Genomic DNA, 72,089 nt, shown 5'->3' with positions numbered 1-72,089 from the left:
CAATATATCATTGGTTCCATTGTACCAGGCAAACAAAATCAAACAAAGACCAAGTATTTGAAAGTATTTCACATATGTTCTGTTTTTGACCCAAGTCTGTGGGCATCTACTTTAGGCCCATAGACCTCAATTGTAGACTAATTGATCAGTGGAGCTTTAATGCTCTGTTTCTTTAGGAAGTGTTAGACAGAGAACTGAATACAGAAATGAAGAAAATATAGAGCACAGTTAGTTTCTTCACCAGCTGTCATATAAAATAGTTGAAATGATCTTCTATGCTTTATGCTAATGGCCGACTTTTAACTTGCTCCGTTAATTAATATGAATTAATTCAATAAAGAGACCTTTTCTTACTCATGTGCAGTATATTTGACAATTAATGAGATTTCAGCCCCTGGCTTTCATTTATTTACTTTTTGTCCTCTGAAAGGAGTGTGAAGTGCACTCTATTTGTGGACACCAGATCTACACAGACAGACATGTGGGAAATAAACCAGCTGGCTATGTAATCAACCTAATTTCCTTCAGACGAGTCTGTGCATTGTATTCAACACCTTGGTCATTGTCTTTACGTCGTCTCTTGGGACTGATCCTTGGTTGGGTGGAAGGAGGAGGGTTGGCTACACCAAAGGTGAAAAAGTTGTGGTACATGGCACTTGCACAACGTGTTGTTTTCGTTGAATGACAATCACAGTCACGTGGTCAGTGAGACACGTACCATTCCACATCCCAGAACGTCTGGACCATTCCTCTGAATCGGTCACACTGTCACGCCCTGGCCATAGAGAGGCTTTTATTCTCTATTTTGGTTAGGCCAGGGTGTGACTAGGGTGTGCATTCTAGTTTCTTTATTTCTATGTTTTATATTTCTATGTTTTGGCCGGGTATGGTTCTCAATCAGGGACAGCTGTCTATCGTTGTCTCTGATTGGGAATCATACTTAGGCAGCCTTTTGTCCTTTGTATTTTGTGGGTAGTTGACTTTGTTAGTGGCACTATAGCCCTAGTAAGCTTCACGGTCGTTTCTTTGTTTCTTGTTTTGTTGGCGACATTCTAAATAAAAGAAAATGTACGCTCACCACGCTGCACTTTGGTCCGGTCATTTCCACCTAGGCGACGGCCGTGACACACACCCTTGTTTTACAGTAGCTCTGGGTTGTTATTGTCACGTTCCTGACCTATTTCTGTTAGTTTATGTGTGTTAGTTGGTCAGGACGTGAGGTTGGGTGGGCATTCTATGTTTTCTGTTTCTGTGTTGGTTTTTGGGTTGCCTGGTATGGCTCTTAATTAGAGGCAGGTGTTTGGCGTTCCTCTAATTAAGAGTCATATTTAGGTAGGCGTTGTCACAGTGTTCGTTGTGGGTGATTGTCTTCCGTGTCTGTGTCTTTACACCACGCGGGACTGTTTACGGTTTGTTCGGTTTGTGTAGCCTATGTTCCTATTCGTGCGTTTTTCTTGTTTTATGTAAGTACGTCGTCTAGGTCTGTCTACACCGTTTGTTGTTTTTGTTAGTTTAATCAAGTTCGTGTTTTCGTTAAATAAATATGTCTTTTCACTACGCTGCGCCTTGGTTCCCTCAATACTCCTCCTCTTCCGAAGATGAAGAGGAGGAGGAATGCCGTTACAGTTATGGCAATTTTGCATGTACGTTGCTAGGTAAAGACATGTCAAAGCTGCGTATCTATATCCTGTAGATATTTTTTCACACTAAGACCTTGTTTGTGGGTTACTTATAATGTTTATATATCAGCTCCAATCTGATGCATCTCTTACAATCTGCCACTCAGGTGAATATTTTACATTTAGACATGTCAGACCTGTCATAATCCCCACACCAACCTCATGGTTGAAGGATTCTTTACAGGGAAGAATAAGTGTCCTCTGATGCTTTCAATGACATGTGCTGTAGTAATCTACCTCTCTGCAAGTCCTTTACTCTTTGAAACATATACCATGTCGTTGGGTATTCTTCGTTCTATAGAACTAATGGAACAGGGGTCAGGGGTCAGCCAAGCATTCAGTGGAGTACTAGAGCTCTGAGACCAACAGAACACATCACCCTCTGCCATGTCAAGTGACAAGGCTATTTAACAAACTGCACTTATCGCTATCTTCTGTCTTCTTCCTGTAGTGATGAGTGTGTCACACTCTGTAATGAATAGTCCAGCAATATAAAGATGCACGTACTTTTGGCTTGTTAGTGTGACCTCACTCATTATAATGATCCAATAATTATTGGTGCCACTCCAAAACATTAAGCCTCTGGCTCTCACAGCCATATCACCTACCTCAAAGTTAATGGTGTGTGTCTGATGGTTGTGATACGTAGGAGGAGGTGTTAGCAGGATCCTCATTAATACACAATGAGTTGTATTCTGACTTTAGTGCACTTAAAAAGGTAAATGTCTCCCATTAAGAACAATTCAGGATTTCCACGAAAGTCACAAGAGTTTAGTACGCATGTTTAACTCTGTCTGGTCGAATCATTGTCATATTCCAAACTGCTACAGTCAGATGGCGCATTAAAATGACCCAATTGGTTCAGACGGTGTTCTTCTCTTCTGTCTAATTTCCTTTACTTGTTCATCTAACCTAGATGAGAACATGTCATTCAATGGACAAAAGGGGAAATTGGGCGATTTTGTTTGGTGGAAATAGGTTGCAGTGTTTCTCTTAGTGAGGACTTTTATTCCCAATGAGGGACTGTTCAGTAATTGGCCAGTACTGTATCTATTCCGCCAGTTTCGCTGAGAAAAAGCACAGCAGTTGATTTTCTGACAAGATAGTTAAAACAGCACAATTTAGCTGTCTGTTGTTTCAATGCTAAACTGCCTCTACAGACACTTTGTCTCTCTCTTCACCAAGCCTGATGTCCTAGATTGGTATAGAGGGCATCTCTCCCACATGCCATTCCAATCTAATTTTACTGTGCTCAGAAACTTTGTAAAGGGTCTTAGGAACCACCTGTGAGATCTGGACTGAAGTGGGTCTGACTGGATGGTCCAAACTGGTCCAAGCACACACACTCCCAGTACTGAAGTGAGCTGTTTAGAGGATGTCTGTTGCTTCAGGTTGAAGAGAGAGATGCCAGAGGTGGCCATAATGAACTCTGCAGTGTTTATGGCGACTAATTCAAACAGTCAATGTTGTAGCGTAGGTGCTTGAAATGATGTTGAAGGAAGTGATGTCTCAAAGACAAGAATTCGATTGACAGCCATTTCGTGAGATTTTAACAGATGGTAAATTTGAACTAGCTCAAGTGTATTCTCCTTCGATAATGGCAATCATTTCAGAGCCACTGTATGGATGATTCATGGGTATGTGAACAGAGAATGGGATAGCTGAACAGAGAATGGGATAGGATTTGCTGCAATCTTTGGTGGAAAAACACTGAAGAGAACTGCGCTGCTGGGGACTGGGGGTGGGAGGGGGATGGAGATCTATCACGTGAACTGTGAGTGACCGGCATGTGGCCAACACCCCCCCCCCCCCCCCCCCCCCCATTGCTGTTCAGGGTTGTTTATTTCCTTAATGGCTGGCTCTCACAGGGATCTCTGTGTCTTTGCGTTTGTGTGTATGTGTGTTTGTGCATGCATGTGTGTGTGTGTTTGTGCATCCGTGCATGTGTGCGAGAGAGAGAGAGGAGCTAGTGAGGTTCAGTGAGTCGTATCTCTGGGTAGAGCTCCTTTGCCTGGAGAGGCAGCCGAGGTGCGCCTGAGCAGCGAGCCCTCTGATTGGCTGAGGAGGATGCAGTTTGCCCCCCCTCTCCTTCTCCCAATTGCTTTAGAAGAGGAGAGGGGGGAGAGGAGCTGAGTAGCAGGCACAGAGCACAGAGCACTAACACGGAGTAGAGAATCAAGCAAGCTCTTTCTCGACCCAGTCTCATTCTACGCAGCACAGGGAGACAACACAAAGAGCTACATCAGAGAGCCATTCTGCTGCTACAGCACCATAGTCTGCTCTTGGGCTTCAGCGTTCAACCAGTTCTTCAGTTATCCTCTCGGTGCACGGTAGAGCTGTCTGGAGACCTGTAACCTCCGCTAGAAGGCGACTTGACTCAGGTGATCAGTGGGTGATCAGTGGGTGATCAGTGACCATGGGTAGGCAGGGGCATGATGCCACTGCAGCGGCTGGCGCCCCGGGGTCCGGGATGCGCATGCAGCGTTCCCAGAGCAAGATGAGCCTGTCTGCGTCGTTCGAGGCGCTGGCCAACTACTTCCCCTGCATGAACTCCTTCGACGAGGAGGACGGAGGTAAGACGAGATGGCCCTAACCCTGGGACACTGAGGCAGTCACACACAGCTTCTGCTGCTGCTGGAGGGAGAGAGGCAGGAGCTGAGGGGGGAGAGAGGCAGGAGCTGAGGGGGGAGAGAGGGAGCAGAGTGATGGGAGAGGGAGCAAAGAGATGGAATGGGATGAGGGGATGGAGAGGGGCAGCGGGAAGAGAGGGAGCAGACGAAGGGCTGGAGGGGTGGAGAGAGATGGAGAGGGAGTGGGGAATAGAGGAGAGGGAGGGATGGACTGATGGTTGACTGATGACCTGACGGGGGAGAGGGAGCACGGGGAGGGTGGAGGCTGTTGTAGTATTAGCCTTGGTACAGTACTGTGTTGCTGGTGGATGGGCATGCTCAGTGTGTTTTTGGAGAGGCTTCTTGTACTTGAGTAGCTACTTCCCTGTTCGTGTCATTGGCTACTGCTTTAGATGTGATGTTCTATTCTGAAACACAGTCTGGCTCCCTCATCGACTTCACTTACCAATGGCAAGCATGCTTGTCTTGTCTCGATTGGAATGAATCACTATTTGTTTTGGTGTGGGCGGTAGAATAGATTTAGATATTGTGTTGACCTCGTGTCTAGTGTGTGTGTTTATAGCTGTTTTATTTCTGAGTGTGTGTTGAGAATATGTTTGATAATCCAGATAGGATGTTTTCATAAAACTAGGTTAGGGGGATTGTATTAGCTGGGTTAGGGGGATTGTATTAGCTGTGCTTGTATTAGCTGGGTTAGGGGGATTGTATTACCCTCCTCCTATAAATAGACTTTAATAGACTCCTCTGAAATAGACATGATCCACTGGAATGTTGAGATAATACGGTAGAAATGTCTCCAGCCCCCTCCATCTCAATCCTCTTTCTGGGTAGACACTGACTTTAATGCTTCCTTACCTGGAGTTAAAGGTACTAGAGTAGTCGACCCGAAATGTGTGTCCAATCAAGTTGCTGTTCATAAACATTTCTCCCAGATGACACTGTACTGATGATGTTTGTAAACAGTCATTTGATTGGACGGAAGTGACACTGCAGGTGAGTCTTTGATGTGTAGTTTATGTTGCGTGAAGACAGTATCTTAGAGTATTGTAGGACTCCAGCAGAGAATAGCTCCTCAAATGAAGGTTTTGTTCTAGCATCTAGATGGGCTCTGGGAAAATTACGTTGTATGATTTCCCCAGAGCCCATATATCTCTACCACTCCAGAGTGACGCATTTTCGTTGAGGAGTGTTTCACGGCTAGGGCTGGATGCACTGTAGCATTTTCGTTGAGGAGTGTTTCACGGCTAGGGCTGGATGCACTGTAGCATTTTCGTTGAGGAGTGTTTCACGGCTAGGGCTGGATGCACTGTAGCATTTTCGTTGGGGAGTGTTTCACGGCTAGGGCTGGATGCACTGTAGCATTTTCGTTGAGGAGTATTTCACGGCTAGGGCTGGATGCACTGTAGCATTTTCGTTGAGGAGTATTTCACGGCTAGGGCTGGATGCACTGTAGCATTTTCGTTGAGGAGTATTTCACGGCTAGGGCTGGATGCACTGTAGCATTTTCGTTGAGGAGTGTTTCACGGCTAGGGCTGGATGCACTGCAGGATTTTCTGAATGCTTCTCATTTTTTTCTGTCTTTCACAGATCCTTATCTCTTTCCAGAATACATATTTTTCTAGATAGTTTTCCCTTTTAGTGGGATATGGAGTTTAATGATGTGTATGGAACGCACTTTCAATGGTAGTAGCTTAATTTGACTGAATATATCTGTCTGGGTGAGCTTTAAAAAATCCACTACGTAATCTTTTTAATACTCTACCTTAATAACAAACCATGACAACCGCAAAGCCTGTGTGTGTGTGTGTGTGTGTTTATGAGTGTGTGCATGAGTGTGTGTATGAGTGTGTGTGGCCTGGCTCATGGCACCTACAGTCTCATCATAATCACACACCTTTATTCAGCATTACTCCAATGAGGTATAAACTGCATCATTAAAAACAGTTGGCTGGCCATTAAAAAGCGATTTCATAGATTAGCTTTTCCTCCTTTATTAGTATTGTCATCCACAATGACCTCAGATACAACCATATGCATGCTAACCGCAGTACATACAGTGGTCAGGTTGACCTTAGCTTTGATTCAGCTGAATGAATGTTCATTGATTCATTCAGCTGATCATTCAGAACATGGCTCATTGATTGTGTTTAGGTGGTTGCTGCATGGCGGGAGCCTGACTGTCTGTCACACTGGCAGCTCTTTAGATGCCTTTAGACGTCACTGTCAGCTTCTCGGAATCCAGTTTGCTTTGTCAATGCTGAGGAGAGGAGGAGGAGGCGGATGTCATTGAATAGCTGGGATGCCAGGGTTCTGGCCCCAGCAGTGAGGGCCTGCCTGAGTAATAAAGGCTTATCTTCCTCTGATTCTACGAGTATGTACTTCCTGTGGATGGGAGACAGGCAGGCAGGCAGACAGGAAGTGAGAGAAGCTGCAGGCAGGGACAGTAGCCAGAGTATAATTAAGGCGTTTGAAATCACATACAGACATTCTAAGTTACAGAGAGGGAAATTGCATTAAGGACAATATGAATATATGCCAGATTACTTGCAGTTTATTTGAACACAGAGTATGGGCAATTGTTGAGCGGTCTTCAAACTGTAAGAAGTCTGGTTATAGAGGGCTTTATTACCCCCTCTGCGTGTTGCCCTCAGAAAGGTTGTTCCTGTGATAAAGCAGAACCACTCTCTATGTAGGAACATTCACTCTCTATGTTGACGTGCATTCCCTGACAGTGTGTGTCCAGTGGTCATGTCTGACACATAAATTAGCTCTCTTTACATTCGTTCTCTTTACCCTGGTTATCCTCAGAGTTAAACAATAACACTGCTAGAACTCAATAACTCTGCTTCCTGCATTCCTTACTGAGAGACAAGACAGACCCATTAGTTCACCTTTTACCATTTGACACTTTTAATTAGTCCGGTGTACCCCGTATGCATTTTTGTATTTGAAGGAATGGCCATTTTGTTTCTTTAGTTCTCTGCTAAAAGCCCTGTCATGTGACTTGTGTAGAGCTCTGTAGTGGCTGACTAGTACCAGTACCTGCTCCTACAGTTACCTCCAGTATATCCCTCTCCTGGCCCTCCTTGGTGGTTTGCAAAGAATGCCATTCAGGCCCCACACAGCTCCAGCCACGTCCTGGCCATGTGCCCTACATAGGGCCTGCTGTCACATAGACTGGAGATGTTCAGCGAGTCTAATGGCGGCGGTCAGCTGTCACCTTGTATCAGTTCTGGGAGGCCAGACACTGAACGGTCCTAGGTGGAACAGAGGGATGGAGGGGGGAGAGAAAGAGAGAGAGAGAGAGAGAGAGAGACTCTAAGCTAGAGCAAGAACCCTGCAGAGCAGGCAGCCGGTGCTCTGGCATGGCAGGAAGAGGGATGTACATGGTCTTCTTCTGTTTAGCCCATTCATACACGAACACACACACACACACACACGCACATGTACACACACGTACACGCACACAACTGTTTTTAAAAAATATTTCTGTAGATACTGTAATATGGCACTTTATGTTTAATAAATCTCTTTGCTAAATGATCACATGGAAGTTGCAGTGCTCTGAGAATAGGGTGCATGATGTTGGTAGAATTGCCATAGTGTGATCTTCCTGTGGAAGTGTGATCTTCCTGTTGATGACTTCAATGAGACTTCTCGTGAAAATGCTATGTCTACAATAACCTACTGCATGTAATTCGAAAGCAAAGCACACACTTGAGAGCAATGTATTAACTATTTCTCCCCCCTGCTCTCTCTTTCCCTCTCTCTTTCCCCATCTCTCTCTTTCCCTCGCTCTATCTCTTTCTCCCGCTCTGTCCCTCTGTTCTGTCCAGAAGCCGGTGGGAAGAAGCTTCGCAGCACCGTGCAGAGGAGCACAGAGACGGGCTTGGCCGTAGAGATGAGGAGCAGGATGACTCGGCAGGCCAGCAGAGAGTCCACCGACGGCAGCATGAACAGCTACAGCTCAGAGGGAAAGTAAGTGAAGTCTAACGCATACCAATGTGATAATGTACATCCCCCCAATGTACATTATCACATTGGTATGCGTAGGTTAATTGTAGACATAGCATTTTCACTTATTAGGAGAAGTCTCATTGAAGTCATCAATAGGTCAAATGTAGGTTTGGGGTGCTCATTTGAATTTCCTGTGTTTTTTTGGATCTTGCCAACTCTAAATAAGCAAGTTCAAGCTTTGAGGTCTTCTTCTTTAGTCTCCATAGTTACCTGTGTCATCTCTCCCTTCCGTTCCAGCCTGATCTTCCCTGGTGTTAGGCTGTCCTCCGACGCCCAGTTCTCTGACTTCCTGGATGGACTAGGCCCAGCCCAGCTGGTTGGACGACAGACGCTAGCTACACCACCCATGGGTGGGTGGATCAGATTCCTGGAACAATGTTCTGTCAAGAGATTCTGAGTGAATTAATGAATGATATATTTGATTTACGTGTCAAGATGCCTTTAGCGACCCCATCCCATACGGAAGGGATATCTGTATTGTGTGAATGGAGTGTTGACATTGTGTTGGCTGTGGTGTGTGTTGTTCAGGTGACATCCAGATTGGAATCGTGGACAAGAAAGGAGCGCTGGAGGTGGAAGTGATCCGAGCCCGTGGCCTTGTGGGAAAACCAGGTTCCAAGGCACTGCCAGGTAATTTACTACGTGATGTATAATATATTAATATATGCTATTTAGCAGACACATATATCCAAAGCTACTTACAGTACCGTGAGCACATACATTTTTTGTATCCTGTATGTGAGTAGTATAGAATAGAACCCACAGCCCCGAACTTAATGCTAGTACCAACTGGTCACTACGGTAACCAGAGCTTGAACCAACTGACAATGCTGCCAATAGTATTGTAACTATTCTGTCTCTCTCTCTCTTCATAGCACCATATGTAAAAGTGTATCTTTTGGAAAACGGAGCCTGCATAGCCAAAAAGAAAACAAAAGTAGCAAGAAAAACCTTGGATCCCCTTTACCAGCAGCAACTGCCGTTCGAAGAGGCTCCTGGAGGGAAAGTTCTACAGGTAAACTTCTACGTTCTACAAGGCCTTGATAAATACTTCACAGTTCACACATCATTTCTAAACAAATGCATGCATCTAAAATATTATAATAACATGTCTAATAAACCCTCTTCTCCACAGATCATCGTATGGGGCGACTACGGACGCATGGACCATAAATCTTTTATGGGAGCAGTTCAGATACTTTTAGATGAGCTGGACCTGTCTAACATGGTGATTGGCTGGTTCAAGCTCTTTCCTCCTTCCTCATTGGTGGACCCTACCCTGGCCCCCTTGACAAGAAGAGCTTCCCAAACGTCATTGGATAGCCGGTCATAGCAGTGTGTGGACTGAAAGCATTGTTGTAGCAGCAGCACCCAGTGCTGAGGTTAAACATGCTGCGACAGACAGGTCACGCCCCCCGGTTACACTGCATGCTTGATGTTGTGTCTTCTGAGCCTGTTTCTAGGGGTGCAAACGTGATCCTGTGTTTTGAGAAAAATGTCGCACACATTGTGCGTAGCGAGCGTCGCTCCCTCGGCCGGGTTGGAGCGCCAGCTCGGATTAGAAGGCCGTAACGGACTCCTTAGCACGAGGAATTGTCTCTAAATCGAGCGATTCCAGGTTTTCATCCAATCTTAAGCCATGGGGGTCGGAACTGGGAACCCGCTCGATGAGTTCTACAGAAGCCCTTTTCGAATGAAAAATCCATGTTTTTGTTTATAATTAATTGTTTTGTTTTTTGTTTGTTTTATTGTCGATGTACTTGTATACCTGAAGGGGTGACTGACAGTGTTGTCCTGTCCAGAAGCTTGGTCACGCCACGCCAACAGACCTAGCTAGATGTGGAAATGGAACTATGAGGATCATTGCAATTGGAGAGGTGGGGTGTCCCAACTAAAGCTCAAACTCCGAATATGAGGCCCTAGTGAAAATACCTATAGGTAGTAGATCACACCAGAGAGACAATACTAAAGTTACTAAAGGCAATACAGAAGTGGCTACTGTACTATCGACACTCCAGAATCTATTGATCAGAACCCACAACAAGACTAACTTTTACGACATAACATTATTATATCTCTGTTGATATATTGTATGACATTTAAATGAAGATTTAAAAAAAAGAAGATTTTTTGCATGGACAAAAATGTAGCTGAAAAAAAAAGAAAGTTATTTTCTTGAGGCTGCGACTTGAAGAAAAACTAATAAAACAGATCAGCCATTTTCAACAATTTATATTATTTTTGAATATAAATTTCACTAGTGCATGTGGTTTTCAAAGGGGAGTGAATGCAACAGCGTGATAAAAAAAGACACATTGTTTATCATTCTTTAGACCATCCATAACAAAAGTCTGTGTTTGGCAGACATACAGTAAGAGAAACTAAAATAAAAAGTTTTGGAGATATTTATCAAAAAAAAACTGTTTATGTGACAAAGTGATGATGAAAATAAATGTAAATTATTTATTTCATTGTAAAGGTTTACAAGCCTTATAAAGATAAACATTATGTGCAAATTGTACACGTCTCTTTTTCTCCCTTGTCCCAGGGCATCCCCCTGATATTGTCCAGAGTTTCAGGACTGTTGGTTCTTTTACAGCTCTGTATCGTTTCAATATGTCTTTTTTGGGGATTTGTTTAACAAGCATGTTGTAAAGGATTTTCTGCAACATGGCTTGGGCACACCTTAAAGTAACTCAGCATGTTTTGTTAAAGAGGATATTTGGGATTTTTGCAGTTTCTTGTACAGTGCATGTCAACTTCGTTACTTTTTCCCCCTCACCTTCAATTGAATTCTACAGAAAATGAGTTAGTTACTTTCATGGCCAAACTACTAAAACGTTTTAACAAAACATTCCACTAACCCCTAGATCATATTTTATTTCCACTTTTTCAAAAAGAATGACAAGGGAAAATATTTTATATTCATTGGAGATTGACAAAAAAGTTATGGTTGCGAGTGTATTTTATTTCAGTATTGTTAACTAACATGCAAAAATTATCTGTTTTGGTACAGCAAGAAGGATATTTATATCCAAGCAAGAAGCAGCAAACATACAACTTATGTACTGTATATTGCTGTGTAGTTCAGGCACTGTTTGTGAGGATGAGCAGAACACAAGGTCAAACAACATGGGATGTTGCCACATTATATGAATTTAGTTTTTTTGTTTTTGTGAAAATTAAATTAATTTCACATATTTTTATTTGTTTATTTACAAGCCAAGACCAGTTTATTTTTTATTTTTAGTAATTATAAATGCTTCTTGTGTATGGGAGGTATATGAATCTTACAGTTATGTCTGAATGAAAATAAACTGAGACATTATTCCTTTTCCATGTTAAACCTATACATTCTAATGTCCATCCAATATCTTGATGCTATAACAAGCTATATACTTTCAGTTTTGATTTACATTGTACATATTAGACATTTGAATAAAACAAGCAAACTCAAATAGATGAATAGAATATTTTGGAATAGGAATATTGTCTCACATGATGACAAAGACATGTTATTGACCCTTTTGAATGCCTTTTCTTTCTTTTGTTTTGGTGCAATGTGTTTATGCCAAGGCTATGTCTTGGTGAAGTATGGTTGAGTACAGAGATTTATGTAAGTTATTTTTCAAATAAAAAATGGATATTACACTGACACTGAGTACCAGCGAACAATATCAACATACAAGAGCATTTTTATCTATCTGGGCATGACTATTTCCTGTTCCAAAACATCCACAAACTACTATCTTTATTCATCCAGGTAGGTTGTTCCACAACATCCACAAACTACTATCTTTATTCATCCAGGTAGGTTGTTCCACAACATCCACAAATTACTATATTTATTCCTCCAGGTAGGTTGTTCCACAACATCCACAAATTACTATCTTTATTCCTCCAGGTAGGTTGTTCCACAAATTACTATCTTTATTTCTCCAGGTAGGTTGTTCCACAACATCCACAAACTACTATCTTTATTCCTCCAGGTAGGTTGTTCCACAAATTACTATCTTTATTTCTCCAGGTAGGTTGTTCCACAACATCCACAAACTACTATCTTTATTCCTCCAGGTAGGTTATTCCACAAACTACTATCTTTATTTCTCCAGGTAGGTTATTCCACAAACTACTATCTTTATTTCTCCAGGTAGGTTATTCCACAAACTACTATCTTTATTCCTCCAGGTAGGTTATTCCACAAACTACTATCTTTATTCCTCCAGGTATGTCACGCCCTGGCCTTATTATTCTTTGTTTTCTTTATTATTTTAGTTAGGTCAGGGTGTGACATGGGTAATGTTTATGTTTTGTTGGATTTGGGTGTTTATTTGGTAAAGGGGTTATGGGGTGTAGTAGATGGTTTTGTGTTGAGTGTATATGTCTAGCGTTGTCTATGTTGGTTAGTTATCTAGGAGAGTCTATGGTTACCTGAATGAGTTCCCAATTAGAGACAGCTGATTTCGGTTGTCTCTGATTGGGAGCCTTATTTAGGGTAGCCATAGGCTCTCATTGGTGGTGGGTAATTGTCTATGTCAGAACGTTTGTAGCCTGTGTGTGTAAGTGCACAACGTTATTTAGCTTCACGGTCGTTTGTTGTTTTTGTTCGTTTTGTTAAAGTGTTTCGTGTCGTGTTTATTTTTCGTCATCTTTAAAAATAAAAGAAGATGGCTTACTTTCCAAAAGCTGCGTTTTGGTCCATCAATCCGCCACACGATCGTGACAGAATTACCCACCATAGGACCAAGCGGCATGGAAGGCGGCAACAGGACCTACCTACACAGGATTCATGGACATGGGAGGAGATACTGGATGGTAAGGGGCCGTGGGCTCAACCGGGAGAATATCGCCTTCCTCGTGAAGAGCTGGAGGCAGCTAAAGCCGAGAGGAGGCGATATGAGGAGGCAGCACGGAGACAAGGCTGGAAGCCCGTGAGTACAACCCAAAAATTTCTTGGGGGGGGCCTTAAAGGGAGTGTGGCGAAGTCAGGTAGGAAACCTGCGCCTACTCCTTGTACTTACCGTGGAGAGCGGGGGTACGGGCAGACACCGTGTTACGCAGTAGAGCGCACGGTGTCTCCTGTACGCGTGCATAGCCCGGTTCGGTACATTTCAGCTCCACGTATCGGCCGGGCTAGACTGAGCGTTGAGCCGTATGTCATGAAGCCGGCCCAACGCATCTGGTCACCAGTGCGTCTCCTCAGGCCGGCGTACATGGCACCAGCCTTACGCATGGTGTCCCCGGTTCGCCTACATAGGCCGGTGCGGGTTATTCCACCTCCCCGCACTGGTCAGGCGACGGGGAGCATAGAACCAGGTAGGGTTGGGCAGGCTCGGCGTTCAAGGGAGCCAGTACGCCTGCACGGTCCGGTATTTCCGGCGCCACCTCCCCGCCCCAATCCAGTACCACCAGTGCCTCCTCCACGCACTAGCTATATGCTGCGTGTCTCCAGCCCTTTACCACCAGTGTCTAAACCACGCACCAAGCCTCCTGTGTGTCCCCAGAGTCCTGTGCGTCCTGTTGCTGCTCCCCGCATTAGCCCTGAGATGCGTGTCCCCAGTCCGGTACCACCAGTTCCGGCCCCACGCACTAGGCCTAATGTGCGTCCCCAGGGTCCAGTATGCCCTGTTCCTGCTCCCCGCACTAGCCCTGAGATGCGTGTCCCCAGCCCGGTGCCACCAGTCCCGGCACCACGCACCAGGCCTACAGTGCGCCTCAGCCGGCAGGAGTCTGCCGTCTGCACAGCGTTGACTGAACTGCTCGTCTCCCCAGCGCCATCTGAGCCATCCGTCTCCCCAGCGCCATCTGAGCCATCCGTCTCCCCAGCGCCATCTGAGCCATCCGTCTGCAATGAGCCTGCAAAGCCGCCCGTCTGCCATGAGCCTGCAAAGCCGCCCGTCTGCCATGAGCCCACTGAGCCGTCCGCCAGACAGGAGCCGCTAGAGCCGTCCGCCAGACAGGAGCCGCTAGAGCCGCCAGCCAGACAGGAGCCGCTAGAGCCGCCAACCAGACAGGATCTGCCAGAGCCGCCAACCAGACAGGATTTGCCAGAGCCGCCAACCAGACAGGAGCAGCCAGATCAGTCAGCCAGCCATGAGCAGCCAGATCCGTCAGCTAGCCATGAGCAGCCAGATCCGTCAGCTAGCCATGAGCAGCCAGATCCGTCAGCTAGCTATGAGCAGCCAGATCCGTCAGCTAGCCATGAGCAGCCAGATCCGTCAGCTAGCCATGAGCAGCCAGATCCGTCAGCTAGCCATGAGCAGCCAGATCCGTCAGCTAGCCATGAGCAGCCAGATCCGTCAGCTAGCCATGAGCAGCCAGATCCGTCAGCTAGCCATGAGCAGCCAGATCCGTCAGCTAGCCATGAGCAGCCAGATCCGTCAGCTAGCCATGAGCAGCCAGATCCGTCAGCTAGCCATGAGCAGCCAGATCCGTCAGCCAGCCATGAGCAGCCAGATCCGTCAGCCAGCCATGAGCAGCCAGATCAGTCAGCCAGCCATGAGCAGCCAGATCCGTCAGCCAGCCATGAGCAGCCAGATCAGTTAGCCAGCCATGAGCAGCCAGATCCGTTAGCCAGCCATGAGCAGCCAGATCTGTCAGCCAGCCATGGGCCGTCCCTCAGTCCGGAGCTGCAGTCCCTCAGTCCGGAGCTGCAGTCCCTCAGTCCGGAGCTGCCATTCCTCAGTCCGGAGCTGCCCCTTACCCTGGTGCTGCCCCTTACCCTGGAGCTGCCCCTTACCCTGGTGCTGCCCCTTACCCTGGTGCTGCCCCTTACCCTGGTGCTGCCCCTTACCCTGGTGCTGCCCCTTACCCTGGTACTGCCCCTGACCCTGGTACTGTCCCTGACCCTAGTACTGCCCCTGACCCTGGTACTGCCTCTTACCCTGGTACTGCCCCTTAGTCCGGAACTGCCCCTGAATGCAATGGGGTTAAGGTGGAGGGGGGTCGTTTGGAGGAAGCCTAGGAGGTGGTTAGGTACTGTGGTGACGTGGGGACTACGACCAGAGCCGGAGCCGCCACCGTGGAGGGGAGCCCACCCAGACCCTCCCCTAGACTGTGTATGGTGCGCCCGGAGTTCGCGCCTCAAGGGGGGGGTTATGTCACGCCCTGGCCTTATTATTCTTTGTTTTCTTTATTATTTTAGTTAGGTCAGGGTGTGACATGGGTAATGTTTATGTTTTGTTGGATTTGGGTGTTTATTTGGTAAAGGGGTTATGGGGTGTAGTAGATGGTTTTGTGTTGAGTGTATATGTCTAGCGTTGTCTATGTTGGTTAGTTATCTAGGAGAGTCTATGGTTACCTGAATGAGTTCCCAATTAGAGACAGCTGATTTCGGTTGTCTCTGATTGGGAGCCTTATTTAGGGTAGCCATAGGCTCTCATTGGTGGTGGGTAATTGTCTATGTCAGAACGTTTGTAGCCTGTGTGTGTAAGTGCACAACGTTATTTAGCTTCACGGTCGTTTGTTGTTTTTGTTCGTTTTGTTAAAGTGTTTCGTGTCGTGTTTATTTTTCGTCATCTTTAAAAATAAAAGAAGATGGCTTACTTTCCAAAAGCTGCGTTTTGGTCCATCAATCCGCCACACGATCGTGACAAGGTAGGTTATTCCACAAACTACTATCTTTATTCCTCCAGGTAGGTTATTCCACAAACTACTATCTTTATTTCTCCAGGTAGGTTATTCCACAAACTACTATCTGTATTTCTCCAGGTAGGTTATTCCACAAACTACTATCTTTATTCCTCCAGGTAGGTTATTCCACAAACTACTATCTTTATTTCTCCAGGTAGGTTATTCCACAAACTACTATCTTTATTCCTCCAGGTAGGTTATTCCACAAACAACTATCTTTATTTCTCCAGGTAGGTTATTCCACAAACTACTATCTTTATTTCTCCAGGTAGGTTATTCCTCAAACTACTATCTTTATTTCTCCAGGTAGGTTGGGACTAAAAAGGAGGTCACAACCTTTGTGGCCCACTAATGGTCCCTACCTATACTACAGTCTACGCTACAGATAATTTGTTTTGTCTTTCAGAACTGTATACAGCATGTGAACAAATCAAGACTTAGGTCAAGCTGGGAGAAGTTAAGAGACAAGAAGTAGCAGTCAGTTCCACTTCCCCTCATACGAGTGCAAAGTTGTGCTTCCACTAAATTCTTTGGCAACACTACATATGAAAGAACAACCTATACTTTTGGAGAGAGCCAGGAATACATTTTTACTACAGAACTAAAAAGGAAGTTCCTCTTTTACTGTTTTTAACACACAATATTCAACTGTGTAGAGTGGTACAGTATGTTGGAATGACCAACAATGCTTTATGCTTAAAGGTTGTACTACTTGAATAGTAAGTAAGTAATTAACCTCTAACGCCTCACAAACCCGGATCCGGGAGCACCCCCCATCAAAAAATAGCCTAGCCTAAAGCCACAGGGATATCATATAATAAAATGTTAATGAAATCACAAGTCCAAGACACCAAATGAAAGATACACATCTTGTGAATCCAGCCATCATTTCTGATTTTTAAAATGTTTTACAAGGAAGACACAATATGTAAATCTATTAGCTAACCACGTTAGCAAAAGACACCACTTCTTTACTCCACCATTTTTTTACTCCATCAGTAGCTATCACAAATTCGACCAAATAAAGATATAAATAGCCACTAACCAAGAAACAACCTCATCAGATGACAGTCTGATAACATATTTATTGTATAGCATATGTTTTGTTAGAAAAATGTGCATATTTCAGGTATAAATCATAGTTTACCATTGCAGCCACTATCACAACTCTCACCAAAGCGACTAGAATAACTACAGAGACCATCGTGTATTAGCTAATTACTCATCATAAAACATTTCTTAAAAATACACAGCGTACAGCAGATGAGACACAGATCTTGTGAATCCAGCCAATATTTCAGATTTTCTAAGTGTTTTACAGCGAAAACACAATATAGCGTTATATTAGCTTACCACAATAGCAAACATTACAACAGCATTGATTCAAGGCAAAAATAGCGATAACGTATAAACCACCAAAATATATACATTTTTTCACTAACCTTCTCAGAATTCTTCAGATGACAGTCCTATAACATCATATTACACAATGCATATAGAGTTTGTTCGAAAATGTGCATATTTAGCGGCACAAATCGTGCTTATACAATGTGATTAGTGTCCAAAACCTCAAGCAATCTGTCCGGCGCCATCTTGGAGAGGCACCTATTCTAATCGAAAACTATTCATAAACTTGACAAAAAAAATACAGGTTGGACAGCAATTGAAAGACAAATTAGTTCTTAATGCAATCACTGGGTTACATTTTTAAAATTAACGTTACTTCAAAATACAGCGTGCGATAAAGCAAGGCTGCACTGCAAGTAATGGCGGATTATGCATTTGACTTTTTTCAACAGAACAACGAATTATCAGCATAAATAGTTCTTACTTTTTGATGAACTCTCATCAGAATCTTGGGAAAGGTGTCGTTTGTCCAAAATAATCGTTGCTAGGTTGTAGAATGTCGTCTTCAACGTTGCAATTAGCAGTAAACATTAGCCATGTGGGCCAGAGATACCCAACTTCCTACAACGCCACGAAAATAAATACCCAAAAATCGCAATATACTGACATAAACTGATATAATTCGGTTCAAAATAACAAGATTATGATGTCTTTAAAGCCTATATCGAATAAAAACACAGCCGGAAATGTCTAAGATCTATAACCGATGCTTCTAGTAGAATGTGCCAAGGTCCTCAGTGCGTCAGAGCGAAGGGGAAAAGAACGATACACGTCTTTGCCAAGTCATTTATAACCTTTGGGATCTACGTAGAGACTCCATTTCAAGTCTCCCTATTAGCTAACAACCAGGGGAAGGCGTATGCAGTGCATCTCAACCAATAGAAGACAGGCAGAGTTATACACAGGTCTCAGAGCAGGTTGGAAAATTTGGCATTCTCACATCCACATAGGAAAATTGCTATGTCCAGTGCTATGTCCAGTTCTGTTTCACTCACAGATATAATTCAAACGGTTTTAGAAACTAGAGAGTGTTTTCTATCCAATAGTAATAATAATATGCATATTGTACGAGTAAGAATTGAGTACGAGGCAGTTTAATTTGGGAACGTCATAATTTAAAAGTGCTAACAGCTCCCCCTATTGACAAGGTTAAGTATGTTAGTTAGTAATTTAACCACCTATCACAAAATACTTTATTTCAACAATGACAGTACTGTATTTTGAGTTTATTCTTCACGTGTTTGTTGAGATGAACTCCTGTAGTGTGGTTAGACAGTTAAGTGAGCGACGCCTCCATTGCAATGATAACTGGGACGTGACTAAGTTCTGACATTTTAAATGGGAAATGAGTAAGTGTTGAGGTTAAAATTGGTACGAAAGCATGAGAGTTCTGCTTATCACTTCACATAGTCTACTATACAGACATACCACACAGGACCAGCAGGTAAGAGAGACACTGTGTTATGATAATGCTGAATTTGTGAGGCTCTAGTAATGCTTTCCAAAGTATGGTGGATGGTTATGAAAAACGACGTTTTATGTATAAGGTTGGACACATCAGTGTCTGCCCAAGATAGTCAACAGTTACTGTAGCTATTAAAACAACTTTTGGTTCCCTCTAACTATATGTCATGCTAAACTTTACCCAACATGTTTATGGAAATGATTAATCAAATGAAATGCTATGTATTTATCCTCTTGGATTTCAGGCATATCTCAGTCCTCTTGATATTAATAGATAGATAGTTTGATTATTCTTTGATTATTTGATTATTCTTTCTGAATGCCTGGCTGTTCGTTTTAATATTTTTCTTCAGTGTGCTTGGGTAGCACTTTATTTTACGTAGATAAATTAACAGATATTTACAAAGAAATTAAATGGTTAAATGGAAATTACACAGTTTTAACCTAATGAATTACAGTGGTAAGAAAAAATATGTGAACCCTTTGGAAATACTTTCTGCATAAATTGGTTATAACATTTGATCTGATCTTCATCTAGGTCACAACAGTAGACAAGCACAGTCTGCTGTGCCTTTTTTTCTCCACACATCAAGGCTTTTAGAGATACTTCTGTAACCCTTTCCAGCAGGGTAGCCTAGTGGTTAGAGCGTTGGACTAGTAACCGAAAGGTTGCAAGTTCTAATCCCCGAGCTGACAAGGTACAAATCTGTCGTTCTGCCCCTGAACAGGCAGTTAACCCACTGTTCCTAGGCCGTCATTGAAAATAAGAATTTGTTCTTAACTGACTTGCCTAGTTAAATAAAGATAAAATAAATAAAATAAAATATGCAAGTCAACAATTCTTAATCTTAGGTCTTCAGAGATCTCTTTTGTTCGAGGCATGGTTCACATCAGGCAATGCTTCTTGTGAATAGCAAACTCAAATGTTGTGAGTGTTTTTTATAGGGCAAGACAGCTCTAACCAACATCTCTAATCTGGTCTCATTGATTGGACTCCAGGTTAGCTGACTCCTGACTCCAATTAGCTTTTGGAGAAGTCGTTAGACTAGGTGTTCACATATTTTTTCCAACCTTCACTGGGAATGTTTAAATGATGTGTTCAATATAAACGAGAAAAATACAATAATTTGTATGTTATTAGTTTAAGCACACTATGTTTGTCTATTGTTGTGACTTTGTTTATTGCGAAGATCAGATAACATTTTATTACCAATTTGTGCAGAAATCCAGGTAACTGCAAAGGGTTCACATCCTTTTTGTTGCCACTGTACTTGTTTCTTTTGGATTCATTCAAACGACTTTTTTGCCACTTAATCTGAGACAATTTCAGTCATGGAATTTTCGAGGATTTACAGTATTATCAGACACATATTTGTCTTTCTACCTTTTTCAGGTATTGTGATTTCATCAATAATGAAAACAACTTGCCCTCAATTGAAACAAACCTTGTATCACTCCTGGTCCGCTGCTGCAGACCTATACACAACAAACACCAGGCATGGCTGGAGAAACCGATCAGTCCTCTTGATCATCTGTCTCACCTTCAGTCTCGTCCTGAGCTCCATCCTCCTCCTCTACCTGCTCTGTGTCCTGCAGTACGGTCTGACCGTGGCTACTGGAATAGCAGGCTCCTGCTGGGTGGTAGTGGGGGTCTCTCTGTTCCTCTCTAAGAGGGTGCAGTGCCTTGGGGTTCTGTTTGTGCTGTCTTGTGGGATAAGGCAGGGCCGGAACGTTCTCATCACCGCCGGGACCAGTTTGGTGGTTCTCAAGAACGTCCAGAACACATTGCAGGACATCACAGGGCTCAGTAGGAGTATGGTGTGTAACCTGCAGGCCAAGAGGGTGTCCATCGACACCAAGCCGCTCTGTAACTACGTCAGGGTGTTGAGATGGGTCGGCGACATACTCAGAGCGTTCACAGACTTCGGGGTGGCGGAGTTGGTTTCTGATCTAGAGGTCACATCCAGAGGAGACTCTGAGAAGTTGATGGAGAGGCTGGTTGGAGCTGAGAGGACTGAATGGAACTGCAAAGAGCATCTTGGCCGCATTGGACATGCTGCCCTCTGTAGGTCAGAGACTTTTCTCTGCCTTCAGTTTCCTCCTACTGATGGGCTTCACAGTGGGGCACTTGAGGAGATACCGCCACAATAAGAAATGTGAAAACGTGTACATAACCAGGACGTTCGTTCATTTTGATGAGAAGCAGAAGGCAGAAGGAAGTGCTCCCCCTCACATTGAAGGAGGCCAGACTACATCACCATCCCTTCCCCTCGACTCAGTGCCACGGAAGGGAAAGCCATGCAGTTTCCCAGTGTTCACCTATTGTCTAGCCTGGGTCTTGTTCATAGGTGTTGATGTACTCATGTTCTGGTTAGTTGAGGTCATCAGAACGCGACTTCATGGGCTAGAACCATTTCATGATCCTTTGATTATGAACATAAATGTAAGTAGCTATGTTAGTAAAACACACAACAAGATACAGTCTTAGTCAATGATTTATTGCATTAATGAATTCAATACAATCTAGCCACTAGGCTATAACCCTGTTGCTCTACTGAACCATTGTTGTTTCAGGAAGACATGACCGTTATTGGTGTCCCCATTTCAGAGGAGATCAACAGGAGGGATTTCTCCTACCAGGTGTCCATCTTTGAGAGGAGTTGCCTTCCTAAACCCAGACTACTACTCTATGACTCCATCCTGCCTCTGGTTGTGTTACTAGCTGCCCTTCTCAGTATGGCCCTGATGTCTGCCAAGCTCACACAGATCAGGCTCGTGGGAGTTCTTCTCCACTAATGACAGGGTGGAGTTTCTGCATGCTAAGATCCTGAAGAAGAGATCAAGAATGGAATGGTCTAAGATCGCTCCCAATGTGTTCTCCAACTCATAAAACATTTTAGAAAAAAGCTCAGTGCCGTTATCCTCGCAAGGTGAGATATTGAAAGGTATTGAAAACCGGGGTGTCAATCATTTCTACCCTTACCTTTTCTCTTCAGCAGTGTATTAGTATAAAATAATATCATTTTCAAAACTTTGGGGAGCACAGTATATTCATTATTTTTGCTCATCTTTATCAAGGGCCTCAATAATGTCAGACCCCACTGTATATGAAGGTAAAGGATCATGTGAAAAATGTTGCCTAATACCACAATTGGACATGTCATTGCTCAATTGTCCTAGGAAAGTCAACTCAGTAAAGTGCAGTGTGAGTGTTTGAAAGACTATATACTATTTTAACCCAGGTCTGTTACTGAGAGAAGGCACAGTGAAAGAGAAGGCAGAGTGAAAGAGAAGGCAGAGTGAAAGAGAAGGCAGAGTGAAAGAGAAGGCAGAGTGAAAGAGAAGGCAGAGTGAAAGAGAAGGCAGAGTGAAAGAGAAGGCAGAGTGAAAGAGAAGGCAGAGTGAAAGAGAAGGCAGAGGGACAGAGAAGGCAGAGGGACAGAGAAGGCAGAGGGACAGAGAAGGCAGAGGGACAGAGAAGGCAGAGGGACAGAGAAGGCAGAGGGACAGAGAAGGCAGAGGGACAGAGAAGGCAGAGGGACAGAGAAGGCAGAGGGACAGAGAAGGCAGAGGGACAGAGAAGGCAGAGGGACAGAGAAGGCAGAGGGACAGAGAAGGCACAGTGAAAGAGAAGGCAGAGTGACAGAGAAGGCAGAGTGACAGAGAAGGCAGAGCGACAGAGCAGGCACAGTGAAAGAGAAGGCACAGTGAAAGAGAAGGCAGAGCGACAGAGCAGGCACAGTGAGAGAGAAGGCAGAGCGACAGAGAAGGCAGAGCGACAGAGAAGGCAGAGCGACAGAGAAGGCAGAGCGACAGAGAAGGCAGAGCGACAGAGAAGGCAGAGCGACAGAGAAGGCAGAGCGACAGAGCAGGCACAGAGATGAGTGGGCTGACTGGGACTCACACACTGCTGCCACCTGTAGCGTTTCCTCTGATAAACTCACATTATGTCTGCAGAGCCCCAGTAGCTCAGTACCACGCCAGCATGCCAGAATGCCCAGTAGGAGACAATCCCAATGTGTAATGTGATGCTGTGTGACAACAGCACTGCGCGCTGCACTACCGACAATTCTCCCCAGAGTTTGTGAAGCTCATGTTCATGGTAAACGCTGTGGATGTCAGCTCAACTGGAAATTAGCTTTCAATGTGAAACACTGTGCGCTTCTAGACAACCTGCATTTGATGGTATAACGGCCTTAGTCTAACACGGAGGTAAGGGTAGACTCTCATCCAATGTCCAACATGCCAGACACAAACATACAGTAACAAAGACATTGTTGGAAGTTAAGTGTTTAAATGGGCATCATCATCACCATCATCAAATATAACGATGCAAGTGTTTATTTCACATAGTAATAACATAATACATGTTATGCAATTGTATAAATTGTACTAAATAGTTTGGCAACATAATATCATCAGAATCAAAACATTGACTGGCATCTGCATTCAAACAAACATGCATTTTATCTTGGTCCAGCATAACAAAATTCACAGAACATTTTGCATGTAGATCCTGAGCTAAACAGTCTCTTTCATGAAGAGTTCCATTCCTTTATATGGCGATGATTTCCCCATCATAAGGCTTCCTGATTACAGGACTAGGCTGTCCCACCTGGAAAACAAACAAAGAGCTTTTAAAAAACCACAGTTAATAACACAGGTATAACTACACCACTTGAAGAAACTTCTTATAAAGTGTTATTGGGCCTTATAAATACATGAATAGCACATTATAGATGTAGTCACAGAACATGATGAAACTTTATAATAAAGCGATATGTCACAAGACTCCATAATATTGAGACAGACCTGTTCCCTCTGGTTGACTCGTTTGTAGATGAACTCCGCGTAGGGCTGTCTGGGGACGAAGCGGCCCTCTCCTGGCTGGGTCTTCAGCTGACCTCTCTCATAGACCACCTTCCCTCTGGAGATGGTCACCACGGGAACACCGTGGCATTCCATGCCCTCAAAGATGTTGTAATCCACAGCCTGGTGGTGCGTAGCTGCAGAGATCTTCCTACACACACACAAACACGCAGACGCAGACCTACTTGGTCAGATACTGTGTTGAATGAGGACATTACAAGTTATAATATATATATACAGTTGAAGTCGGAAGTTTACATACACCTTAGCCAAATACATTTAAACTCAGTTTTTTTTTACAATTCCTGAGATTTAACCCTAGTAAAAATTCCCTGTCTTAGGTCAGTTAGGATCACCACTTTATTTTAAGAATGTGAAATATCCGAATAATAGTAGAGAGAATGATTTATTTCAGCTTTTATTTCTTTCATCACATTCCCAGTGGGTCAGAAGTTACATACACTCAATTAGTATTTGGTAGCATTGCCTTTAAATTGTTTAACTTGGGTCAAACGTTTTGGGTAGCCTTCCACAAGCTTCCCACAATAAATTGGTTGAATTTTGGACCATTCCTCCTGACAGAGCTGGTGTAACTGAGTCAGGTTTGAAGGCCTCCTTGCTCGCACACGCTTTTCAGTTCTGCCCACACATTTTCTAAAGGATTGAGGTCAGGGCTTTCAATACCTTGACTTTGTTGTCCTTAAGCCATTTTGCAACAACTTTGGAAGTATGCTTGGGGTCAAAAGTCCATTTGGAAGACCAATTAGCGACCAAGCTTTAACTTCCTGACTGATGTCTTGAGATGTTGCTTCAATATATCCACATCATTTTCCTGCCTCATGATGCCATCTATTTTCTGAAGTGCACTAGGCCCTCCTGCAGCAAAGCACCCCCACAACATGATGCTGCCCGTGTTTCACAGTTGGGATGGTGTTCTTTGGCTTGCAAGCATCCCCCTTTATCCTCCAAACATAACGATGGTCATTATGGCCAAACAATTTTATTTTTGTTTCATCAGACCAGAGGACATTTCTCCAAAAAGTACGATCTTTGTCTCCATGTGCAGTTGCAAACTGTAGTCTGGCTTTTTTATGGCGGTTTTGGAGCAGTGGCTTCTTCCTTGCTGAGCGGCCTTTCAGGTGATGTGGATATAGGACTCGTTTTACTGTGGATATAGATACTTTTGTACCTGTTCCTCCTGCATCTTCACAAGGTCCTTTGCTTTTGTTCTGGGATTTGATTTGCACTTTTCACACCAAAGTACGTTCATCTCTAGGAGACAGAACGCGTCTCCTTCTCTAGGAGACAGAACGCATCTCCTTCCTGAGCGGTATGACGGCTGCGTGGTCCCATGGTGTTTATACTTCTCTTTTGTTGTTTTGTCATTCAGTGTTCATGTTCAGTTGGATTTCATTAAAATGGACACTTACCACGCTGCACATTGGTCCGATCTTTCATACTTGTCATCAGACGAGGACGAGTACCGTTACAGAACTACCCACCAAAAAAGGACCAAGCAGCGTGGTACCCAGGAGCAGAGCGTTCTGGACTCCTGGACTTGGGAGGAGATACTAGACGGTAAGGGACGCTGGGCACAGGCTGGGGAATATCGCCACCTCAAGGAAGAACTGGAGGCGATATGAGGAGGTAGCACGGCAGCGTGAGAGGCACGAGAGGCAGTCCCCAAAAAGTTTTTGGGTGGGGCACACGGGGAGTGTGGCGGAGTCAGGTTGGAGACCTGCTTACCGATAGCAGCGTTGTACTGGTCAGGCACCGTGTTATGCTGTGGAGCGCACGGTGTCGCCAGTACGCGCTCATAGCCCAGAGCGCTATAGGTCAGCCCCCCGCAAATGCCACGCGAGAGTGGGCATCCAGCCAGGGCGTGTTGTGCCGGCTCAGCGTGTTTGGTCTCCGGTACGCCGTTTCGGTCCAGGGTATCCTGCGCCGGCTCTGCGTGCTGTGTCTCCGGGGCGCTGGGAGGGTGCAGTGCGTCCTATGCCTGCGCTCCGCCCGTGCCGGGCGAATGTGGGCATTGAGCCTAAGGGAGAGGTGCGAGTAGTATGCTCCAGATCTCCAGTGCTCACCCACAGCCCGGTTCAACCTGTGCCTGCACTCTGGAGGGTCCGGGCTAAAGTGGTCATCCAGCCTGGAGGAGTGGTGCCAAGGCTGCGCACCAGAGCTCCAGTGCTCCCCCACAGCCCGATCCATCCGGTGCCTCCTCCACACACCAGGCCTCCTGTAGGTCTCCCCAGCCTGGTGGGTCCTGTGGCAGCCCCACGCACCAGGCTGTCTCTCCATCTCCTCCCTCCAGGTTCTCTCGTCAGTCCGGAGCTGCCAGAGCCGCCCGTCTGTCCTGAGCTGCCAGAGCCGCCCGTCTGTCCTGAGCTGCCAGAGCCGCCCGTCTGACAGGAGCTGCCAGAGCCGCCCGTCGGTCAGGAGCTGCCAGAGCCGCCCTTCGGTCAGGAGCTGCCAGAGTCTCCCGTCTATCCGGCGCCCGCTGCAAGGGTCCCCAGTCCGGGGTCGGTGGCGAGGGTCGCCGCTCCAAAGGCGCCACCTAAGTGGGCCAAGACTATGGTGGAGTGGGGCCCATGTCCCGCACCAGAGCCGCTACCGTGGTGAAATGCCCACCCAGACCCTTCCCTATAGGTTCAGGGGGGGGGGGGGGGGGGTACTGTCACGTTCTGAACTTAGTTCATTTTTCATGTCTTTATTTCAGTTTGGTCAGGGCGTGAGTTGGGGTTCGCATTATATGTTTTGTAGCCTAGGTTTTGTATTTCTGTGTTTGGCCTGGTATGGTTCTCAATCAGAGGCAGCTGTCGATCGTTGTCTCTGATTGAGAATCATACTTAGGTAGCCTGTTTTCCCACTATGGGTTGTGGGTAGTTGTTTTCTGTGTCTGTATTTTTCCATACAGAACTGTTCAAGTCTCGTTCATTCTCTTTTGTTGTTTTGTCATTCAGTGTTCATGTTCAGTTGGATTTCATTAAAATGGACACTTACCACGCTGCACATTGGTCCGATCTTTCATACTTGTCATCAGACGAGGACGAGTACCGTTACACTCTAACCTAAGTGTATGTAAACTTCCGACTTCAACTATATATAGCTATATATATATATTTATATATATATATATATATATATACAGTACGAGGGTTTTTCAAAGGTTTTTCTACATTGTAAAATAATAGTGAAGACGTCAAAACTATGAAATAACACATATGGAATCACGTATTAACCAAAAACGTGTTAAACACCTGCTCTTTCCATGACAGACTGACCAACAGTGGCATGTATTTGTGGATGCCAATGCTTTCCCAAATATTTGACCAATAAAAACATTTAAATGATAAAATAATGTATCTTTCGTCTCTCCCTGTGTTTTCATAATTTTCTGTCAATTAACAAGTGACTGAATCTCACCGGAGAAATCATCAGAGTGAGGAAAACAGCACCCCTCTGTCTCAGTATGTGTATACCATGTATCTGATGCTGTCTTGACCAAAATAGTATAATATTTTGCCGCCGTAGCATTTGATTGATTGATGCCAGCAAACATTTGGCCTTCCCTGATAAACAAATTATACAATACTTAGCCAATCAGCGTTGAGCTGAGCTCAACTGTGGGTTGTCATGGTGCAGCAAAACGCCCCCCAAGGGAGGCTGTTTGTATTTGGCTTCAGACCAATCAAATAATTTCCTTTGCAAAATGTAATTTTCTGAGAAAGAGGTCAGTTTCTGCTCTGCTTGTGTTGATGTCCTGCAGTACCTAACTTGCTAAATCAGCCTTTTCCTAAACTGTGGATGGAGATGGGGGTTTTGACTAAATTCTCTTTATAAACTGGGTAGTTCGAGCCCTGAATGCTGATTGGTTGAAAGCCGTGATATATCAGACCTGTATACCATGGGTATGACAAAATATATATTTTTACTGCTCTAATTACGTTGGTAACCAGTTTATAATAACACTAAGGCACCTCAGGGTTTGTGATATATGGATATATGGCGTTGCGTCGTGCAGAGAACAGCCCTTAGCCATGGTATATTGGCCATATACCACACCCCCTCAGTCCTTATTGCTTAAGTATAGGCCAATGATTATGATGCGGATTTTGATTTTACCATAAATTAATATGTTGTGCCACTGGCCTGAGACGATTTGAAGTTCAATATGTAGCCTAGATGTAGCCTAGTAGGCTCCCGTTAACTAGCTTGCTAGCTAACTTAGTTGGTTCATTGCTGCCCATGTGAGGAAGTCAGCCTAGCAAGCATTTAGCTAACTAGATAGTCTATGACAACAACAACTAAAAGTGTACTGTATGACAGAGCCATAGACCGTTTTGCCAACATGAAAGAGAGGAGGATAGCATTGGCGTTCAACTAGTCAGGTGAGTAAAAAAAAAGTATTTTACTTGCGCACGCACGCATGCACACACACACACACACAGAGAAATCAGTACCATGGACAGCAACATGATATTTAGCTAAATTGATTGGACTAAGTTGTTTTTGTATCTTTGTTTGTTTTCAGCGTATTAAACTAAACATATATAGCCTTGTTGATTTGATGATGTTTAAATATATTTGGTGCTGGAATAGCAGTGCTTCTGATGTCTTTGTGCTGACTTGCGGTAACTCCGTGGGTCTAAATCAGCAGTTGTTTAGTAAACTGTCTAAAATGTTTACGTGCTTGACCATGCTGTAGGTGATAACTGTTGGTATGCAATATTTGCTTTGTGGACTTCACCGGACAGATGCTGCTCTCCGGTTTTGTGATGAAACAAAAGTATGTGTAGTTTAATTTATTCCGCATCTGTGCGACTGTTGTCTTTTTGTTGTCATGCCTTAATGTATATCGCGGGGGTGTATGATCGAAGGGGTTATAGAGCAAACAGCGCAATTATCACATCGGTTGTAATATGGCTTTTTTACTGACATGGCTTCATCAGTGACTTTACCCACGCTCCGCTACTGCTGACCAGGTGAATCCATGTGAAAGCTATGATCCCTTATTGATGTCACTTGTTAAATCCACTTCAATCAATGTAGATGAAGAAAGAGTGATTATTTACATTTTTATCATATGGAAATCAAAGAGGACATTTCCCAGTGCTTTTAAATTGACATAATACTTCATCTGCTTTTTACGTGAGGTATGAAACATGACCTCATGCTTCCTCTCTAAAAGTCGCAAGTTTGTGTTCTCTCCAAGAAAATATTCACAAAGGATTGGTAGTGCTGAGCAGAGCACTCTATTTGATTTAGTCCATGCAGTATTAAATAGTTCAGAATAAAATTCCCACAAATTTGAATTCCCAATATTTAATTAATCTTGATTCTATATACACTGAGTGTACAATACATTAGGAACACCTGCTCTTTCCATGACATAGACTGACCAGGTCCAAAATGCAAGAGGCACTCTTTGTTGAAGGTGCATGGTAACAGTTGAATAAGATGAGAAAAATGAAGAAACCGACACACTGCTCTTGCTAGTATCACGGCTCTTTAATAAGCTTAATGTATCTGCCTCAAGGCCTTCCTCAGAGCTTTTGACAGACCAGGGGAATGCTATGATCTCTTATTGATGTCACTTGTTAAATCCACTTCAATCAGTGTAGATGAAGGGGAGGAGACAGATTAATGAACGATTTTTATGCCTTGAGACAAATGAGACATGGATTGTGTATGTGTGTCATTCAGAGGGTGAATGAGCAAGACAAAATATTTAGCTGCCTACGAAGGGGGTGCCAGGCGCACCTACCATACTGCAAAGCTGCTGGGTTGTCACACTCAACAGTTTCCTGTGTTTATCAAGAATGGTCCACCACCCAAAGGACATCCAACCAACTTGACACAACTGTGAACGCATTGGAGTCAACATGGGGCAGCATCCCTGTGGAATGCTTTCAACACCTTGTAGAGTACATGCCCGACGAATTGAGGCTGTTCTGAGGGCAATAGGGGGGTGCATCTCAATATTAGGAAAGTGTTCCTAAGGTTTTGTACACTCAGTGTATGTAACGGTTCTCGTGGGCTGAAGGAAGAGTGGACCAAGGTGCAGCGTTTAAAGTGTTCATGATTTAATCCCAAAAAAACTAATCGAACAAAAACAACAAACAGGAGAACGAAAGCGAAACAGTTCTGTCTGGTGCAGACACAAAACAGAAAACAACTACCCACAAACACAGGTGGGAAAAGGCTACCTAAGCATGATTGACACGCTTGATAAAGATGAGCAATAATGACTTTACAAAATAAATTATTCAAATACTGAGCTATGTTGAATGCTTAAAATAGTATTTAGGGGTGTCAATAATTTTGACCCATACCATTTTACTTGTTAAACAAAAGCTCTTTCTCTGAGCAATTTTATAAGTATAAATTATAAGTATAAATTAATGTACCTCTTGCTCAGTTGTGCACCAGGGCCTCCCACTCCTCTTTCTATTCTGGTTAGAGCCAGTTTGCTCTGTTCTGTGAAGGGAGTAGTACACGGCGTTGTACCAGATCTTCAGTTTCTTGGCAATTTCTCGCATGGAATAGCCTTCATTTCGCAGAACAAGAATAGACTGACGAGTTTCAGAAGAAAGGTCTTTGTTTCTGTCCATTTTGAGCCTGTAATCGAACCCACAAATGCTGATGCTCTAGATACTCAAATAGTCTAAAGAAGGCCCGTTTTATTGCTTCTTTAATCAGAACAACAGTTTCCAGCTGTGCTAACATAATTGCAAAAGGGTTTTCTAATGATCAATTAGCCTTTTAAAATTATAAACTTGGATTAGCTAACACAACGTGCCATTGGAACACAGGAGTGATGGTTGCTGATAATGGGCCTCTGTACGTCTATGTAGATATTCCATTTAATAATCTGCCCTTTCCAGCTACAATAGTCAGTTACAACATTAACAATGTGTACTCTGAATTTCTGATCATTTTAATGTTATTTTAATTGGGGAAAAAATTGCTTTTCTTTAAAAAACAAGTACATTTCTAAGTGACCCCAAACTTTTGAACGGTAGTGTATATACAGTTGAAGTCGGAAGTTTACATACACTTAGGTTGGAGTCATTAAAACTTGTTTTTCAACCACTCTACAAATTTATTGTTAACAAACAATAGTTTTGGCAAGTCGGTTAGGACATCTACTTTGTGCATGACACAAGTAATTTTTCCAGCAATTGTTTACAGACAGATTATTTCACTTATGATTCACTGTGTCACAATTGCAGTGGGTCAGAAGTTTACACACACTAAACTGACTGTGCCTTTAAACAGCTTGTAAAATTCCAGAAAATGATGTCATGGCTTTATAAGCTTCTGATAGGCTAATTGACATCATTTGAGTCAATTGGAGGTGTACTTTTGGATGATTTCAAGGCTTACCTTCAAGCTCAGTGCCTCTTTGCTTGACATCATCCTTGGGTTCATACTTGGGAGCAATTTCCAAATGCCTGAAGGTACCACGTTCATCTGCACAGACAATAGTACGCAAGTATAAACACCATGGGACCTGCAGGCATCATACTGCTCAGGAAGGAGACGTCTCCTAGAGATGAACGTACTTTGGTGCGAAAAGTGTAAATCAATCCCAGAACAACAGCAAAGGACCTTGTGAAGATGCTGGAGGAAACAGGTACACAAGTATCTATATCCACAGTACAACGAGTCCTATATCGACATAACCTGAAAGGCCTCTCAGCAAGGAAGAAGCCACTGCTCCAAAACCGCCATAAAAAAGCCAGACTAAGGTTTGCAACTGCACATGGGGACAAAGATCGTACTTTTTGGAGAAATGTCCTCTGGTCTGATGAAACAAAAATAAAATTGTTTGGCCATAATGACCATCGTTATGTTTGGAGGAAAAGGGGGGAGGCTTGCAAGCCGAAGAACACCATCCCAACCGTGAAGCACGGGGGTGGCAGCATCATGTTGTGGTGGTGCTTTGCTGCAGGAATGACTGGTGCACTTCACAAAATAGATGGCATCATGAGGTAGGAATATGATGTGGATATATTGAAGCAACATCTCAAGACATCAGTCAGGAAGTTAAAACTTGGTCACAAATGGGTCTTTCAAATGGACAATGACCCCAAGCATACTTCCAAAGTTGTTGCAAAATGGCTTAAGGACAACAAAGTCAAGGTATTGGAGTGGCCATCACAAAGCCCTGACCTCAATCCCATAGAAAATGTGTGGGCAGAACTGAAAAGCGTGTGCGAGCAAGGAGGCCTTCAAACCTGACTCAGTTACACCAGCTCTGTCAGGAGGAATGGGCCAAAATTCACCCAACTTACTGTGGGAAGCTTGTGGAAGTCTACCCAAATCGTTTGACCCAAGTTAAACAATTTAAAGGCAATGCTACCAAATACTAATTGAGTGTATGTAAACTTCTGACCCACTGGGAATGTGATGAAAGAAATAAAAGCTGAAATAAATCATTCTCTCTACTTTTATTCTGATATATCACATTCTTAAAATAAAGTGGTGATCCTAACTGACCCAAGACAGCGAATTTTTACCAGGATTAAATCTCAGGAATTGTGAAATGCGGAATTTAAATGTATTTGGCATTTAAAACTCAGAAAAAGCTAGTGGCAAATTACATTCTCTGGTCTAAGTACCAATACATCGTACTAGTATTTGGAACATGGGGAGAAAAACAGCTTACAAGGCATGTCATCTGCAATATTTTTCAGTCAATAAATTGAGTCTTAACATTTTCTTACAGTACTATTGTGGCAGCTATTTGAGAAGTGCTGCATAAGCACAGTAAAAAGAATAGTGCTGCCTGCTACCCGGGTATCCAGACATTATTCTGTCTGCCATATGCCTCGGGCTGCTGGAATGAGACGTTAAATCTAAATGAGCACTTTAAATTAACTGACAGAGGATACAGATCACTTTTAAAGTTTGCATTTAAGAAACGCTGTGTCTAATTGAAGGTATAACTTTAACTTTTAATTGGTTGCTGCTGAGAAATTACAACTATAAAACTATATGAGCAGCTAGAAGAGAGAAAGCGAACTTACAATTCAAATCATTTGTGAATAACGAATAATTGTTTTAATAAATAATTAATGACAATGCTGTTATGACATGTAATATTTCCCTCCACAGTCATCTTGTGTAGCGGCAATAAAATACAAATAATAAAAAAAGGGGAGGGAGGAGGACAAAAAAGACAAAATAATTAAGACGAATAGAGAGAGTTATTTTCTCCATCTCTCCGGTTGTCACATTCCTGACCTGTTTTCTTTTGTCTTGTATTTATTTAGTTGGTCAGGGCGTGAGTTGGGTGGGTTTGTCTATGTGTGATTTTCTATGTTGGGATGTTTGTGTTCGGCCGGGTATGATTCTCAATCAGAGGCAGCTGTCAATCGTTGTCCCTGATTGAAAATCATACTTAGGCAGCCTGGGTTTCACGTGTGTGTTGTGGGTGTTTGTTTCCGTTTTTGTATTCGTGCCACACGGGACGGTTGTCGGTTGTGTCATTTTGTTATTTTGTTTCATGTTAGTGTTCAGTTTCGATTTAATAAATTATCATGAGCACTACCCACTCAGCGTGTTGGCCCAATCCATGCTCCTCCTCGTCTGAGGAGGAGAACGACTATGACGACAGTTACACCGGTAGCCTAATGACACAAACCCAAAGGATATGTCCTAAATGGCATCCTATTTCCCATAGGGCTCTGGTCAAAAGTAGGTATGTAGGGAATATGATGCTATTTGGGAAGCAGTCCTACTGTAGCTTCGTTGCATTCCATAACTGAGTCTTGCCTCCGGACTGTTTTTAAGCCGTATTTAGGCTAATTAATTACGCAGTTTCACAGATAAATTCATAGTTACAAAAATGTAACATGAAGAGCTACAAAGCCTCAATCCCACTATAGGACTAGAACACAGTGGTAGCACACATACTGTACAACAGACAATGCTACTATACTGTACAGCAATATGTAATTGTATACTATAGGATTACTATACAACCGCTAGTCTCTCATTACAGCCCTCATCACAGAACCAAATCAGCTACTGGATTATGTCTTTTAACATAGCTGATTTGGTTCTGGGTGCTGAGACTTGACAACCTCACAAGCCTGGGACACCATTATTGATCTGAAATAGAATTGGACATGATGTCGTCATCAAGGCTAAGAGGGGAGGTAGGACAAGATCTCTTCCTTATTCCAGAGCTGCATGCATTAGTAATATTCACAAGATCTGTCTGAGCTGAGCTGAGCTGAGCAGAGCAACACTTACAAGAGCCTCATCTCACATTATCATGAAATTAATTTACAGGAAAATGACACTGGGGTTCATCCCCCTTCCTATCCCTTCTTCAGCTCACGTCAACACTTTGTGATTTGCCTTGAGGGACCAAGCCCAGATTCCATAGGAAAGAGAGCAGTGCTGTTACTGCTGGGTTATGTAAGCCTGTTATGGCTGTTGCTAGCTCCTGGCCTTGCATGCACACATACGCTAGTCTAGTTTACTGCTTAGTAGAGATATGTACGGTACAGATGTGTGTGTGTGTGTATGTTTGGGGGGGGGGGGGGGGGTAAACACGTGCACAACAGGGACACACTGTATCTCTGTCTGTTGAGATTGGGGAGAGCAGTTCCACATCTGCAGCCTCATATAGATTACAAATGTCAGTTTCTTTCTTACTATAGGAATGACACTTATGAAACCCTTCCCTTTGGCCTAAACAACACCAAATATTTGACTTAAAATAACTATTTAAATCTAAACATTCAGGTAATTTTGTATTGTTTTGAAGAATCAGAGTAAGCAGGGCTCAATTTATGAGAAAATGTGTCAACATCAAAATAACAAAATGACTACGTCCTACGTCCCAACCGGATATTACCATCAAACATCAGTGCTTACATAAGATGGTGAATTGTTCCCTGGGATTATTCATAACCCCACTATTTCATTTCCCAAAACATTAAACATATGCCCAATGGAGTCAGTGCAAAAAGAGATCAAATAGTGCAAATCTTCCTTGACACAGCAGTGATGTCACGGCTGGTGACTTGTGTGCATGGTCTCAGCTGGTGTATGTTGGACCAGTGAATGAAAGAGCCACTTCCTTCACCTTTTACTGTGTCCAGGCTGTACCATAGTTATATCCAGGTTGTACCATATCCAGGCTGTCCCCTAGTTATATCCAGGCTGTCCCCTAGTTATATCCAGGCTGTCCCCTAGTTATATCCAGGCTGTCCCCTAGTTATATCCAGGCTGTCCCCTAGTTATATCCAGGCTGTCCCCTAGTTATATCCAGGCTGTCCCCTAGTTATATCCAGGCTGTCCCCTAGTTATATCCAGGCTGTCCCATAGTTATATCCAGGCTGTCCCCTAGTTATATCCAGGCTGTCCCATAGTTATATCCAGGCTGTCCCCTAGTTATATCCAGTCTGTACCATAGTTAGTTATATCCAGGCTGTACCATAGTTAGTTATATCCAGGCTGTACCATAGTTAGTTATATCCAGGCTGTACCATAGTTAGTTATATCCAGGCTGTACCATAGTTAGTTATATCCAGGCTGTACCATAGTTAGTTATATCCAGGCTGTACCATAGTTAGTTATATCCAGGCTGTACCATAGTTAGTTATATCCAGGCTGTCCCATAGTTAGTTATATCCAGGCTGTACCATAGTTAGTTATATCCAGGCTGTACCATAGTTAGTTATATCCAGGCTGTATCATAGTTATATCTAGGTTGTACCATAGTTATATCCAGGCTGTCCCATAGTTAGTTATATCCAGGCTGTTCCATAGTTATATCTAGGTTGTACCATAGTTATATCCAGGCTGTACCATAGTTAGTTATATCGAGGCTATCCCATAGTTAGTTATATCCAGGCTGTACCATAGTTAGTTATATCCAGGCTGTCCCATAGTTAGTTATATCCAAGCTGTCCCATAGTTAGTTATAGCCTGGCTGTCCCATAGTTAGTTATAGCCAGGGTATCCCATAGTTAGTTATGTCCAGGCTATCCCATAGTTAGTTATATCCAGGCTGTACCATAGCTAGTTATATCCAGGCTGTACCATAGTTAGTTATATCGAGGCTGTCCCATAGTTAGTTATAGCCTGGCTGTCCCATAGTTAGTTATAGCCAGGCTGTACCATAGTTAGTTATATCCAGGCTGTCCCATAGCTAGTTATGTCCAGGCTGTACCATAGTTAGTTATATCCAGGCTGTTCCATAGTTATATCCAGGCTGTACCATAGTTAGTTATATCCAGGCTGTATTATAGTTAGTTATATCCAGGCTGTCCCATAGTTAGTTATATCCAGGCTGTACCATAGTTAGTTATATCCAGGCTGTACCATAGTTAGTTATATCCAGGCTGTACCATAGCTAGTTATATCCAGGCTGTCCCATAGTTAGTTATATCCAGGCTGTACCATAGTTAGTTATATCCAGGCTGTACCATAGTTAGTTATATCCAGGCTGTACCATAGTTAGTTATATCCAGGCTGTCCCATAGTTAGTTATATCCAGGCTGTCCCATAGTTAGTTATATCCAGGCTGTCCCATAGTTAGTTATATCCAGGCTGTCCCATAGTTAGTTATATCCAGGCTGTCCCATAGTTAGTTATATCCAGGCTGTCCCATAGTTAGTTATATCCAGGCTGTACCATAGTTAGTTATATCCAGGCTGTACCATAGTTAGTTATATCCAGGCTGTACCATAGTTAGTTATATCCAGTCTGTAACATAGTTAGTTATATCCAGGCTGTACCATAGTTAGTTATATCCAGGCTGTCCCATAGTTAGTTATGTCCAGGCTGTACCATAGCTAGTTATATCCAGGCTGTCCCATAGTTAGTTATATCCAGGCTGTACCATAGTTAGTTATATCCAGGCTGTACCATAGTTAGTTATATCCAGGCTGTACCATAGTTAGTTATATCCAGTCTGTAACATAGTTAGTTATATCCAGGGTGTCCCATAGCTAGTTATATCCAGGCTGTACAATAGTTAGTTATATCCAAGCTGTACCATAGTTAGTTATATCCAGGCTGTTCCATAGTTATATCTAGGTTGTACCATAGTTATATCCAGGCTGTACCATAGTTAGTTATATCGAGGCTATCCCATAGTTAGTTATATCCAGGCTGTAACATAGCTAGTTATATCCAGGCTGTCCCATAGTTAGTTATATCCAGGCTGATCCATAATTTGTTATATCCAGGCTGTACCATAGTTAGTTATATCCAGGCTGATCCATAATTTGTTATATCCAGGCTGATCCATAGTTAGTTATATCCAGGCTGTACCATAGTTAGTCATATCCAGGCTGTCCCCTAGTTATATCCAGGCTGTACCATAGTCATATCCAGGCTCTCCCCTAGTTATATCCAGGCTGTCCCCTAGTTATATCCAGGCTGTCCCCTAGTTATATCCAGGCTGTCCCCTAGTTATATCCAGGCTGTCCCCTAGTTATATCCAGGCTGTCCCCTAGTTATATCCAGGCTGTCCCCTAGTTATATCCAGGCTGTCCCATAGTTATATCCAAGCTGTCCCCTAGTTATATCCAGGCTGTTCCCTAGTTATAACCAGGCTGTCCCCTAGTTATATCCAGGCTGTCCCCTAGTTATATCCAGGCTGTCCCCTAGTTATATCCAGGCTGTCCCCTAGTTATATCCAGGCTGTCCCCTAGTTATATCCAGGCTGTCCCATAGTTATATCCAGGCTGTCCCATAGTTATATCCAGGCTGTCCCATAGTTATATCCAGGCTGTCCCATAGTTATATCCAAGCTGTTCCATAGTTATATCCAGGCTGTCCCATAGCTAGTTATGTCCAGGCTGTCCCATAGTTATATCCAGGCTGTACCATAGTTAGTTATATCCAGGCTGTACCATAGCTAGTTATGTCCAGGCTGTCCCATAGTTATATCCAGGCTGTACCATAGTTAGTTATATCCAGGCTGTACCATAGCTAGTTATGTCCAGGCTGTCCCATAGTTATATCCAGGCTGTACCATAGTTAGTTATATCCAGGCTGTTCCATAGTTATATCTAGGTTGTACCATAGTTATATCCAGGCTGTACCATAGTTAGTTATAGCCAGGCTGTCCCATAGTTAGTTATATCCAGGCTGTAACATAGTTAGTTATATCCAGGCTGTACCATAGTTATATCCAGGCTGTACCATAGTTAGTTATATCCAGGCTATCCCATAGTTAGTTATAGCCAGGCTGTCCCATAGTTAGTTATATCCAGGCTGTCCCATAGCTAGTTATATCCAGGGTATCCCATAGTTAGTTATATCCAGGCTGTACCATAGTTAGTTATATCCAGGCTGTACCATAGTTAGATATATCCAAGCTGTCCCATAGCTAGTTATATCCAGGGTATCCCATAGTTAGTTATAGCCAGGCTGTCCCATAGTTAGTTATATCCAGGCTGTCCCATAGTTAGTTATATCCAGGCTGTCCCATAGTTAGTTATATCCAGGCTGTACCATAGTTAGTTATATCCAGGCTGTACCATAGTTAGTTATATCCAGGCTGATCCATAGTTTGTTATATAAACACGGCTGTACCATAGCTAGTTATATCCAGGGTATCCCATAGTTAGTTATAGCCAGGCTGTACCATAGTTAGTTATATCCAGGCTGTACCATAGTTAGTTATATCCAGGCTGATCCATAGTTTGTTATATCCAGGCTGTACCATAGTTAGTTATATCCAGGCTGTACCATAGTTAGTTATATCCAGGCTGATCCATAGTTTGTTATATCCAGGCTGTACCATAGCTAGTTATATTCAGGCTGTACCATAGTTAGTTATATCCAGGCTGTACCATAGTTAGTTATATCCAGGCTGATCCATAGTTTGTTATATCCAGGCTGTACCATAGTTATATCCAGGCTGTACCATAGTCATATCCAGGCTGTCCCCTAGTTATATCCAGGCTGTCCCCTAGTTATATCCAGGCTGTCCCCTAGTTATATCCAGGCTGTACCATAGTTATATCCAGGCTGTCCCCTAGTTATATCCAGGCTGTACCATAGTCATATCCAGGCTGTCCCCTAGTTATATCCAGGCTGTCCCCTAGTTATATCCAGGCTGTCCCCTAGTTATATCCAGGCTGTCCCCTAGTTATATCCAGGCTGTCCCCTAGTTATATCCAGGCTGTCCCATAGTTATATCCAAGCTGTCCCCTAGTTATATCCAGGCTGTCCCCTAGTTATATCCAGGCTGTCCCCTAGTTATATCCAGGCTGTCCCATAGTTATATCCAGGCTGTCCCATAGTTATATCCAGGATGTCCCCTAGTTATATCCAGGCTGTCCCCTAGTTATATCCAGGCTGTCCCATAGTTATATCCAGGCTGTCCCATAGTTATATCCAGGCTGTCCCATAGTTATATCCAGGCTGTCCCCTAGTTATATCCAGGCTGTCCCATAGTTATATCTAGGTTGTACCATAGTTAGTTATATCCAGGCTGTACCATAGTTAGTTATATCCAGGCTGTATCATAGGTAGTTATGTCCAGGCTGTATCATAGTTAGTTATATCCAGGCTGTACCATAGTTAGTTATATCCAGGCTGTACCATAGTTAGTTATATCCAGTTTGTCCGATAGTTAGTTATATCCAGGGTGTATCATAGCTAGTTATATCCAGGCTGTCCCATAGGTAGTTATGTCCAGGCTGTACCATAGTTAGTTATATCCAGGCTGTACCATAGTTATATCCAGGCTGTATCATAGTTAGTTATATACAGGCTGTCCCATAGGTAGTTATGTCCAGGCTGTCCCATAGTTAGTTATGTCCAGGCTGTCCCATAGTTAGTTATGTCCAGGCTGTCCCATAGTTAGTTATGTCCAGGCTGTCCCATAGGTAGTTATATACAGGCTGTCCCATAGTTAGTTATGTCCAGGCTGTCCCATAGTTATATCCAGGCTGTATCATAGTTAGTTATGTCCAGGCTGTCCCATAGTTAGTTATGTCCAGGCTGTATCATAGTTAGTTATATCCAGGCTGTATCATATTTAGTTATGTCCAGGCTGTCCCATAGTTAGTTATATCCAGGCTGTATCATAGTTAGTTATATCCAGGCTGTCCCATAGTTATATCCAGGCTGTATCATAGTTAGTTATATCCAGGCTGTATCATAGTTAGTTATATCCAGGCTGTACCATAGTTAGTTATATCCAGGCTGTACCATAGTTAGTTATATCCAGGGTGAACCATAGTTAGTTATGTCCAGGCTGTATCATAGTTAGTTATATCCAGGCTGTACCATAGTTAGTTATATCCAGGCTGTACCATAGTTAGTTATATCCAGGGTGAACCATAGTTAGTTATGTCCAGGCTGTATCATAGTTAGTTATATCCAGGCTGTACCATAGTTAGTTATATCCAGGCTGTACCATAGTTAGTTATATCCAGGGTGAACCATAGTTAGTTATATCCAGGCTGTACCATAGTTAGTTATATCCAGGCTGTATCATATTTAGTTATATCCAGGCTGTATCATAGTTAGTTATATCCAGGCTGTATCATAGTTAGTTATGTCCAGGCTGTCCCAAAGGTAGTTATGTCCAGGCTGTCTCATAGTTAGTTATATCCAGGCTGTATCATAGTTAGTTATATCCAGGGTGTATCATAGCTAGTTATATCCAGGGTGTATCATAGCTAGTTATATCCAGTCTGTAACATAGTTAGTTATATCCAGGCTGTCCCATAGTTAGTTATATCCAGGGTGTATCATAGTTAGTTATATCCAGTCTGTAACATAGTTAGTTATATCCAGGCTGTACCATAGTTAGTTATATCCAGTCTGTAACATAGTTAGTTATATCCAGGGTGTATCATAGCTAGTTATATCCAGTCTGTAACATAGTTAGTTATATCCAGGCTGTCCCATAGTTAGTTATATCCAGGCTGTCCCATAGTTAGTTATATCCAGGCTGTACCATAGTTAGTTATATCCAGGCTGTCCCATAGTTAGTTATATCCAGGGTGTATCATAGCTAGTTATATCCAGGCTGTATCATAGTTATATCCAGGCTGTCCCCTAGTTATATCCAGGCTGTCCCCTAGTTATATCCAGGCTGTCCCCTAGTTATATCCAGGCTGTCCCCTAGTTATATCCAGGCTGTCCCCTAGTTATATCCAGGCTGTCCCATAGTTATATCCAAGCTGTCCCCTAGTTATATCCAGGCTGTCCCCTAGTTATATCCAGGCTGTCCCCTAGTTATATCCAGGCTGTCCCATAGTTATATCCAGGCTGTCCCATAGTTATATCCAGGCTGTCCCATAGTTATATCCAGGATGTCCCCTAGTTATATCCAGGCTGTCCCCTAGTTATATCCAGGCTGTCCCATAGTTATATCCAGGCTGTCCCATAGTTATATCCAGGCTGTCCCATAGTTATATCCAGGCTGTCCCCTAGTTATATCCAGGCTGTCCCATAGTTATATCTAGGTTGTACCATAGTTAGTTATATCCAGGCTGTACCATAGTTAGTTATATCCAGGCTGTATCATAGGTAGTTATGTCCAGGCTGTATCATAGTTAGTTATATCCAGGCTGTACCATAGTTAGTTATATCCAGGCTGTACCATAGTTAGTTATATCCAGTTTGTCCGATAGTTTCGTTATATCCAGGGTGTATCATAGCTAGTTATATCCAGGCTGTCCCATAGGTAGTTATGTCCAGGCTGTACCATAGTTAGTTATATCCAGGCTGTACCATAGTTATATCCAGGCTGTATCATAGTTAGTTATATCCAGGGTGTATCATAGCTAGTTATATCCAGGCTGTCCCATAGGTAGTTATGTCCAGGCTGTACCATAGTTAGTTATATCCAGGCTGTACCATAGTTATATCCAGGCTGTATCATAGTTAGTTATATACAGGCTGTCCCATAGGTAGTTATGTCCAGGCTGTCCCATAGTTAGTTATGTCCAGGCTGTATCATAGTTAGTTATATCCAGGCTGTCCCATAGTTATATCCAGGCTGTATCATAGTTAGTTATATCCAGGCTGTATCATAGTTAGTTATATCCAGGCTGTACCATAGTTAGTTATATCCAGGCTGTACCATAGTTAGTTATATCCAGGGTGAACCATAGTTAGTTATGTCCAGGCTGTATCATAGTTAGTTATATCCAGGCTGTACCATAGTTAGTTATATCCAGGCTGTACCATAGTTAGTTATATCCAGGGTGAACCATAGTTAGTTATGTCCAGGCTGTATCATAGTTAGTTATATCCAGGCTGTACCATAGTTAGTTATATCCAGGCTGTACCATAGTTAGTTATATCCAGGGTGAACCATAGTTAGTTATATCCAGGCTGTACCATAGTTAGTTATATCCAGGCTGTATCATATTTAGTTATATCCAGGCTGTATCATAGTTAGTTATATCCAGGCTGTATCATAGTTAGTTATGTCCAGGCTGTCCCAAAGGTAGTTATGTCCAGGCTGTCTCATAGTTAGTTATATCCAGGCTGTATCATAGTTAGTTATATCCAGGGTGTATCATAGCTAGTTATATCCAGGGTGTATCATAGCTAGTTATATCCAGTCTGTAACATAGTTAGTTATATCCAGGCTGTCCCATAGTTAGTTATATCCAGGGTGTATCATAGTTAGTTATATCCAGTCTGTAACATAGTTAGTTATATCCAGGCTGTACCATAGTTAGTTATATCCAGGCTGTATCATAGTTAGTTATATCCAGGGTGTATCATAGCTAGTTATATCCAGACTGTATCATATTTAGTTATATCCAGGCTGTATCATAGTTAGTTATATCCAGGCTGTATCATAGTTAGTTATATCCAGGGTGTATCATAGCTAGTTATATCCAGGGTGTATCATAGCTAGTTATATCCAGGGTGTATCATAGTTAGTTATATCCAGTCTGTAACATAGTTAGTTATATCCAGGCTGTACCATAGTTAGTTATATCCAGGGTGTATCATAGCTAGTTATATCCAGGGTGTATCATAGCTAGTTGTATCCAGTCTGTAACATAGTTAGTTATATCCAGGCTGTACCATAGTTAGTTATATCCAGGCTGTCCCATAGGTAGTTATATCCAGGCTGTACCATAGTTAGTTATATCCAGGCTGTCCCATAGTTAGTTATATCCAGGGTGTATCATAGTTAGTTATATCCAGTCTGTAACATAGTTAGTTATATCCAGGCTGTACCATAGTTAGTTATATCCAGGGTGTATCATAGCTAGTTATATCCAGGGTGTATCATAGCTAGTTGTATCCAGTCTGTAACATAGTTAGTTATATCCAGGGTGTATCATAGTTAGTTATATCCAGGCTGTCCCCTAGTTATATCCAGGCTGTCCCCTAGTTATATCCAGGCTGTCCCCTAGTTATATCCAGAATGTCCCCTAGTTATATCCAGGCTGTCCCCTAGTTATATCCAGGCTGTCCCCTAGTTATATCCAGGCTGTACCATAGTTATATCCAGGCTGTACCATAGTTATATCCAGGCTGTACCATAGTTATATCCAGGCTGTACCATAGTTATATCCAGGCTGTACCATAGTTATATCCAGGCTGTACCATAGTTAGTTATATCCAGGCAGTACCATAGCTAGTTATGTCCAGGCTGTACCATAGTTAGTTATATCCAGGCTGTACCATAGTTATATCCAGGCTGTACCATAGTTATATCCAGGCTGTACCATAGTTATATCTAGGCTGTACCATAGTTTGTTATATCCAGGCTGTCCCATAGCTAGTTATGTCCAGGCTGTACCATAGTTAGTTATATCCAGGCTGTACCATAGTTATATCCAGGCTGTACCATAGTTATATCCAGGCTGTACCATAGTTAGTTATATCCAGGGTGTCCCATAGCTAGTTATGTCCAGGCTGTACCATAGTTAGTTATATCCAGGCTGTACCATAGTTATATCCAGGCTGTACCATAGTTAGTTATATCCAGGCTGTATCATAGTTATATCTAGGTTGTACCATAGTTATATCCAGGCTGTCCCATAGTTAGTTATATCCAGGCTGTTCCATAGTTATATCTAGGCTGTACCATAGTTATATCCAGGCTGTACCATAGTTATATCCAGGCTGTACCATAGTTAGTTATATCCAGGCTGTACCATAGCTAGTTATATCCAGGATGTATCATAGTTAGTTTTTATCCAGGCTGTACCATAGCTAGTTATATCCAGGGTGTCCCATAGCTAGTTATGTCCAGGCTGTACCATAGTTAGTTATATCCAGGCTGTACCATAGTTAGTTATATACAGGCTGTCCCATAGTTATATCTAGGTTGTACCATAGTTATATCCAGGCTGTACCATAGTTAGTTATATCCAGGCTGTACCATAGTTAGTTATATCGAGGCTGTCCCATAGTTAGTTATAGCCAGGCTCTTCCATAGTTATATCTAGGTTGTACCATAGTTATATCCAGGCTGTACCATAGTTAGTTATATCCAGGCTGTCCCATAGTTAGTTATATCCAGGCTGTCCCATAGTTAGTTATATCCAGGCTGTACCATAGTTAGTTATATCCAGGCTGTCCCATAGTTAGTTATATCGAGGCTGTCCCATAGTTAGTTATAGCCAGGCTGTCCCATAGTTAGTTATATCCAGGCTGTACCATAGTTAGTTATATCCAGGCTGTCCCATTGTTAGTTATATCGAGGCTGTCCCATAGTTAGTTATATACAGACTGTACCATAGTTAGTTATATCCAGGCTGTACCATAGTTAGTTATATCGAGGCTGTCCCATAGTTAGTTATATACAGACTGTACCATAGTTAGTTATATCCAGGCTGTACCATAGTTAGTTATATCCAGGCTGTCCCATTGTTAGTTATATCGAGGCTGTCCCATAGTTAGTTATATACAGACTGTAACATAGTTAGTTATATCCAGGCTGTCCCATAGTTAGTTATATCCAGGCTGTATCATAGTTAGTTATATCCAGGCTGTATCATAGTTAGTTATATCCAGGCTGTATCATAGTTAGTTATATCCAGGCTGTCCCATAGTTAGTTATATCCAGGCTGTATCATAGTTAGTTATATCCAGGCTGTACCATAGTTAGTTATATCCAGGCTGTATCATAGTTAGTTATATCCAGGCTGTCCCATAGTTAGTTATATCCAGGCTGTATCATAGTTAGTTATATCCAGGCTGTACCATAGTTAGTTATATCCAGGCTGTACCATAGTTAGTTATATCCAGGCTGTATCATAGTTAGTTATATCCAGGCTGTATCATAGTTAGTTATATCCAGGCTGTACCATAGTTAGTTATATCCAGGCTGTACCATAGTTAGTTATATCCAGGCTGTATCATAGTTAGTTATATCCAGGCTGTACCATAGTTAGTTATATCCAGGCTGTACCATAGTTAGTTATATCGAGGCTGTCCCATAGTTAGTTATAGCCAGGCTGTTCCATAGTTATATCTAGGTTGTACCATAGTTATATCCAGGCTGTACCATAGTTAGTTATATCCAGGCTGTCCCATAGTTAGTTATATCCAGGCTGTCCCATAGTTAGTTATATCCAGGCTGTCCCATAGTTAGTTATATCCAGGCTGTACCATAGTTAGTTATATCCAGGCTGTCCCATAGTTAGTTATATCCAGGCTGTCCCATAGTTAGTTATATCCAGGCTGTCCCATAGTTAGTTATATCCAGGGTGAACCATAGTTAGTTATATCCAGGCTGTCCCATAGTTAGTTATATCCACGCTGTACCATAGTTAGTTATATCCAGGCTGTACCATAGTTAGTTATATCCAGACTGTCCCATAGTTAGTTATATCCAGGCTGAACCATAGTTAGTTATATCCAGGCTGTCCCATAGTTAGTTATATCCACGCTGTACCATAGTTAGTTATATCCAGGCTGTACCATAGTTAGTTATATCCAGGCTGTCCCATAGTTAGTTATATCCAGGCTGTCCCATAGTTAGTTATATCCACGCTGTACCATAGTTAGTTATATCCAGGCTGTCCCATAGTTAGTTATATCCAGTCTGTATCATAGTTAGTTATATCCAGGCTGTCCCATAGCTAGTTATGTCCAGGCTGTCCCATAGTTATATCCAGGCTGTACCATAGCTAGTTATGTCCAGACTGTCCCATAGTTAGTTATATCCAGGCTGTACCATAGCTAGTTATATCCAGGCTGTACCATAGTTAGTTATATCCAGGCTGTACCATAGTTAGTTATATCCAGGCTGTACCATAGCTAGTTATATCCAGGCTGTACCATAGTTAGTTATATCCAGGCTGTACCATAGTTAGTTATATCCAGGCTGTACCATAGTTATATCCAGGCTGTACCATAGTTAGTTATATCCAGGCTGTACCATAGTTAGTTATATCCAGACTGTCCTATACATAGTTATATCCAGGATTTATCATAGTTATTTCCAGGCTGTCAAGTTTTGACCTCTTTCTTGTGCAATTCCCCACTTGAAAAGGACACTCCCTCCACATGAAGATTTTAACTGGATTTCACTCAATAAACAGCCATAGAATAAGTTGTTTGTCTTTTATTTACCATTCTTTGGTTGGCAGTAAACAGGTGAAAAACCTCAAAAAAGAGATGACAAATACAAGTGATTATTTGAGTTGACAGCCTAATTAAATACACAAAATTATCCACATTCACCTCAGAAACACATTTCTGCCATTATCAAATACAAGGTTTCCACTGTTAAGCAAATGTTTCCCAAAATAGAAACCCACCATTTTTAATCAAATGAGCAGAATCAGTATATTTTTATCTAAATTTGCATTTTAGCCAAATACATTCAAAATATTTTTAGTAGTAAAAAATTACATTTATTTTCTAATCAGTAGTTTTAAGCAGACAAATCTTACATTTTTTTTTAGCCAAAGATTTTTTAGACAATACATTTGTTACTGAATTAAGAACTTGGTTTACTAAGATTTCTACAAAGTTTAAATTACTTTTAACCATTTCAAACAAGTTCTTTGTCAACAATGAATTTGGCTCTTCTTACTTTTCCTTTATACCCCACAAACAACATTTGCAGTTATAAATACCACTGCAAAAGTCCTATCAAAGTTAAGAGTTAAGAGTCTGTGTTTTCCAGAGTATCATTAGCAGTGCACTGCTTAAGTCAGTATAGTCAAACATGGCCAATATGGCGCTTACCGGCTGTCTTTCACAGTTTTGTGGAGGGCTTGGACTTGCACAGTCACCTTGATCACAAAGATGAAGTTTCCTTGGTCTTGTGGTTTTATAAATGCTCCTTTCACTGCGGTCTAAAGACAACAGCAGAGCCAGGTGCTGGCACGCCCAGATTGCCTGGAAGATTTGTTCCACCTGGTTCACCACTGATTGAAGGAGGAGGAGTTTCACCACTGAGGAGCTCCCAGGCAGTTTGTCAGCACACAGGCTGTACCATAGTCATATCCAGGCTGTCCCCTAGCTATATCCAGGCTGTTCCATAGTTATATCCAAGCTGTTCCATAGTTATATCCAAGCTGTTCCATAGTTATATCCAAGCTGTTCCATAGTTATATCCAAGCTGTCCCCTAGTTATATCCAGGCTGTCCCCTAGTTATATCCAGGCTGTCCCCTAGTTATATCCAGGCTGTCCCATAGTTATATCCAGGCTGTCCCCTAGTTATATCCAGGCTGTCCCATAGTTATATCCAGGCTGTCCCCTAGTTATATCCAGGCTGTCCCCTAGTTATATCCAGGCTGCCCCCTAGTTATATCCAGGCTGTCCCCTAGTTATATCCAGGCTGTCCCCTAGTTATATCCAGGCTGTCCCCTAGTTATATCCAGGCTGTCCCCTAGTTATATCCAGGCTGTCCCCTAGTTATATCCAGGCTGTCCCCTAGTTATATCCAGGCTGTCCCATAGTTATATCCAGGCTGTCCCCTAGTTATATCCAGGCTGTCCCCTAGTTATATCCAGGCTGTCCCCTAGTTACATCCAGGCTGTTCCATAGTTATATCCAGGCTGTCCCCTAGTTATATCCAGGCTGTCCCCTAGTTATATCCAGGCTGTCCCCTAGTTATATCCAGGCTGTCCCCTAGTTATATCCAGGCTGTCCCATAGTTATATCCAGGCTGTTCCATAGTTATATCCAGGCTGTACCATAGTTAATTATATCCAGGCTGTCCCCTAGTTATAGCCAGGCTGTCCCATAGTTATATCCAGGCTGTACCATAGTTAGTTGTATCCAGGCTGTACCATAGTTAATTATATCCAGGCTGTACTATAGTTAGTTATATACAGGCTGTCCCATAGCTAGTTATATACAGGCTGTCCCATAGTTAGTTATATCCAGGCTGTACAATAGTTAGTTATATCCAGTCTGTAACATAGTTAGTTATATACAGGCTGTCCCATAGCTAGTTATATACAGGCTGTACCATAGTTAGTTATATCCAGGCTGTACAATAGTTAGTTATATCCAGGCTGTCCCATAGTTAGTTATATCCAGGCTGTACCATAGTTAGTTATATCCAGGCTGTACAATAGTTAGTTATATCCAGTCTGTAACATAGTTAGTTATATACAGGCTGTCCCATAGCTAGTTATATACAGGCTGTACCATAGTTAGTTATATCCAGGCTGTACCATAGTTAGTTATATCCAGGCTGTACAATAGTTAGTTATATCCAGGCTGTCCCATAGTTATATCCAGGCTGTATCATAGCTAGTTATATCCAGGCTGTATCATAGCTAGTTATATTCAGGCTGTACCATAGTTAGTTATATTCAGGCTGTACCATAGTTAGTTATATCCAGGCTGTACCATAGTTAGTTATATCCAGGCTGTATCATAGCTAGTTATATCCAGGCTGTACCATAGTTAGTTAAATCCAGGCTGTACCATAGTTAGTTATATCCAGGCTGTACCATAGTTAGTTAAATCCAGGCTGTACCATAGTTATATCCAGGCTGTCCCATAGTTAGTTATATCCAGGCTGTCCCCTAGTTATATCCAGGCTGTCCCATAGTTAGTTATATCCAGGCTGTCCCATAGCTAGTTATATCCAGGCTGTCCCCTAGTTATATCCAGGCTGTCCCATAGTTAGTTATATCCAGGCTGTGCCCTAGTTATATCCAGACTGTACCATAGTTAGTTATATCCAGGCTGTACCATAGTTAGTTATATCCAGGCTGTACCATAGTTAGTTTTATCCAGGCTGTACAATAGTTAGTTATATCCAGGCTGTACAATAGTTAGTTATATCCAGGCTGTCCCATAGTTATATCCAGTCTGTACCATAGTTAGTTTTATCCAGGCTGTACAATAGTTAGTTATATCCAGGCTGTACAATAGTTAGTTATATCCAGGCTGTACAATAGTTAGTTATATCCAGGCTGTCCCATAGTTATATCCAGGCTGTACCATAGTTAGTTATATCCAGGCTGTACCATAGTTAGTTTTATCCAGGCTGTACAATAGTTAGTTATATCCAGGCTGTACAATAGTTAGTTATATCCAGGCTGTCCCATAGTTATATCCAGTCTGTAACATAGTTAGTTATATCCAGGCTGTACCATAGTTAGTTATATCCAGGCTGTACCATAGTTAGTTATATCCAGGCTGTACCATAGTTAGTTATATCCAGGCTGTACCATAGTTAGTTATATCCAGGCTGTACCATAGTTAGTTATATCCAGGCTGTACCATAGTTAGTTTTATCCAGGCTGTCCCATAGTTATATCCAGGCTGTCCCATAGCTAGTTATGTCCAGGCTGTATCATAGTTAGTTATATCCAGGCTGTACCATAGTTAGTTATATCCAGGCTGTACCATAGTTAGTTTTATCCAGGCTGTCCCCTAGTTATATCCAGGCTGTACCATAGTTAGTTATATCCAGGCTGTCCCATAGTTAGTTATATCCAGGCTGTACCATAGTTAGTTATATCCACGCTGTACCATAGTTATTTCCAGGCTGTACCATAGCTAGTTATGTCCAGGCTCTACCATAGCTAGTTATATCCAGGCTCTACCATAGTTAGTTATATCCAGGCTGTCCCATAGCTAGTTATATCCAGGCTGTACCATAGCTAGTTAACATGAAACTATTTTCTTATTTATCCAAATGTTTTTCACCCTGAAACAGGCTTTGTGGGAAGCTCGATTTGTCTCCACCATCTGCAGTGTAAGAAGTTGGTTATAGTAGTGATGAAATGCTACTAGTTGGATAATATGCATACACAAAGATATAAAATGTAGCATCATCAAAACAGTTCATAATTTAGCTATACATCAGTAATTCACTATGTGTTTGACTAGAAACATCTTGGATGGTCTTTATCCTTGTCTCACCTGGTTGCCTTAGCGTCCCATATGACCACATCAGCGTCACATCCCTTAGCGATCCTTCCCTTCTGGGGGTAGAAGTTGAAGATTTTCGCTGCATTGCTGCTGGTGACAGCTACAAATCGATTCTCGTCCATTTTCCCGCTATGCTGCGGAAAGTAATTACACAAAATACTGAGTTTCAATATTCTGGATATGAATGACAAATTCCATATTTACTGACATAATTAACCTGGCCAAAGGTCAATGCTTAACGGTGCAGTAAGAGATTCAAAGTTTCACTCCAAATATCAAAACTTGTCATTTTTTGCCAGTGTTTTACAATGTTAATTTTTGCAATGGCCTCCGGGTCAACCGACTGAAGCGTTTTCCTGAGAGAAGGACAGAAAGAAGTAAGGGAGGAAGAAATACATGGAAAGAGAAGGACTGAAAGAAAGCTAGCCTGCTGCTACATCCACTATGACAGTTTGGATTGATTCTGACTGATAAAAACTTCCTTGATGCACATAATAAATAGCATAATATAAATTGTTATCTTTTCTTCTCACAGCAGAAATGTCACTTGTCACCTTTTAAGTCCTACTAAAGAACGTAATCAACCGTCTGAAAATAGTACCACTAATTTTTGTAGGAACTGTATCCTTGTCCTGGACAACAACAAAAAAATCACTTTCAATGGAGAATCTTCATGAGTATGCTTTTTGGTGTAGCGCTATAGGCTAAATCTGTCCGGGTAACTGGCCTATAGTGTGCATAATAAAGAATGATGTGATATGCAGAATGAGAGGCCTAACTGACAACGCCCTTCTCCCAGATGACAGACATCCTGTCCTCCACTCCGTTGACTCCGTTGGGGATCTTTGTAAAGTCGTCTTTGCCCAGGGCCTTCTGACACACAGAGAATGTGCAGTTGTCTGTCCCAGTCACGCTGAGGTCATCACTGGAAGAATGAAACAGAAGCATCTACATCACTAAACGGTAAGGCAGCCATCTTTACTGCCTGTCATTAATTTCTATTGCACCGACAATATGCAGTTTCACTTCACTTTCCTTTATTTTTCAAAGATTCCACTGTTTTCCATTGTTGTTCACCTTCCCAGTTCCTGTATTCCTGCCTGGTCGGTAACAATGTGATACATACACTCCAATTTGATATATATTATGTGATGTATGTTATAAACAGTCATGACTGTTCATATGCTGATAGCACTAGTAATGACTGCTTATAACATCTGTTATGTCATTGTTATGACAGTGTTATGGAGCACTTATGTGACAGAGGGTGCATGGAAGGTGTAACCTAATATGCTTTACTCAGTGAAAAGGGCAGAAGAGGGACAGTGAGATCAGGTTGATATTGGCTAAGGCTTCACATACTTTGCCAGTAGGTCCATAAGGTATCCCGGGGTGCTGGGGTCGGGCCTCAGAGGTGGGCCCATGACGAACTTGGCAGCGTGGGCCCAGTCTTTGTGCCAGCAGTGGGTGCCATCTGTACCCAGTCCTGCTGCTATGGGCTCTCCAAACACCACACGGCCTGTTGGGGCAAAAACATTCCAAAAACATGCATACATAACACAGAACACCATCCATGTCATGTTGAGCCTCTCTCTCACTCTCTCTCTGTCTCTGTCTGTCTCTCTCTCTCTCATTCTCTCTCACTCTCTCTCTGTCTCTGTCATTCTTTCCCACCTACAGTTCCTCCCAGCAGGCATTGTCAGGCCCCCTCACCATTTCTGCGTGCGTTGGACACCACCTTAGCGGCAGACTTGCTCATGACGTGGACAACATAGAGCGGGCAGTTGACAGCGTGGGCGATGGTGATGGCTCTCTGGGTGGCCTCAGCCTCCACCTCCTCAGGACGACACAACTCATGACCCTCCGGACCTGTGATGCCCAGAGACAGCATCTTCTTAGCCCCCTGCCAAGTGAGAGAAGGTCAGTTTAAAAAATGCCTCCTAAATGGCAGATAAAATAAAAACTGCCTGTGTGACATAGATAAACTTTTGTGAAATATTCACAGAAATAGTTACAAAAGGTTATACAAGCATGAGCAGATTAGCATAGAATATTACACCATGACGCAAGGTAGTGTTGAGGGAGGAAGCTGACATGTTACATGCTTTTTGCCAACAGACAACGGGTTTATTACGAATTCTACTCTATGAAGTTAAGTTGCTAATCGTTTACATAAAAGTTATCTGTAAACTCACTCTGAACATGCTCACAATAAATGTATGTATCTCATGAATATTTTGTCACCAAAAACAGATTGGGCATCTGCTGCCCTCTAGTGGTTATTCTACAGACCTCACCTTGGAAAAGAAAGTTAACAATCTTAAACTAGAACATTCCAAGCTGAATCAAACGGAACTAGATGTTGATCCTTTGACTTTTTGTGTAACTGATATTGGATTGAGTGAACACTGCTTTTAGTATCATTTCAGGTTAGCACCGACCCACCTGTTCAGCTCAAACAGAGGACAGTTACTGTAATAAACCTTACCCCTTTAGACATTGACCAAACAAATTAAGAGAAGTCAAATAGTTTCTCCCTTAGTTAATAATTTATTGTGCTCTTTGCTTCCACATTATAGAATCATAAAAACATTCTCGGCAAAATGACTTAATTTTCAAATGCGTGAAAGAATGAATGCCACTGTAATTCCAGTGTCCTGAGATTGCAAAACATGACACTGCAAAACAAGTTTGGTTTGGTTCCCGTACCTCATATGGAGGAATGAGACGAGCTACTGTTCATGTGCCTTTATGTACGCCATGAAACGTAAATGGTACTCTTATACTCATATATGAATGACTTGACCAAATTACTTAAATTAAATTACATGGCTTGGATAGGGTTAGTTTTACATGGCTAGCATAGGGTTAGTTTTACATGATTTGGATAGGGTTATTTTTATATGGCTTGCATAGGGTTTGTTTTGCAGGGCTTGCATAGGGTTTGTTTTGCAGGGCTTGCATAGGGTTTGTTTTGCAGGGCTTGGATAGTGTTCGTTTTACATGGCTTGCATAGGGTTAGTTTTACATGATTTGGATAGGGTTAGTTTTGCACGGCTTGCATAGGGTTCGTTTTGCATGGTGTGGATAGGGTTAGTTTTACATGGCTTGAATAGGGTTAGTTTTACATGGCTTGCATAGGGTTAGTTTTAAATGGCTTGGATAGGGTTTGTTTTGCATGGCTTTCATAGGGTTAGTTTAACATGGCTTGCATAGGGTTCGTTTTACATGGCTTGGATAGGGTTAGTTTTACATGGCTTGGATAGGGTTAGTTTTACATGGCTTGGATAGGGTTAGTTTTACATGGCTTGGATAGGGTTAGTTTTACATGGTTTGGATGGGGTTAGTTTTACATGGTTTGGAGAGGTTAGTTTTAAATGCCTTGGATAGGGTTAGTTTTACATGGCTTGGAGAGGTTAGTTTTACATGGCTTGGATAAGGTTAGTTTTACATGGCTTGGATAGGGTTAGTTTTGCATGGCTTGGACAGGGTTAGTTTTGCAGGGCTTGGACATGGTTAGTTTTACATGGCTTGGGTAGGGTTCGTTTTGCATGGCTTGGATAGGGTTAGTTTTGCATGGCTTGGATAGGGTTAGTTTTGCGTGGCTTGGATAGGGTTAGTTTTGCATGGCTTGAATAGGGTTAGTTTTACATGGCTTGGATAGGGTTAGTTTTGCATGGCTTGCATAGGGTTCGTTTTGCATGGTGTGGATAGGGTTAGTTTTACATGGTTTGGATAGGGTTAGTTTTACATGGCTTGGATAGGGTTAGTTTTACATGGTTTGGATAGGGTTAGTTTTACATGGCATGGATAGGGTTAGTTTTACATGGTTTGGACAGGGTTAGTTTTGCATTGCTTGGATAGGGTTAGTTTTACATGGTTTGGATGGGGTTAGTTTTACATGGCTTGGAGAGGTTCGTTTTACATGCCTTGGATAGGGTTAGTTTTACATGGCTTGGAGAGGTTAGTTTTACATGGCTTGGATAAGTTTTTTTTACATGGCTTGGATAGGGTTAGTTTTACATGGCTTGGATAGGGTTAGTTTTACATGGCTTGGATAGGGTTAGTTTTACATGGCTTGGGTAGGGTTAGTTTTACATGGTTTGGATAGGGTTAGTTTTGCATGGCATTGATAGGGTTAGTTTTACATGGTTTGGATAGGGTTAGTTGTACATGGCTCGGAGAGGTTAGTTTTACATGCCTTGGATAGGGTTAGCCCTATCCAAGCCATGTAAAACTAACCCTATGCAAGCCATGTAAAACTAACCCTATCCAAGCCATGTAAAACTAACCCTATGCAAGCCCTACAAAACAAACCCTATGCAAGCCCTGCAAAACAAACCCTATGCAAGCCATATAAAACTAACCCTATCCAAATCATGTAAAACTAACCCTATCCAGGTCAGGTAAAACGAACTCAATAAAAGCCATATAAAACTAACCATGTCCAAGCCATGCAAAATTAACCCTATCCAAGCCATGCAAAACTAATTTTACATGGCTTGGTTAGGGTTAGTTTTAATTGGCTTGGATAGGGTTAGTTTTACATGGTTTGGATAGGGTTAATTTACATGGCATGCATAGGGTTAGTTTTACATGATTTGGATAGGGTTAGTTTTGCAGGGCTTGCATAGGTTTAGTTTAACATGGTTTGGATAGGGTTAGTTTTACATGGCATGGATAGGGTGAGTTTTACATGGTTTGAACAGGGTTAGTTTTGCATTGCTTGGATAGGGTTAGTTTTACATGGTTTGGATGGGGTTAGTTTTACATGGCTTGGAGAGGTTCGTTTTACATGCCTTGGATAGGGTTAGTTTTACATGGCTTGGAGAGGTTAGTTTTACATGGCTTGGGTATGGTTAGTTTTGCATGGCTTGGATAGGGTTTGTTTTGCATGACTTGGATAGGGTTAGTTTTGCATGGTTTGGATAGGATTAGTTTTACATGGCATGGATAGGGTTAGTTTTACATGGTTTGGATAGGGTTAGTTTTGCATTGCTTGGATAGGGTTAGTTTTACATGGTTTGGATGGGGTTAGTTTTACATGGCTTGGAGAGGTTAGTTTTACATGGCTTGGAGAGGTTAGTTTTACATGGCTTGGATAAGGTTAGTTTTACATGGCTTGGATAGGGTTAGTTTTGCATGGCTTGGATAGGGTTAGTTTTGCATGGCTTGTATAGGGTTAGTTTTACATTGCTTGGATAGGGTTAGTTTTGCATGGCTTGTATAGGGTTAGTTTTACATGGTTTGGATAGGGTTAGTTTTGCATGGCATGGATAGGGTTCGTTTTACATGGTTTGGATAGGGTTAGTTTTACATGGCTTGAATAGGGTTAGTTTTACATGGCTTGGATAGGGTTAGTTTTACATGCCTTGGATAGGGTTAGTTTTACATGGCTTGGAGAGGTTAGTTTTACATGGTTTGGATGAGGTTAGTTTTACATGGCTTGGATAGGGTTAGTTTTGCATGGCTTGCATAGGGTTAGTTTTGCAGGGCTTGGACATGGTTAGTTTTGCATGGTGTGGATAGGGTTAGTTTTGCATGGCTTGGATAGGGTTAGTTTTACATGGCTTGGATAGGGTTAGTTTTGCATGGCTTGCATAGGGTTAGTTTTACATGGCTTGCATAGGGTTAGTTTTACATGGCTTGGATAGGGTTAGTTTTACATGGCTTGGACATGGTTAGTTTTGCATGGCTTGGATAGGGTTAGTTTTGCATGGCTTGCATAGGGTTAGTTTTACATGGTTTGGATAGGGTTAGTTTTACATGGCTTGTATAGGGTTAGTTTTGCATGGCTTGGATAGGGTTAGTTTTACATGGCTTGGATAGGGTTAGTTTTGCATGGCTTGCATAGGGTTAGTTTTACATGGTTTGGATAGGGTTAGTTTTACATGGCTTGGATAGGGTTAGTTTTACATGGTTTGGATAGGGTTCGTTTTACATGGCTTGGATAGAGTTAGTTTTACATGGCTTGGATAGGGTTAGTTTTACATGGCTTGGATAGGGTTAGTTTTACATGGCTTGGATAGGGTTGGTTTTACATGGCTTGGATAGGGTTAGTTTTACATGGCTTGGATATGGTTAGTTTTACATGATTTGGATAGGGTTAGTTTTACATGTTTTGGATAGGGTTAGTTTTATATGGCTTGCATAGGGTTTGTTTTGCAGGGCTTGCATAGGGTTTGTTTTCCAGGGCTTTCATAGGGTTAGTTTTACATGGCTTGGATAGGGTTAGTTTTACATGGCTTGGATAGGGTTAGTTTTACATGGCTTGGATTACATGGCTTGCATAGGGTTAGTTTTGCATGGCTTGGATAGGGTTAGTTTTACATGGCTTGGATTGGGTTAGTTTTACATTGCTTGGATAGGGTTAGTTTACGTGGCTTGGATAGGGTTAGTTTACGTGGCTTGGATAGGGTTAGTTTTGCATGGCTTGGATAGGGTTAGTTTTGCATGGCTTGGATTACATGGCTTGGATAGGGTTAGTTTTACATGGCTTGGATAGGGTTAGTTTTGCATGGCTTGGATAGGGTTAGTTTTACATGGCTTGGATAGGGTTAGTTTTACATGGCTTGCATAGGGTTAGTTTTACATGGCTTGCATAGGGTTAGTTTTATATGGCTTGCATAGGGTTAGTTTTACATGGCTTTTATTGAGGTCCTTTTACCTGACCTGGATAGGGTTCGTTTTGCATGTTTTGGATAGGGTTAGTTTTATATGGCTTGCATAGGGTTTGTTTTGCAGGGCTTGCATAGGGTTTGTTTTCCAGGGCTTTCATAGGGTTAGTTTTACATGGCTTGGATAGGGTTAGTTTTACATGGCTTGGATTACATGGCTTGCATAGGGTTAGTTTTGCATGGCTTGGATAGGGTTAGTTTTGCATGGCTTGGATAGGGTTAGTTTTACATGGCTTGGATTACATGGCTTGCATAGGGTTAGTTTTACATGGCTTGGATAGGGTTAGTTTTACATGGCTTGGATTGGGTTAGTTTTACATTGCTTGGATAGGGTTAGTTTACGTGGCTTGGATAGGGTTAGTTTACGTGGCTTGGATAGGGTTAGTTTTGCATGGCTTGGATAGGGTTAGTTTTGTATGGCTTGCATAGGGTTAGTTTTGCATGGCTTGGATAGGGTTAGTTTTACATGGCTTGGATTACATGGCTTGCATAGGGTTAGTTTTACATGGCTTGGATAGGGTTCGTTTTACATGGCTTGGATAGGGTTAGTTTTACATGGCTTGGATAGGGTTAGTTTTACATGGCTTGCATAGGGTTAGTTTTACATGGCTTGCATAGGGTTAGTTTTATATGGCTTGCATAGGGTTAGTTTTACATGGCTTTTATTGAGGTCCTTTTACCTGACCTGGATAGGGTTCGTTTTGCATGGGTTGTATCTTTAGTCTAGTCTTCTATTAGGCTACATCAAATATTAACCTAAACCAATGACTCCTGGAATACTTACACACTAAGCGGACAGTCAATAGGATCTCGTGACTGACCCTTTGAAAATAATGTATTTGCTTAGTGTGTCAAAATAGCTCATTGTTATTTTCTCACCAGCAGTTGTTAAGTTAACCTTTGTTCTGTCCTAGTTCATGGGATATTGTATGGGTACATTGTTACCCACAAGGTTCCATGGTTCCTTTTTAACACACTCATAGTCTTTTCTCGGGTGCGACAGAACAGTGTGCAATGTTAAATTCACCAGAAGCGGTAATGTCCTTAACGACCAGTAGAAGAATATTGTGATTATGGTGACCCAGATGGCAAATACCGAATGTTTTTCTGCACGATTTTTACGATTTCAAATGGTCACACTTAAATTGATCAGGGCACACCTCACCACACCTATTAAACGGGAGCAAACTTACCTCAAATGCTGTTGATGAATGGTGTGTACCGTTTGGAGGCAATGTGTCATTCAGTACAAACCGTCACACAACGTCGCAAACGTTGAAGTAAACTGAACAAACCCCAGGTTTGAGCCATATTGACTGTGTTATGGTCAGAAATGTTTGGGAATACCTCTGCAATAAGGTCTCCATTCTCTGCGTGAACCTGGGCTATAGCTCCAATCTCTTTGCATTGGGAAAACGCAGCATACAGCTCATGGTCTTGAAGCATGAACACATCCTTGTATGCCATGAACATCTTGAAGGAGTTGACACCTTTCTCTTTGGCCAAAGTCTCCATTTCCTTTTTGACCTAGAATGGGTTTAACAAAAAGCTAATTAGTTTAGCGTGCTTTTCTTTTAAATGCTGAGAGATAAGACTGTTAACATTTCTGTAAAAAACATGTATTGACATTCTGTCCATCCCAGGTCTCCATGGAGTCTATTACCACATGCTATTTCCTGTTGGGGTGTTATTTAAGTCATAAGGCCTGAGGAGGTGTGGTATATAGCCAATATACCACGGCTAAGGGCTTACGCACGATGCACCGTGAAGTGCCTGGATACAGCCCTTAGCCGTGGTATATTGGCCATATATCACAAACCCCCGAGGTGCCTTATTGCTATTGTGAACTGTATAACAACGTAATTAGAGCAGTAAAAATAAATGTTTTGTAATACCCGTGGTATATAGTCTGATATACCACGGCTGTCAGCCAATCAGCATTCAGGGCTCGAACCACCCAGTTTTTAATTAAAGTAGATATTGCAGAGATTAAGGCTGGGATTTGTCGGATATGCACCTTTTAAAGGCAATATTCCCACGTTGGCGGAGGCAGCATTCACCATAAACACATTTTTTGTCTCAAACGGAAATTACCTTTAAATGTCAACTGTGCTAGAACGCTGATTGGATTGAATCTACAGTAACAGTGTCCCTCATTTTTAAAACAAGTCTGCTATTTTATAAAATCCCTGTAGATTTGATGGAAGCAGGCCAGAACAAACAATGTTCTAAACCCTGCCCAATCTCACAAATCATTCACAGATCAAGACAAATAAATGAAACATTTCAGTCTGGGACAGGTATGTTTCATAATTTTTGTAAATATCTGTACAAATGTAACTCGTGGGATCTGAACCCCGCTTGGTAAAGCAATACAGGGTGCAGGGAAGGCTACCTCGTCACACATGAACATGAGTCTGACGTGCACTTTTTTTCAGGATAGAAAATAGATTATAGATATAACAGGGGGCACTACCTTGTCGCTCCACCATGTGACTGCCACATGGAGGGAGTAGTCGCAGCAGACCTTGGCATCAGCCGTGTCCCTCCACCTATCATAGGCCTCCAGCAGGGACGTGCCTCTCTGGGGGATCACAAAGTCTAGGATCATGGTGGTCCCTCCTGCCAGGGCAGCCTGGGTACAGAGAGCAGGTTAGGGTTTAGAGAGGGGGTTGGGGTTTAGGGGGGTGGTATGGGGTATGGGGTATATCCAGTAGGGTGGTCCCTCCTACCAGGGCAGCCTGGGTACAGAGAGCAGGGTTAGGGTTTAGAGATGGGGTTAGGGTTTAGGGGGGTGGTATGGGTTATTTCCATTCGGGTGGTCCGTCCTGCCAGGGCAGCCTGGGTACAGAGAGCAGGGTTAGGGTTGAGAGAGTGGGTTAGTGTTTAGGGGGATGGTATGGGGTATATCCAGTAGGGTGGTCCATCCTGCCAGGGCAGCCTGGGTACAGAGAGCAGGGTTAGGGTATACTGTAGATAGGTTAGGGTTTAGAGAGGGGTGGATATGAGGGGGTAATGTTTAGAGTGTAGTCCAGGATCATGATAGTGGTTCCATGGATAAAGATACACAAAACAGGGTTTAGGTTCCATGGATAAAGATACAAGTCGGAAGTTTACATACACCTTAGGCAAATACATTTAAACTCAGTTTTCACAATTCCTGACATTTAATCCAAGTAGAAATTCCCTGTTTTAGGTCAGTTAGGATCACCACTTGATTTTAAGAATGTGAAATGTCAGAATAATAGTAGAGAGAATTATTTATTTCAGCTTTTATTTCTTTCATCACATTCCCAGTGGGTCAGAAGTTTACATACACTCAATTAGTATTTGGTAGCATTGCCTTTAAATTTTTTAAAACTTCTTATGGATAGGGGGCAGCATTTTCACGTTTGGATGAAAAGCGTGCCCAGAGTAAACTGCCTCCTACTCAGTCCCAGATGCTAATATATGCATATTATTAGTAGTGTTGGATAGAAAACACTCTGAAGTTTCTAAAACTGTTTGAATGATGTCTGTGAGTATAACAGAACTCATATGGCAGGCAAAAACCTGAGAAAAAATCCAACCAGGAAGTGGGAAATCTGAGATTTGTAGTTTTTCAACTCAGCCCCTATTGAAGCTAGTGGGATATGGGTCATCTTGCACTTCCTAAGGCTTCCACTAGATGTCAACAGTCTTCAGAACGTTGTGTCAGGCTTCTACTGTGAAGGGTAAGCTGAATGAGAGGGGAATGAGTCAGAGGTCTGCCAGCAGCCACGGGCTCGTGATGCGCGATCATGAGAAAGTTACCTCTCGTTCCATTGCTTTTCTACAGACAAATGAATTTTCCGGTTGGGACATTATTGAACATTTATGATAAAAAACATCCTAAAGATTGATTCTATACATTGTTTGATATGTTTCTACGACCAGTAATATAACTTTTCGGAATTTTCATCCTTGTGAGTTTCGATTTGTTTACTAAACGCCCTAACAAAAGGAGCTTTATGAACTTTATCGAACAAATCAAACATTTATTGTGGAACTGGGATTCCTGGGAGTGCATTCTGATGAAGATCATCAAAGGTAAGTGAATATTTATAATGCTATTTCTGACTAATGTTGACTGCACAATATGGCAGATATTTCTTTGGCTCTTTTGGGCTCTGAGCGCGGGACTCAGATTATGCTTTTTCCGTAAAGTTTTTTTGAAATCTGACACAGCGGTTGCATTAAGGAGAAGTTTATCTAAAGTTCCATGTATAATAGTTGTATCTATTATCAATGTTTATTATGAGTATTTCTGTGAATTGATGTGGCTCTCTGCAAAATCACTGCATGTTTTGGAACTACTGAACATAATACGCCAATGTAAAATGAGATTTTTGGATATAAATATTAACTTTATCGAAGAAAACATACATGTATTGTGTAACATGAAGTCCTATGAGTGTCATCTGATGAAGATCATTAAAGGTTAGTGATTAATTTTATCTATATTTCTGCTTATTGTGACAACTCTCTGTCTGGAAAAATTGCTGTTTTGCTGTGACTTGGTGGGGACCTAACATAATCGTTTGTGGAGCTTTCGCTGTAAAGCCTTTTTGAAATCAGACACTGTGTCTGGATTAATGAGAATTTTCTCTTTAAAATGGTGCCTAATACTTGTATGTTTGAGAAATGTGATTTATGAGATTTCTGTTGATTGAATTTGGCGCCCCGCTAGCGGAACCGCGTTCCCAGACAGGTTAATTTGGGTCAAACTACAAGCTTCCCACAATAAGTTTGGTGAATTTTGGCCCATTCCTCCTGACAGAGCTGGTGTAACTGAGTCAGGTTTGTAGGCCTCCTTGCTCGCACATGCTTTTTCAGTTCTGCCCACAAATTTTCTATAGGATTGAGGTCAGGGCTTTGTGATGGCCACTCCAATACCTTGACTTTGTTGTCCTTAAGCCATTTTGCTACAACTTTGGAACTATGCTTGGAGTCATTGTCCATTTGGAAGACCCATTTGCGACCAAGCTTTAACTTCCTGACTGATGTCTTGAGATGTTGCTTCAATATATTCACATACTTTTCCTGCCTCATGATGCCATCTATTTTCTGAAGTGCACCAGTCCCTCCTGCAGCAAAGCACCCCCACAACATGATGCTGCCACCCCTGTGCTTCACGGTTGGGATGGTGTTCTTCGGCTTGCAATCCTCCCCCTTTTTCCTCCAAACATAACGATGGTCATTATGGCCAAACAGTTCTATTTTTGTTTCATCAGACCAGAGCACATTTTTCCAAAATGTACAATCTTTGTCCCCATGTGCAGTTGCAAACCGTAGTCTGGCTTTTTTATGGCGGTTTTGGAGCAGTGGCTTCTTCCTCGCTGAGCGGCCTTCCAGGTTATGTCAATATAGGACTCGTTTTAGTGTGGATATAGATACTTTGTACCTGTTTCCTCCAGCATCTTCACAAGGTCCTTTGCTGTTGTTCTGGGATTGATTTGCACTTTTCACACTAAAGTACATTCATCTCTAGGAGACAGAATGCGTCTCCTTCCTGAGCGGTGTGACGGCTGCGTCGTCCCATGGTGTTTATACTTGCGTACTATTGTTTGTACAGATGAAAGTGGTACCTTCAGGCGTTTCTGAGGTCTTGGCTGATTTCTTTAGATTTTCCCATGATGTCAAGCAAAGAGGAACTGAGTTTGAAGGTAGGCCTTGATATACATCCACAGGTACAACTGTATATACAGTATCAGCAGCATCTCCTGCACCTTATAATGCTTTTTGTGTTTAATATCCTACATGTTTTTAATTATGTAAAGGTACAGTATGTTTTAAACTTCATTAAATGGGGTTTTATGTAGCCCACCCGTAATACAGAAAAGACATACAGTGCCTTCAGAAAGTTTTCACACCCACATTTTGTTGTGTTAGAGCCTGAATTTAAAATGGATTACATTTAGATTTTTTTGTCACTGGCCTACACACAATACCCCATAATGTAAAAGTGGAATTATGTTTTTTGAAATGTTTACATATTAATTAAAAACTAATAGCTGAAATGTCTTGCTATGCCAAGCCTACATAAGTTCAGGAGTAAAAATGTGTTTAAACATTTGCCTGGACCTTTTGCGCCCTCTCTGGATTACTGACCTCTGCCTCCCTTTGATCTGTCGTTTGCCTGCCTCTGTACTAGAAGTACAATTTTGTTTCTTCGACACTGTCTGCATCTGGGTCATACCTGAATCCTGATAGAGTCAATAAGTGTTCAACCCCTTTGTTATGGCAAGCCTAAATAAGTTCAGGAGTACAAACGTGCTTAACAAGTCACATAATAAGTTGCATGGATTCACTCTGTGAGTAATAATAGTGTTTTACATGATTTTTTTATGACTACCTCATCTCTGTACCCCACACAATTAATTATCTGTAAGATCCCTCAGTCGAACACTGAACTTCAAACTGTCACGATCGTCATAATAAGCGGACCAAGGCGCAGCGGGATATGAAGACATCTTCTTTTATTAAAGATGACGAAACAAACACTTTTACAAAACAAAACAACCGTGAAGCTATAGACGTAAGTGCACACACACGCTACAAACGTACAACATAGACAATTACCCACATTAACCTAATGCCTATGGCTGCCTTAAATATGGCTCCCAATCAGAGACAATGAATGACAGGTGTCTCTGATTGAGAACCCTTCAGGCAACCATAGACTTACCTAGACAACTACACTAGACACTGCCCCATACACATACAACACCCCTAGACACTACAAAAACACATACCTTCCCCATGTCACACCCTGACCTAACTAAAATAATAACAAAAACAAAGATAACTAAGGCCAGGGCGTGACACAAACACAGATTCAACCACAAAGATTAGGGAGGTTTTCCAATGCCTTGCAAAGAAGGGCACCTATTGGTAGATGTGTAAAAAAAATGCAGGCATTGTATATCATTTTGAGCATGGTAAAGTTATTAATTACACTTTGGATGGTGTATCAATACACCCAGTCACTACAAAGATACAAGCGTGCTTCCTAACTCAGTCGCCAGAGAGGAAGGAAACTGTTCAGGGATTTCACCATGAACAGTTACAGTGTTTAAAGGCTGAGATAGAAGAAAACTGAGGATGGATCAACAACATTGTAGTTACTCCACAATACTAACCTAATTGACAGAGTGAAAAGAAGTAAGCTTATAAAAAATATTCCAAAACATGTATCCTGTTTGAAACAAGGCACTAAAGTAATACTGCTAAACTTGTGGCAAAGCAAATAACTTTTTTTCCCTCAATACAAAGTGTTATGTTTGGAGCAAATCCAATACCAATAGAGTACCACTCTCCATATTTTCAAGCATAGTGGTGGCTGCATCATGTTATGAGTATGCTTGTAATCATTAAGAACTGGGGAGTTTTTCAGGATAAAGAACAAACTGAATGGAGCTAAGCACAGGCAAGATCCTAGAGGAAAACCTGGTTCAGTCTGCTTTCCACCAGACACTGGGAGATGAGTTCACCTTTCAGCATGACAATAACCTAAAGCACAAGGCCAAATCACAACTGGAGTTGCTTACCAAGAAGTCAGTGAAGATTCCTGAGTTGCAGTTTTGACTTAAATATACTTAAACATCTATAGCAGTACCTAAAAATGGTTGTCTAGCAATGATTAAAAACAAATTTGACAGAGCTTGAAGAATTTTGAAAAGACTAATGTGCAAATGTTGCACAATCCAGGTGTGGAAAGCTCTTCGAGACTTACCCAAATAGACTCACATCTGTAAGCACTGCCAAAGGTTATTCTACAAAGTATTGACTCAGGGGTGTGAATACTTTTATACATTTATTTGTGAACATCTTTTCACTTTGTCATTATGAGTTGTTTATGTGTAGATGGAAGAGAAATAAATCAATTTAATAAATGTAGAATTCAGGCAACAAAATGTTGAATAAGTCAAGGGGTATGGATACTTTCTGAAGGCACTGTAATTACTTTTGTCAGATTTTACTTGTGAATTTTCCTGATGCAGTGAAATCAAGCAAACTCAATTAACCCAGAGATAGCCTACACACAGTGCAACACAAAATTATTCTCACCTTAGTTCCAATATGGAAATCATCTACTGCTTTGGTGCCCATAAATTCCAACTCCATGTGGGTATGGGTATCGATACCACCCGGTATCACCAGTTTATCGGTGGCATCTATAACGGTAACTCCAGCCGGGATTTGGAGGTTTAATCCGACTTCTTTAATTCTTCCGTCTTCAACGTAGACATCGCTGATAATGGAACAATCCTCGTTCACAATTTTCCCTCCTTTTATAAGGATCCTGCTTTGGTTTAACATAGTTTCTTTCTCTTTTAGAAGCGCTGGGCATAGGTCTATAATGTCAGTTAGGTATGGGTTACACAACAAACAAATATTTCACAAGCAGACACACCTCTCACAAAAAGAGAAAGACAAAAAAAGACATTCCCAGGAAGTAGCCTAGATTTCACAATATTTAGCAAACTTGACCAGACTTGACCAGACTTGCAGGGCCCAAGGACATTACTTCCAGAAAAAAAAATGTTTCACTCAATTTATTCAGATCACAGATAGCAAGCATGAGCAAGTTAAAGTTGTCTGGTAGAAAGTGACAAAGAAATGAACTTGCAGTAGGCCTAAAGTGTGTTTGCTTCCATGAAGCTCCAGAGACCACTAATTTTATGTTGGGCGGTCGGCCCTTCCCACAAATAGGCAAATCATTAATGGATTGCTGACTTCTTGCTTTCCAACATTCCCAGAACATGAGGTTAGTCTGAGGTTACAGCCAGAGCCAGCCCTGGGCTTAAGCGACATAGGGGGTTGCCTAGGGCCCCCGGCCGGCTGCTAGGAACTCAGCCAGGGTCTCAACTTACTGTTGAGAGTTAGAATAGTAGAATACACAAGGTGGAAATGTGGTTGTGCATCAGCAGTTTTCCTCTTACGTCAGTCATTGACTGTCACTCAATTAACATGTCGGCTAACATTTTTTTAGATTGTTAAATCAGTCTACCCAGCAGCTATCTAAACTTGTAGTAATCATGGCTGAATTACCGACCAAGCACGAAGGGACCCTGATCTCCAGAGGGACAACATTGATATTGTTAGTTACTCTCACTCGGATATCATATTAACATAGGTCATGGCAAAAAGGTGTCGAATTTCAGGAAATTAGCTTTAAAACGGCAAAAATGTCTCTCCACCCCATGGCAAAATGTTTTGAATGACAGAAAACTTGCTTTAAAAATGCTACATTTTCTCTATACCCCATTCTCTGGCCACTAGAAGCTGACCAAAGTGTATTTCTGAGGATGCATTCAGTAGGTAAACTAAAACCACAGACTTTCAGATAACATTGTGATATTCCTGGAGCACTCAACACATCACATCTCTTTGTCTCCTGAACTGTTTATGTTGTTAGCCACTGGAAGAGATTAGCATTTCAGTGCAGTGGATTGGTTGTCAACAAGAACATCACATCAGTTCAGTTCCCACAACTTTTTTCATCCATTAGTGTATTACAAATAGAATAAAAAACAGAGACATTGGAGAGACAAAGATGCATGTGGTAGGGAGATAAGACAGTGCACAGGGCTTAGGAAACACCTAACCTTCACAGTACTGCAATACACAATAACATGTGACTTAAAGGGATTTACATAAGATGAGAGCCCTAATCAGTAGGAGACAAACCAATGAGGCAGCAGTGGCATCTTGTAACTAACAGAAACTCTCGATGCGGCATGAAGAAAGTTACGATTCAGGGTGGATTTAGAAAGCTGCCGTTGAGCCTTGTTGTTGTTCCCTGTACTACACAGGTCAGGTGTAACTGTAAAATATATATATATATCCTGGGAATGCTAAACCGAGCAGAGGGTGATATAAATTAAAAAGTGCCAAAATGGCCATTGTTCTTCAAAGTGATTTGATTGTTTTTGGTTTTAGCTCAGAATGTCCTAATTTTTCCAATCTTTGTAATACTTACTTATTATTTCCTGGTATAACAGTTACAATTTTCCCATTTCAATTTAAAATGTTCTGGCAAAACAGAAAATGCTTGAAACTATTTCCTAATCCTATTGATCCCCTTCATTACCTCTGTGTGCTCTAATAAAAGGAGTTTCTGCTTCTTCCTGGTCCTTTTCTTCCTGGAACTTTTCTTCCTGGTACCTTTCTTCCTGGTACTTTTCTTCCTGGTACTTTTCTTCCTGGTACTTTTCTTCCTGGTACTTTTCTTCCTGGTCCTTTTCTTCCTGGTCCTTTTCTTGCTGGTCCTTTTCTTGCTGGTACTTTTCTTGCTGGTACTTTTCTTCCTGGTACTTTTCTTCCTGGTACTTTTCTTCCTGGTACTTTTCTTCCTGGTCCTTTTCTTCCTGGTCCTTTTCTTCCTGGTACTTTTCTTCCTGGAACTTTTCTTCCTGGTACTGCATTATCGTTTATACTTCTTTAGCATATGTTTTATGCTTACAGATGTCTACAAAAAGTGTTTTGAAAGAATGCACATTACAGAGAAAGTGCATGCTCAATCTGATTAATCTTTTGTTGTATGTTCTTTGCCCCATAAGGTTTCAGAAGTGTTAAGGAAACACAGACATTCATAGACCCAGACTGGTAGATTGCATTTCCACTAATTGTTGCCCAGATGGCAGTGTTCTCTTCAGATTGAAAAGACATTGAAAATACTCCTATAAATTTGACTCATTCTTTCATAATCCTGGAAACATGAACTACCGTAAACAAACCGACGAATGTTTCAAATGATTCCACATTTTAATTACATGATGGTCCTATTTATGTTGAATTATCTTAACCTGAGTAAACGTAATACCTAGACTAGAGTAAACAAATATCTCTATATTGTGTTGGTTATATTGAAATTATATTGCATTTATTTGATATATAATAATAAAAAATCTGAACTGGATTTTAAAAAGTTATTCCTTATTTCACTTATACCCTTGGAAACACACAATCTCAGATATTGAAATAGAGATTTCAAATGATCAAGTCCTCCATACATATTGATCTTTCAATTATCTGTAGATGATCTGTAATCAATAGAACTAAGTGGAAAAAATTGGGACTGTATGGAGGTGAAAAAACTGCGACAACAGGACTTCAAAACATTTGTCAATCACATTGTTGCAGCTCAAGCATCAAAAGGCAGGCAGCTGTTAAGCAGACTCTAAAAATGTTAAGCTTCCAACAATAGAGAGGCATAAAATGTGAAGGGAAACAATTAAATTACGCCTTGCATGAAGTTTGCTTTTCATTTTGTGAGGCAAATTTAGTGCCATGGTTAATCATTATGCTGTTGAACACGATTTGCAAAAATATTCAAGAGCTTTATGTGCCTCACTGCCCCTTCTGTATTGAAAAATAATGGGCCTCTATCCAATTAAAACCTGCATTAAATCTCTAAAGTATTACATGCACTTTAGCAGTATCTCTCTGATGAGGCTTTTCTGTATGTGCAGATGCTGACAGAGCCTCAGACAGGAGAGCTTTTTGACTGACTGCACTCTCTATTCCAGGGCTTGGATTGTATTGATACAGAGTGTTCAAACCCCTCCACTGAACCTCTGTTCTGAACCATGCTAAATTAGCCTACTCTGTGGCATGAGAAATGATGCATGTGATTCTGCACTGTACTGTAGGTAGAAGTCAAGGATTAAAGCATGATATTATAGCTTGATATGTTTTCTTCAGCTTGAATATAACCTTATTAACCACCCTATTTTTATAATAATTGTTGTATTTTCAAACCAATTCAATTTCAACACATTTCTTGATAGTCTTACTTGAACAAGAGCAGAATGGCCAAACTATTCCAAAACATCATGTGATTCATTGTTCTGTAATAAGGGCAACATTCCAACATGTGAAAAGATGATTTATGTGACCATCTGCTTTGTTTGATCCTAATTTAATTATATTTTTTGGTAGCTGGATTTGCATATACAGGCCCCATTCAACAACAAAAATAATCTTGAAAGGTGATGATGGATATGCCTCAGTATAGATCGATCCCCTTCACCAGTACCACTGCATTTTAAATCCACTGCCGCATTTCTCATTGATAAAGTGACCAAATATGAGAACACATAACAGACAGTTACTGTAGATGTTCAACAACCTCACTATCTACTCATGTTAATTAAAAGATTTGCAACTACACGTGTCTGAAGATAATCAAAATGTCTTCTCCTCTCAGTCCCAGATGTCTCCACGTTGTTGCAGAGCTCGTTTGCTGCAGCAGGCGCATGTTTATTTAGAATCAATCAATCTACCCACAATTGAGTTAATGAATTAGTGTTTTAATGCTACACTTATAATTGCAAGGCAGATGAATCCGTAGACAAAGCAATCAAATTAATGCAGCAAATATAACCGATTATTGTTGTTCAAACTTATAAGTTACCAGAGGGTTTGGATCTTCGTCTGTCTCAGACAGGGTGTTTTTCCAAACACTAGATGGCACCATTGAGTAACATTTCAACTGGTTTGTCCTCTGTCTGTCACAACTTGAATATCCACACAATTTGCAGTCCTAGCGTCCTTATTGAGTTAGTTTACATATATATAGGCTGATGTAAGATATATGGGGACCTTTATGTCACCTGCAGTTACAGATGCATGTCTACTTGTCTTTGCATTGATGGGCAACCAAAGTAATGATGATGTAAAGGTTGATGGACTTCTCAACCAGACAGTGTCAAGAGCAATAACACCCTGTTTAAAACAGAAAGAGTGCTATTTACATGTTTATCATGTGGAAATCAAAGAGGACATTTCCCAGTGCATTTAAGATGACATAATATTTAATCTGCTTTCTCCGTGAGGTATGAAACATGACCTCATGCTTCCTCTAAATGTCACAGGGTTTGTGTTCTCTCCAGGAAAATATTCACAAAGGATTGGTAGTGCTGAGCAGAGCACTCTATTTGATTTAGTCCACGCAGTATTAAATACTTCAGAGTAAAATTCCCACAAATGTGAATTCCCAACATATGGATTCTGTATACACTGAGTACACAAAACATTATAAACACCTGCTCTTTCCATGACATAGACTGACCAGGTGAATCCAGGTAAAAATTATGATCCCTTATTGATGTCACTTATTAAATCCACTTCAATCAGTGTAGATGAAGGGGATGAGACAGGTTAAAGATGGATTTTTAAGCCTTTCGACAATTGAGACACGTATTGTGTATGTGTCATTCAGAGGGTGAATGGGTAAGACAAAAGATTTAAGTGTCTTTGAACAGGGTATGGTATTAGGTGCCGGGTGCACCGGTTTGAGTGTGTCAAGAACTGCAACACTGCTGTGTTTTTCCTGCTCAACAGTTTCCCGTGTGTATCAAGAAAGGTCCACCACCCAAAGGACATCCAGACAACTTGACACAACTATGGGAAGCTTTGGAATCAACATGGGCCAGCATCCCTGTGGAACGCTTTCAACACCTTGTATTGAGGCGGTTCTGAGGGCAAAAGGTGTTCCTAATGTATTGTACACTCAGTGTATATGTCAAGGAAAAACAAGTTAAAGTTGTCCAACAATGACTATACACTTACACCATCAAAAGGGATTTCACATTTTTAAATAGCTTTATTAAATTATTTAATTTACTCTTGTGTTTTGTTGACCTAATTTGTATTGAGGTATAGTGCTCAGTCATATCCACATTTATAACAGCACATTCATTTTATGTTAAGAATTCAATGAATTCTGCCAAATCTTAATACTTTTGTTTACCAATGTTTATATATTTTCAGGCATTTCAGGAATATACTTGAATCATTTCACAACCTCAGTGAAAAAAAAAACCCAATGATAGTTCTCTGCTCCTTTTAGTTGATCATTACTGAAGATCTGCACAGATGGATATGATGTGATGAATAAGTATGCTATCGTATTACTGCACTGCTCTACTAATACACTCTGCACCACAGATTCCCTCGGAGATACTCTGACTGAAAAGAGAAGTGTTTTGGGACCACAGTTAGAATATCTGGAGATATAGATATATCACATGAAATGTAGGTAACTTAAAAAAACACAGATTATAAATCAGTGTCTTAAATATATTTATGTTATAGTTATTTGGGTTTGTTGGTTACTAAATAGTTAGCCATTCACAATTATTCATATGTGTACGTTCTAGTGTTAAAAAGCAGATCTCCACTTCCTGTCATGTCTGTTGGCTTTTCCCTGTCCTTCTGTCCTTCTGTCCTCCCTGTCCTTCTGTCCTCCCTGTCCTTCTGTCCTCCCTGGCCTTCTGTCCTCCCTGGCCTTCTGTCCTCCCTGTCCTTCTGTTCTCCCTGTCCTCCCTGTCCTCCCTGGCCATCTGTCCTCCCTGTCCTTCTGTTCTCCCTGTCTTTCTGTCCTCCCTGTCCTTCTGTTCTCCCTGTCTTTCTGTCCTCCCTGTCCTTCTGTTCTCCCTGTCCTTCTGTCCTCCCTGGCCTTCTGTCCTCCCTGTCCTTCTGTTCTCCCTGTCCTTCTGTCCTCCCTGTCCTCCCTGTCCTTCTGTCCTCCCTGTCCTTCTGTCCTCCCTGTCCTACTGTTCCCCCTGTCCTACTGTTCTCCCTGTCCTACTGTTCTCCCTGTCCTTCTGTCCTTCTGTCCTCCCTGTCCTTCTGTCCTCCCTGTCCTTCTGTCCTCCCTGGCCTTCTGTCCTCCCTGGCCTTCTGTCCTCCCTGTCCTTCTGTTTTCCCTGTCCTTCTGTCCTTCCTGTCCTTCTGTTCTCCCTGTCCTTCTGTCCTCCCTGTCCTTCTGTCCTTCTGTCCTCCCTGTCTTTCTTTTCTCCCTGTCCTTCTGTTCTCCATGTTCTTCTGTCCTTCTGTCCTCCCTGTCCTTCTGTCCTCCCTGTCCTCCCTGTCCTTCTGTTCTCCCTGTCCTTCTGTCCTCCCTGGCCTTCTGTCCTCCCTGTCCTTCTGTTCTCCCTGTCCTTCTGTCCTCCCTGTCCTCCCTGTCCTCCCTGTCCTTCTGTCCTCCCTGTCCTTCTGTCCTCCCTGTCCTTCTGTCCTCCCTGTACTTCTGTCCTCCCTGTCCTGCTGTTCTCCCTGTCCTACTGTTCTCCCTGTCCTACTGTTCTCCCTGTCCTTCTGTCCTCCCTGTCCTTCTGTCCTCCCTGGCCTTCTGTCCTCCCTGGCCTTCTGTCCTCCCTGGCCTTCTGTCCTCCCTGTCCTTCTGTTTTCCCTGTCCTTCTGTTCTCCCTGTCCTTCTGTCCTTCTGTCCTCCCTGTCCTTCTGTTCTCCCTGTCCTTCTGTTCTCCCTGTCCTTCTGTCCTCCCTGTTCTTCTGTCCTTCTGTCCTCCCTGTCCTTCTTTTCTCCCTGTCCTTCTGTTCTCCATGTTCTTCTGTCCTTCTG

At 42.0% G+C, this 72,089-nt stretch overlaps 2 protein-coding genes and 1 pseudogene across 50 annotated transcripts in view; 2 read left to right on the top strand and 1 right to left on the bottom strand.

The window, feature by feature from the left end:
* The window catches only part of LOC129837928 (regulating synaptic membrane exocytosis protein 2-like), a 244,298-nt gene extending 232,317 nt beyond the window's left edge, over positions 1–11,981 (top strand). For 44 of the 49 annotated variants that reach the window (XM_055904507.1, XM_055904461.1, XM_055904469.1 and 41 more), the window contains 5 exons: positions 8,146–8,287; positions 8,564–8,676; positions 8,855–8,956; positions 9,202–9,341; positions 9,462–11,981. In XM_055904507.1, coding sequence (XP_055760482.1) covers positions 8,146–8,287; positions 8,564–8,676; positions 8,855–8,956; positions 9,202–9,341; positions 9,462–9,659 — 695 coding nt within the window. In that variant the 3' untranslated portion in view covers positions 9,660–11,981. Of the gene's footprint in view, positions 1–3,715; positions 4,253–8,145; positions 8,288–8,563; positions 8,677–8,854; positions 8,957–9,201; positions 9,342–9,461 lie in introns of those variants that run through there. The other 5 variants (XM_055904459.1, XM_055904488.1, XM_055904505.1 and 2 more) reach the window with 4 other exon arrangements.
* An 8,245-nt stretch (positions 11,982–20,226) lies between these two features.
* On the top strand, positions 20,227–21,918 carry LOC129837309 (dendritic cell-specific transmembrane protein-like; annotated as a pseudogene).
* Positions 21,919–23,154: 1,236 nt separating this feature from the next.
* On the bottom strand, positions 23,155–65,069 carry dpys (dihydropyrimidinase). The gene is made up of 9 exons (XM_055903363.1): positions 64,787–65,069; positions 59,175–59,333; positions 58,046–58,225; positions 51,735–51,924; positions 51,384–51,540; positions 50,805–50,946; positions 50,013–50,155; positions 23,642–23,849; positions 23,155–23,444 (listed from the first exon to the last, which is right to left on the bottom strand). The coding sequence occupies exons 1-9, from the start codon at positions 65,036–65,038 to the stop codon at positions 23,385–23,387; spliced, it is 1,491 nt and encodes a 496-aa protein (XP_055759338.1). The 5' UTR covers positions 65,039–65,069; the 3' UTR covers positions 23,155–23,384.
* Between the last annotated feature and the right edge of the window lie 7,020 nt (positions 65,070–72,089).

The sequence above is a fragment of the Salvelinus fontinalis genome, chromosome 38 (assembly GCF_029448725.1).
Source record: "Salvelinus fontinalis isolate EN_2023a chromosome 38, ASM2944872v1, whole genome shotgun sequence".
Classification (NCBI taxonomy): domain Eukaryota; kingdom Metazoa; phylum Chordata; class Actinopteri; order Salmoniformes; family Salmonidae; genus Salvelinus; species Salvelinus fontinalis.
Note: the sequence above shows the minus strand (reverse complement) of the source record. Positions and strands in the feature narration are given on the sequence as shown.

Coding starts and splice junctions, on each gene's coding strand:
- dpys (XM_055903363.1), bottom strand. CDS start 65,038: ATGTTAAACCAAAGCAGGATCCTTATAAAAGGAGGGAAAATTGTGAAC. Junction 50,156..50,804: donor TCATCTGGGAGAAGGGCGTT/GTCAGTTAGGCC, acceptor TACTTTCCGCAG/CATAGCGGGAAAATGGACGA. Junction 23,850..50,012: donor TGGGACGCTAAGGCAACCAG/GTGAGACAAGGA, acceptor GTGTGTGTGTAG/GAAGATCTCTGCAGCTACGC.